General features: G+C 44.6%; 2 protein-coding genes across 3 annotated transcripts in view; both read left to right on the forward strand.

The window, feature by feature from the left end:
• Nucleotides 1–29,622: 29,622 nt before the first annotated feature.
• Nucleotides 29,623–39,534, forward strand: DUSP5 (dual specificity phosphatase 5). The gene is made up of 4 exons (XM_015633901.3): nucleotides 29,623–30,172; nucleotides 34,319–34,461; nucleotides 35,899–36,118; nucleotides 37,897–39,534. Exons 1-4 carry the CDS (start codon nucleotides 29,779–29,781, stop codon nucleotides 38,295–38,297), a joined length of 1,158 nt encoding a protein of 385 aa, XP_015489387.1. The 5' UTR covers nucleotides 29,623–29,778; the 3' UTR covers nucleotides 38,298–39,534.
• A 12,693-nt stretch (nucleotides 39,535–52,227) lies between these two features.
• The window catches only part of SMC3 (structural maintenance of chromosomes 3), a 24,434-nt gene continuing 6,204 nt past the window's right edge, over nucleotides 52,228–70,457 (forward strand). Inside the window, exons 1-19 of one of the 2 annotated variants that reach the window (XM_015633518.3) lie at nucleotides 52,228–52,367; nucleotides 56,244–56,319; nucleotides 57,468–57,506; nucleotides 58,326–58,393; nucleotides 58,759–58,830; nucleotides 59,016–59,095; nucleotides 59,643–59,721; nucleotides 61,074–61,191; nucleotides 61,761–61,936; nucleotides 62,560–62,640; nucleotides 62,904–63,068; nucleotides 63,226–63,347; nucleotides 63,689–63,902; nucleotides 65,509–65,612; nucleotides 65,829–65,928; nucleotides 66,385–66,545; nucleotides 68,522–68,663; nucleotides 68,966–69,116; nucleotides 70,111–70,263. In XM_015633518.3, coding sequence (XP_015489004.1) covers nucleotides 52,353–52,367; nucleotides 56,244–56,319; nucleotides 57,468–57,506; nucleotides 58,326–58,393; nucleotides 58,759–58,830; nucleotides 59,016–59,095; nucleotides 59,643–59,721; nucleotides 61,074–61,191; nucleotides 61,761–61,936; nucleotides 62,560–62,640; nucleotides 62,904–63,068; nucleotides 63,226–63,347; nucleotides 63,689–63,902; nucleotides 65,509–65,612; nucleotides 65,829–65,928; nucleotides 66,385–66,545; nucleotides 68,522–68,663; nucleotides 68,966–69,116; nucleotides 70,111–70,263 — 2,116 coding nt within the window. In that variant the 5' untranslated portion in view covers nucleotides 52,228–52,352. Of the gene's footprint in view, nucleotides 52,368–56,243; nucleotides 56,320–57,467; nucleotides 57,507–58,325; nucleotides 58,394–58,758; nucleotides 58,831–59,015; nucleotides 59,100–59,642; nucleotides 59,722–61,073; nucleotides 61,192–61,760; nucleotides 61,937–62,559; nucleotides 62,641–62,903; nucleotides 63,069–63,225; nucleotides 63,348–63,688; nucleotides 63,903–65,508; nucleotides 65,613–65,828; nucleotides 65,929–66,384; nucleotides 66,546–68,521; nucleotides 68,664–68,965; nucleotides 69,117–70,110; nucleotides 70,264–70,457 lie in introns of those variants that run through there. The other variant, XM_033515559.1, reaches the window with a different exon arrangement.

A 70,457-nucleotide genomic window follows, 5' to 3' on the forward strand; every position in this document is an offset into this window, starting at 1 on the left:
GTGCCTGGCAACTGAGTGACCTTTGCAGGAAGAATTATAGATGGCTTCATCTCTCATGTGTAAACCAAGAGTGAGACATGTCCTAAAGGTCAGGAGCTGGCTGGCCATGTTGGGGTTTCACGTCTCCTGTGAACCCAAACATTTCATGGTAGAATTAAATGGGAGCTCACAGGTGGGGTGCTGCCAGAGAGGGTAGAGAGGAAGCACCTCACTGTCCTGCTCTAGGAGCCTGTGCCATGAGAGGGACATCACCACTTGCTGGAGATCCACAGTGTGGGATTACCTGGGGTTGGAGACCAGTACAGGCAGTGGATCCAGGATCGTTCTCTGCATTCTATCACTGTGCCTGTCATACCTTCTCTCATCCTTTTCCTCCCCAGACACAAAACTCAACCATATAATTGTGTGTGCCCCAACTTTATTTACTGCCCCAACAGTACAAGCATTGGCAGTGGGTGAGATCCCTTGTGCCAGTGCCAGCACTAGCCCCACTTCTCTGGGTCTCAGTGAATCAGCTGGTGATGTGTTCCCCAGCCTTGCAGAGCAGGAGAGAGAGCAAATAAATCAGTCTGAGATTGACTTTGCATAGTCCACCTCCTCATAGAAATATTGCAAAGAAGACAATAAATTTTAAAAAATGTCCACAGTCTAAGTAACAGCTGCTCTGGGCTAGTTTAATTTGTGTTGTAGCTGTGTGTTAATATTTAACATGTGACTTTCGGCTACAGCATTTACTGCCCATGGGTATCGCTACAGGAACAGCAGTAGCACATGCCACATTTTCTGCCTTTCTGAAATGTAAAGCCCTGTCTCACAGAAGCTCAGACATGCCCTGGCTGACAAGAACCTCATACTTCTGCACAATGACTTAAAAATTACACTTATATACAGAGCAGGCTCAGCATCAAGACAACACTTTTACCTGTTTCTCCAGTTTCCTGAGACCACAGCTGGAGGTTTTTAGATCATGTCATCCCAGGAGTTGTAGAAGGGGTATCAGTGCTGGGACAGAACACAGGAGGTGAAGAGAGAAATGACTAAGCAACTATCAGTTGTAGGAGGTGGTTCCAGTATCAATTTATTATTGCACATTTGATCCTCTGCTGCAGATTTCTGTGTCATCATTCTGGTGCTGAGCGATTGTATCTTCACACACTAAAAAAAGATGGTAAGAGGTTATGCTGACTCAATGTTTTTAAGGCCTGAGCAAAGTCAGAAGAAACTAAAGATGGTTACCTGCATCTGAATCATGTAGTGCTGTGGTTGAAACAGGCAGGGCTCTTCTCTTGTGGGGGATGCTTCATCACTTCAGACAGATAATTTATGACTTGATCCAACTTTCAGTCATAATGGTAGAAAATTGATAGGTCTTTTTTGGATCCTGACCTTCATGAGCATCACTATCAGAGACCTCATTTGCAATGATCATAGAAAAAACAATCTCAGGTGCTAGCACAGAATTTACTGTGCATGGCCATAGTAAAAAAAGGTTTGAGAAGTATTGATCTATGCTGTATCCTCTCCTGCTTTGTGACCTGGTCCAAGACACTATCAACCATGACCCTCCCCTGACTTCTTTGGGGGGTGTCTCTTCTACAGGGTACCAGATCTGAGACACAAAAAGACGAAGAACCAGAGCAGTTTCTGTACAAATCACCAAGTACACAAGCTCCAAACAGCAGGGAGGCATCTCAGGAGTGGTGATGAGGGAGCAGTTACTGTACTAGGGAGAATCAGATTAAAATATCAAAGCAGTTTGTAGAACAATAGAGTATGTCTTTTCACACAATTTGTCTTGCACACTGTGGTGAATGAAAAATGCACTTTAAATATGGAGATTGTATCTTTGGTTCAGGAAGCCTCTGGTATTTCTGGGGAAGTGTCACTACAGGCTTTCCTGTCATTTACATCTTCTCTAGGCATCTGTCACAGGCTGCTGTCAGAGACAGGACGCCTGCCTTCAATGACCAGACAGGTTGGCTGCCCTAGGAACAGCCTGTCCCTGGCACAGGTACAACACCCCACTTCAAAAATCACCATCTTCCTATAGCTCATTTGTAGTTCCCTGCTTGAGGGAAAGCTTTCAGTGCAGAATTTTGCTCAGTGGTGGCAAGGAAGTTCATTCCTCACTGAAATCTACATGCCATTGGAGTGGGATATTTGGGGGTTGGGAAAATCTTGCCAGATGACAGTGTGGGCTATTTCTGCATGACCTGGTCCTGAGCAAGTGGTATCCAACTAGCCTGACCTCTCATGTGTGAATGGAGCAATGGTTTGCTAATGTGTTTCATATGTTCTCATAGCTCTGGAGTCTTCAGACAATGTGAGAGAAAGGCCCTACCTGTTTTGTCAAGGGTGGCATAAGAGTCTCCAGGACACTGTTTGGAGATTTGCTAGATTTTCTTCCTGTTACAAGAAGATAAAGTGCAACCAGGAAAGATCCGTGCCCTATGGTATAAACCCAAACTTTTCTACACCATTACAGGTTTGGATTCAGAGGGGACAGTTTGTGCACACAAACACAAATGCCCAAGGAGCAGAATTAGGGGAAGAGCCAGCACTGATGAACCTCCACTGCTTTTAGACCAGCACGTGCATGAGATCCTGCCACTCACAAAACCATCGTGCTATTAGTAGAGCAGTGGATGTTTCAGATAGCTGACATGGTAACCCATGAACCAAGACAAAATTCTGCCACAAATGACATCTGTTGACAGCCTTAACTGGCAGCCAAGCTACATCTGAAGTAATTTTTAAAGTAAAAAGATACTATTATTATTATTACTATTATTATTATTATTATTATTATTATTATTATTATTATTATTAAATTTGACAAGACAAAATAAACTCTACCAGTGGAAAACCTGCTCTAAATGTCAAAGCATCTACAAACATGAACATCTAAAAGATAAAATGTGATCCTCTTTTTTTTAGTACACCTGGCCAACAAGCTGGCCAGCATCAACTTATTGGCATTCAGCATTCCCTGATATCTGAGCTGTTTGTGAATGTCTGTGGATGTCTGATTTACTACTGAGCAGCAGCTGAGCCAGAGAAACTCCATTGAGTATGAACTGTTCCTTTCTCCTGTTCCTCATTTTTATCTGGCCATGCTGCTCCTGTCCAAAAGTGCAGCACCACAACCTCTTAAAGCAGGTCCAGTGGAGGCCATAAAAATGCTCAGAGGACTGGAACATCTCTCATCTGAAGACAGACAGAGAATTGGAGTGGTTCAGCCTGGAGAAGAGAAGGCTTCAGGGGAGAACTTCTATCACCTTTCAGGACCTAAAGAGGCCGCAAGGAGGTTGGGGAGGGACTTTTCACAAGAGGTCTGTAGTAAAGCATAGGACAAGAGGGAATTTGAACTAGATGAACTTTAAGGTCCCTTCCAACCCAAACCATTCTATGATTGATTTACGTGCTCTTTGAATTGCACTGTGCCAGCCCTTCTTCACGGTCAAGTACGTCAGCATGTCCAGCTCACGTGAGTCACCTCTGTCACAGCTGCAAACTCAGGGTGTCCACGGATCCTGATGGGGAAATCAGGCTGCTGGCTGCAGAGGTGACATTGCTAGAAGGGTGCCAGCCTGGTTTCAGTGTCCTGGTTTTATTTGCTCGCCCAGAGGTTCCACCCTGCACTCCACCCTCGGTTAGCACGGCGTTAATTACTGGCCATCCCAGTGGGGATTGCGTTAGGCTGAACGATTTACAGATTAGAGCAGTGTGGGTCACTCTGCCAGGGCAGGTGAGCCGTGGTTAGTAGGACGCCGTGACACACTGCCCCAAGCAGTATCCGGCAGGATTTGGCACGGCTGTGGATAGTGAGCTGTGCCAGGGCACAGTGGGGCATGGCCGGACAGCCTGGCTGAGAGCTGGGCGCGTGTGCCCCTTGCACAGGCTGCAGCAAACAACCCCCCGGGATGTGCCTGCCAAAACAAGCCTCAAGGGCATGGCTTTCACAGCAGCTTTTAAACAAAACTGATCTTCCTTTGCCAAGACAGCCTAAGTATGTAACAGTGGTGTTTATGTGGCTAAGGCCCGGGACCGGGGTTCACGTCATGTAGATGCAGTACCAGCCCTGCCACTGCTCTCTGTGAGATCTTGGGCAAACCCCATATCCTCTCCATGCATAGAGGCTATGAGGGGGTCTGGAGGCTAGGGAGACTATGGCATTGCCCAAGGACAAGGTGGCCCATGAATACTCAGAGGGGAAGATAGTGAGTGCTCCTTATCTGTTTCTTGTTTTTTCTTCTTCAAAGTACTGTATCTGGCTGTAAGTCTTTGCAGCTGGGTGCAGTACTGCCCATCAGTGTGAGCTGGGCGTCCCTTTCTCAGGACTTGCTAACCCACAGTGCTTCCCTACCCTGACAGGGGATTGCTGAGAGAGTGACTGGTGCACAGTCCAGCCCAGGGCAGCTGCAAAGCTCTTTCTGTTCTTTTGAAAGATAACGGAAAGGATGATGAGCTAAATCTAGATCTATGCAGCAATTATATGGAGTTCCAGGCCTTGCACCTGTAGCATAATACATAACAGAGCCAGATAACTGCCTCGCCTAATGATTGGTCTGGACAGAATACAAATCACATTATGCAGGGTGAGCTGAAAGCCATTTTTCAGTCAAAGCTGATGAGCTTGCAAAGACTTTCCTTGCCCAGCTCTCTCTGACTGCAGGTTTGTCCTCTTCTCCTTGGAATCCTTCCTGTTATTTTTCTATCTTCCTGTTGCAGGATGCAACATTCATTACAATAATAGATCAAACTTTGTGTGGAAAAACTCTGCTTTATAGTTGTATTCAAGATTTTCCAGTTTTGTTCCTGTTTACAAATCTGCAGCCCTGACCTCCCAGCTCACCCTGTCAGGTACAACGTTGTAATAACATGGCAAAACCAAATGCAGTGGGCCTGTGTACATACACATAATTAGCAGGTAGGTGTTCTCACAGGATGCTTTGATGGGCAGAAGATGGAACAACAAGACTGCATCCCATCCCTCACTGCAGTCATAGTTAATACATATTTAGAGTACTGTTTCCAAAAACATCTCAAAATCAGAGTCCTGTTATTTAAAAGCAGACCTGAAGTCCTCAGTGCTTTAATCACATCTAAAACACAACAACAGTGGGCACCTAGTAATGAGTTCTTCTTAGCTACTGTTAATCACCCAAATGTGAGGTTTAAACTAGTTGTATAAATCCTCCTGTAGTTAAAGGAAAGAAGCACCTGTAAAATGCCTGTTCCATTATCCTCTTAGCTGCCATCTTAAAAAGGAATAAGTAATTCTCTGAAGATACCTTTGTTTAGGAGCTTACACAACAGGGAAAGATGAAACTCCCAAGTGCCAGCCCTGGGCAGAAGAGGAATCCCATTCTAATGGCACAGCTTCTCTGGAAACTCAACCCAAGCTCAAAATTACTGTATCGATTTCTTAATCTTAAAAAGTCCAGTGCTTTAGAAGCTCTGACTAGATATCCTACTCTGGTTCTCTGCACCTAAATATTTTCAAAATCTGGCCAGAGATGGTCCCAGCAAGTGCTCCAGATGCTCTAGTGAGATATACAGGGGGAAGCTGGGAGGCAGAACAGCAGCACTGGTACAAGCATGTTTGGAGAGGTTTTTATTGACTGGATTTCTGTGAGGGTTTTACTTGTTTGTTTCCTGTTACTCTTATGTTATCAGCATGGAAATACTGAATTATGTGACCAATGTAGCCAGTAAGACTAGCCACAGCTATTATATAACGTCTGGTTGTAGCAAACATCTCAATAATTATTTCTTTGATTGCAGTGCAAACATATCCTGTGTACAATATGTGGGTTACTGGGTAGAGCTATGTCATGACTCAGGATGAGCCAATATTTTAAGCAACTGTTAATGAAGGGTGGAATTTTCAATAGTTTCTCTGTATTGACCTGTTTCTGTTCCTACTGAAGGTAATGGCTGAGAAGAGAGACCCTCAGGAAGGGAAATCTCAGATGATTTATGGGGATTTGGCTCATGTCAGAAGGTGATGGGCAGGTATGAGAGGGGTTTTATCATAACAGAGGCTTTGCAGCATCTCAAGGACAGGAGGAGCATTCCTGTACTGGCACAAAGGGTTGGCTGTCATGCTCCTGCCCTTCTGCATCTCACATTTCACCAGCCCAGGGTCTGCAGGGATATGAGTCAGAGCAAAACAAGTCCCTCATGGGTGGTCAGATATCAGCACAGTGTCTGTGGCTCAGGAAACCCTTGGGCACGGAAGGGGAGAGCATGCTGGGGAAGCTTTGCCGCCTGTTCCACCTCACACTTTTCCCTTAGGCAACTGCTCTGGGCAGCTGCTGGAGACAGGATACTGGGTTTGAAGTGTCTTCAGGCTCTCTCAGGATGGTTGTTTTCATGCTGTAGTCTGTTAGATAGTCTGAGGCTCTTTCTGTATGAAAAATAAAAGCCTCCAATTCTCATGTTTTCTTATTGAAAAAAAAAAAGTTATTTTGGTATCCTGCTTATATAACTGTAATAACTTTTGTTCTCCCCACCACCAAAAGAAAAGCAAAAGGCTTTCATGTTGTATAAGATATTAATGAAAGGGGTTTCCTCTGAACAAAGGATGCTTGGAGCATTGCTAAAATCTCTGCTTAGGAGAGGTTTGGTCCCTTCATCTGGAGACAAGTGATCTTTTACAGCCTTTCTGAGCCATTTCAAACCCACATCCCTCTGATTTTAGTAATGACTTTTAAAGACTTACCCCTCACTGTACCTATTTTATGACATGAAAATAGCACCCAGTTCTCAAAGGAGATTTAAGAGGCTTTATGACATTTTAAAGGGACATTAAATTGTGTTCCACCTTTCATTTGGAAAGGGAAAGCAGTACAGCAGCTTCCAGGAACCACAGCTTAGCCCCATCATGGAGAAGATGGCATGAGACAATTTAACCCATCTACAAAGGAAAACTAGGGAAAGGTGACAGAAATGGAGAGGTAAAAAGTGGGTTAGTGACAGGTAGATAAAAATTATAGAGTCACAAACAGACTCAGGAACAAAGCACTGGTCATCTGACAGCCTGTCCACCCTCTCTGCAAATATTATTCATCAGGTGAAAGAATTATTCTCATGAATCACTGCCTTGTACGAGATTTTAGAAAGCTCACAATAGTGATGGAGTGATTGACTGGATTTTGAGCTTCCCTATTCAGTCCTGGGAAAGCCATGTTCAGGAGAGGAAATTGGTACCTGAGCACCTGAAATGCCATGCAAACAGAGTATGAAGGGTGAACAGTACATTGGCTTTGGATTGGGTTTTTTGGAAGTCTAAGATTTTTAAGATTTTTTGAGTTCCTCAGCAACTAAGAAGGAGAAGTGGTTTGGATTTTCCTATTTTGAAGCCTTCCTCTCTGTAGTCTAATTTAGGATGTTATTAAGGGATTCTTTTTTAAGAGAGTACATCAAAAAGAACCCAACAACAAGTGATCTCTGTCTAGTGTTGGAACAACCCCAGACAGTGCCACAGATAAAACAGGAGCTTTCCATCTGTACAGTTTCACTGCTGTACATATTTATTTCTGGTAGGTAGCTGCCTGGTTTGCCAGTGTGGCTCACGTGCTGCTGGTGTGAACAGGAGCTGTTGAGGGCATTTGGGGCACATCTTGTTCCATCTGCTTCAGTCTGTGAGCTGAGAGGAGCTCTGTTCACTCTGCTCTGCTGCACAGAGGTTGGCTCTGAGTTCATGCTGTGCTGGGGCTGGGGGAAAGCCACTGGCTGCTAAATCAGCGCAGCTGCAAAACGTCCCCCTGAGGTGTCCATGTCCTCCATCAGCAGCCTCTTGGATGAGAAGGATATCTCTGTGCTCAGCTCAAGGCTGGAGGAGGTGATGGGAGGGCAGATTGCTTGGCTGAGCATGTTCTGCCAGAGGTAGGTGTTAGCCAGGGTTTACAGAAGGGATAACTAGTGCTTTGTATGCTGAACCCCTGGGAATGCTGGAGTGCATAGCCCCACCCTGCGAAGGAGGCTGAATGCATTTTACATAGGCATTACAAATTACCATCAGCTTTATCGCCCCAAAACTCTACACCATGGTATGCAAACTTGACTTGGCAGTAGCCCAGAGTATTTTCCACATTCAGTATGTAATTACTACACCTTCCCTTTGGATTCTCCACTGCTGCATATATGATTCCTGTTGAGCATCTTAGGTTATAAATGCCTTGAGACAAAAATGGTGCTTTGGGTCTGTGTTTATCCGGGATATGGCTTCCTGCCAGTCTGGTCAGAGACTGTAGTCCCTGAGTACCTCCACATCACAGAGAAAGATTAATCATAACAATCCTCAGCCTCTTGCATGACTGGGTGATGAGTCCTCCCACACTTCTGCAGTACCAGTGCATATAGGAGATCCATTGGCAGGGTGTGACTTTACAGTGCCCCAGTTCAGAAAGTCCAGACATTTTTCATGCATATTAAACATCAGGTATCATGTGCTGCTTTTGAGGTGCAGTAAATATTTCCTGTGCTGTGCTCAAGCTTTCCACAAGAAGTACTTTGCCAATTCAGAGTGGTGTGTGCTCTGAGGACCACTGACCCCTTAGTACAGCTGAGGAAACTGAGATGCAGAGTAAGAAGAAATTTATAACCAGAAAGCAAGAGAGGAAAAAAATCCACTGTCCAGACCTTTATGCTTATTCAGATCATTCTGACAGCCCTGCAGCTCCCCATCATGGTGTTCTAAGTCCTGTGAGCCTACCAGGTAAGATTTAGCAAGCTGCCTTGAGCTGAGTGGCTCTGACCTGCTGCTGCGTGCAGGCTGGAGAGGAGGATGTGTCCTCCTGGACATGTCAGCACCCCTGACTCTCTGCAGCTGCACTGCCCTAGCTGATGATACCCCACTGGCCACACCGGCAGCAGAGGTGTTAATGGGGAATGTGAGGAGTCGAGGAATGGGGGAGGCTTCTCGTTGGAAAGGCACCTAACACAGGGACCAACATTCTTGTTGCAAAGGAGACAGGTCTGCTTTGTGTCACTTGAGTCACAAGGGATCAGTGCTTGCAGGAATAAACCCGCCAGTAGCAGCATGGATGTGTGGGAGAGAAAAAGCATTTGGGGTAGTGCCATCCACTTTCTGCTCTGGCCTGGCCCCATCATCTCCCCTCAGTTCCTCCCAACTGCAACAAAGGCTGCTTGGCTGTTGCTGAGGGGCAGCAGCTGGACTCTTTACCTCAGTACATTGCATATGTGCAAATTAAGCAGCAGCATAAACAGGGAGTTGGCAGTAAATATGATTTATCTGCCACGACAGAGTCCCACTGAAAATAAAGGGCGCCAAGTGATAGGGCTCAGTCCTTGAGTTTGCTTCTGGGAGCTCTTGCCAATGGACTCAGTCTGGAATGCACAGATTGGATTCACAAAGTCAGTAATACCAGGCTTAGTGCCTGGTTATGATCCTCCCCTTCACCATTTCCTACACTTCCTGCTGGGATGTGCCTGGATGAAGACAAACAGCACTGACAACTCTAAGGACTCAGCTGGCTAAAGAGGGATGTCGATGCATGAAGTCTTCAATCATCCTGTAGATCCTGAGAATGGGTTAATACATTCTTGGCCTGTTTGTTTGTTTGTTTGCTTGTTTTGCCATTTTATTTTGATTCATCTACATTCATTTATCTGTTCCAGGATCCAGGGATTTCTGTAGCTCAAGGAGCAGGGCCCACTGAAGGGAAGTCACCAGTCATTGTGTTTGTTACAGGATGTGGGTAGGAGCTGCAGTAACCCCCTGACCACCCCAGTGAGGAGCAGCTCCTACCTTTGAATAAGGATATGGGTGTTGCTAGGAAATCAAAGGTCATCTCCTGTTTTAGGAGGTGGAGGCTTAAATGGAGGAAGGAGAAGCTTACAGCCAACACCTGACTCTGCCTGCATTTAATTATCTAATGTGTCAATGCACAAATACCAGCTCTGCTGACCTCAAACATGTAAAAATCCCAAGTCAACCCACTTCCCCTTGTCCCCCAGTGTGGGTTTTCCATGCAAAGAGAGTACACTGGGTTCTTGCTTCCTTTTTATGTTGAAGCCTTCAGGGGACATGGTTTGCATTTGTCTTTAATCAGAGCAGCTGCCTTGAGGTAACCTGTAGGACCACAGAAGCTGGGCTTGCAGAACATCTCACAAGCCAGTCAAAAACTTGTCAGGTCCTGCCACGTGGGTCACTGGGATGTTGTGGTCAAATACACAGAACCCCGCAGCAGTAAGAAAAACGGGGATAAAAACCCTGTTTACAAGTGGAGGTGTGATGAGAGGGATGGGTAGGGGGTTCAGCACAGCTGAGTAACTCATTACAAAGCTGCAGCCCTTTCCACTTCATGGTCTGGACACTGCTTCTCTGAGGACCATGGATGAGATAATATCCATGGCAGGAAGGGATCTGGATTTGGGGGTGTTGGGGGCTTTTTCGTAACCAGAATTCCTAGCACTTAGGAATGGCTGATTCTTGTCACAAACTTATCTCAATTGATCCAAGGACTCCATTGTAAATGACCAGCAGAAGTTTACTGCAATGTGAAGCAATTCTCTATAGTGTAATCACCTTCTCAGGAAACACCTTAAATATTTAAATTGACTGTGTCCTGCTTTACAGGCACTCCAAACAGTCTTGGGTGGAAGGTTATGTACAAGTCTCCACAGCTCAGAAGACAGAGAAACTTGGGTTTGGTTAGGGGTGTTGTCATGGACACAGAGGGTTTCCAGCAATAGTCCACTGAGGGGATTTCTCTTACGGATTTTTGTAAGCATTATTTCTATTTTTACATTTCCTTTTCTAGAAACAGTGAAATTCCCTTTTTGCTCACACTAGTATCATCTGATGTGGCTCTGCTGCAGTTAACATTTGCTCTTTGGGACTTAAAATAGATACTGCATTACTTTATATCTAGACCCTCAAAGCATCCATTTATATTAGCACTTCCAGTCTAATTTAACCAAGTTTTATCTGCAAATTCCAGTCTAGTTTGAATCCTGCAGCTGATTCTAAGGCATATTGCTGGTGACTTCAGTGAGCCTTGAGCAGTTTGAATGGGCAGGAACACATCAAGACACAGTCTTTGTGCTCAGTGCTTTTACAGCTCTGTTCTGTGTTAACCTGCCTGCACTTGGACCATGAGACTATTTCCTGAACCCTTCTCTTGCTCATAATGCTGATGGATCAATAGGGCCATTGTACCCTTCCACCTTATGCAGGTGCTTTTATTTAATGCCAGTTAAAATGTTTAAGACAAAGCACAGAGACTGTGTACAAGCCCACTAGTACTGGTTGGATAGGTGCTATGAATTAGTTGGCAGGTTTTAATCCAGTAAAGCTTGGTTAACGCTGTCCTTGTGCCCTAAGCTGATTATGAAAAATAGGCATGCTGTGTCTTAGCAGATGCCTGAAATCAGATCAACCAAATGCAGTTAGACCGGCCAGGCGAGTTGTTTTTTTCTTCTCTTTCCTTTTTCTTTTTCTCCCCTCTTTTAACTCCCCCAGTGGTAACACTACCTTGGCTTTGCAGCCAAGGTCTGCTAAGGATGCAGTGATGGCAGTTGGCTGCCATCCACCCACTGAGGTCACGGAGATTAGAGGAGCTTCTGGAGGAATGCTGCGAGCTCACGTGAACCCTTGGCAGCTGCTGGATCCCTCACCCTTCACCCTTCACAGCAGGGACTGTGCATCCCTGGCCAGGAGGAGGCCAAGAATGGGGTCATGAGGTGTGTGTGAAACTCAGAGAAGGTAGCCGCAGCAAGCACAGATTGATTCCTGCCCCTCCATCAGCCCCTCTGTGTGAGACAGGACAGTGGGGAGCTTTGCCCTCTCTCCTCCCTATTGCCAGGTATAGAGGAGCCTCTGGCTTCCTAGAAAGCACCAAGGGTCACACTCTTGGGTTTCACCACCAGCTCTGGACATGTCCATGTGCCACTGTCCCTTGTGCAGGGGACAGGTCAGGACAAAGAAGTTGCTCCCATCAGCAGAGAGAATTGGCAAGGTCTGAAAGTCCAGAGCTCAAGGAGGGCCTCTGAACCCAAGAAGGAGCTTTCTGGTTTGGGGCATCAGTGGGACAGTTTTCTGCAGCTCCCCAGGGATGATCCAGGACACTCCACGCCTACAGGGAAGGTTTCCTGTCCCAAGGGGGCTCCTGAGTAATTGTTCCAGCATTTCATGTCTGAATACAGGCTCTGTTGAGCAGTGCAGCAGAATAAAGCTCCCATTTAGGATATTGCTGCTGCCTAAGAGGCTTTAGGGATTGTTGAAACTCTTGTCTCTCGGGAAACAGTCTGGATTCATCTGTTGCAAATTAGAGCCATGGGGCTGTGTGGAGGCCTGGGGTGACTGTTTGAAGCTCCCAACCTTGTTGCTCACCTTCAGGGCTGTGTGTGGGTGGTGCAGGGGCACAGGGAGGACAGGACCTCTGCCACAAGGAGAAGCTGCCAAAGCCCACCAGCAGCCATGGAGCGATCTGGACAGGCATCAGTAAGCAGTGGCATGAATAAGGGCTTCCCTTGCATGCATGGATGAGGGCTGAAACATCATCCCACTTCTTAGATGTTTGCCTTAGAGATATTGAAACAACATTGAACTAGGAAAAAGGAATTCTGGGCAAAGGGAGAAAGTAGACTATGGTGCCCTGTCTAGGGGTGGTCTGCTCCCATGGGCTCTCTCCATCAGCACTCCATAGGGAAGGACCCTTGAGATGGTTTGGGCTTAAATGAGACCAGCTTCCAGTCTGGGCTGTGGGCTGCTGGCAGTGCTGCAGTGAGAGGGTGGCCATAACCTCTCTGTGTGAAAGAGCGATGCAGGAGATTTGGAACAAATTCAGCCTGCTGTGAGTCTCCAGGGAAAGCTTCCTCTCCTCCAAAGGGGTTGTAGCCCTGTTCTGGGTTATTGCTCAGTGCATTGCTGGCTGTCCCCTCGCTGAGGAGGGAGCCAGATGGCTGCATGCTGCACACCTGGACAGGAACTGCAGAATGCCTCTCAGAGTCATAGCTCTGTGGAAAGCTGGTTATTTTCAAGTGGTGGGCAAGGTTTGGTTGAGAACCACTGCTCCCTGTCCCCCAGGCATTCTGTTATCACATGTGCATGGAGGGGGCAGCATGGGGTGTCCCTACAAAGCCCCACACATGGCAGACCAGGGCCACAGCTGTGGGTTCCCATTGTTCCGGTGCAAAGCAAGTGGTGGGAGCTTTTCACTACCTGTTTCCTGCAGTGTTTGCACAGCACTGGCCTCAGTCTGGGTTCAGCTCTCCCACAGTGCCTGAGTGCATTATGAGTTTGTAGACACAACTGCCTGGAAACCAGGTACTCTCAGGAGCTTGTTGACTTTGCTGTGTTGTTGGTTTTGAATACCAGGTTTAAAAGGCAACCCGTGGCTTTGTGCTTATTTCCAGCGTCTGTTTACCTACCACATTCTTTCAGCTCTGAGAGCCTGTGTTTCATTCACCTTGATCTGCAAGTCTCCAGGTGACAGACTTGTCTTTTTCCAGAGTGCTCCTCTCTCTGCCAAGGTAGCCCTTTGTCTGTAGCCACTCATTTGCCTGGTCTCATCTGCTTTCAGAGTCCAGTCTCCACTTCATCTCACCCACATCCTTTTTAGCTAGTAAGTGTTGTCTCATCTGTGGTTTCACTCCCCTGATTTAATTCTTTACACAATTGGAGCACGCAGAAAGCTAGACCACCCAGGAGATGGACATGCTGCCCTTACTGGTCCAAGTGCTACCCTGGAGAGCTGTCAAGTGCAATGCAGAGGGGCCCAAAACATCTCATTTCTTCAGACAGTTTTGTGAAGGAGAGCTCCTTGGAGGGGAGGGACATGGTTTTTATGGTGTGTTACTGTGCTCTCTCCACTGTGTTTCACTGAGGAGGAGGAACCAGGGAGAGATCCTACAGATCTGGGAAGGTGCTGAGGTACCAAAGAGACATCAGATGTGTCCTGAACTTTGCAGTGCCTGGGTGCTGGTCAGGGGGCAGCATAGTTTTGGTGAGTTAGGAAAAGGCATTTTTCTGAGCCCAAATACTCTGGGCAGTCTGGTCATGGGCTAGCAGAAGGTGGGTTCCATGGTAGATATGTCATGCCAGACACCAGGACTCTGCCTCAGCCAAGGCCCCAGTGCCTGAGGAACAGCCTCTCACCACATGGGGCTTCACAGGGTCTTGACTGGAAGAGCATTCAGAAAGCCCTGACATGCAACCTGGCCTAAAGTAATGTCACATCTTCCCCTTGTGCTTAGGTACATCCACTGAGAATCAGTGGGCAGGGGGTGAAACTAGCAGGAGAGAGTTGTACACACAACAGAAAAACACAAGTCTCAACAAAGCCTGATACATGAAGTACCGAAAGAGACGATAAAGCTTCTTTGGGTTTTGGGTTCTTTAGTGGTGTGTTTCTCCATCTAATTAATTACCTAAATGACAGTGAGGTTCTTATCAGACCCATGAGGGAGTCCACTGGTGGGAAGAGTGGGGGAGAAAATGAAGGGTTGATTAACATATAAAGAGTGGTAGTGAGAGGTAAAGAGTGCTGTTGACCACAAGCAAATTCAATCAGTCTGTGTCCTTTCCTCTTTGCTTTCATCTTGAGAGCTGTTTGCTCACTGTGGAGTCCCTGGGAGCATTACTGAAAAGCGGGGAATGAGGCAGTGTCCACAGCTCCTTCTCATGTTGGTGGCATTCACTGGGAATGCTGCATCTACACCAGGGATGTGACTGCATCTCTCCCCACTGGAAAGAGGGCTGAAGTTCTGGGAGCTGAGGGGTTGTCAGTCCCTATTAATAGACAGGTATGAGGAATGTTACTAGACCCAGAACCTCAACAACAGCAAAACTGGTGATGCACAAGTTTGTTCTCTGTGTGAGTGTCCCACATGTGCCTGCAACCAGAGCCCAACCCCCCAGGATGGTTCTCAGCAAGAGCTGGGGTCCCCTAGGCAAGGAGGAGCAAGAACCATTTCTTCTCTGCCTTGAGAGATAGAGAGCCCAGGTATGAATGGTGAAAGATGATGATAGTACTTTACTCTTTCTTATATACTTAAGGTTTTTTTAAAGAAGGCAATCAAGCTGACTATGATCTATATAATCCAGGAGATACAGCTGTGGGCTGAATGCTCCCAAACCTGCTGATGTTTGTCTGTGCTGCAGGTGTGCTGGACCTCAGTGGATCAGGGGCAGAAAATATAGGTGGTATGTGGGTGTATAATGAAACCCCTGCACTCTTGTGCTGCTGTCATATTGCATCATATTTGCAATCAGACAAACAAATCAAGGGACTGAGGAGCCCAGCCACTCTACCTGCTGACTAATCTCCCCTCCCCACGCCTCTGGCTGCTGAGCCCTGCCGTGGGCTTCTGGCACACTGGAGCCCTATGGCTTGGTTTGCTAGGATCTCAAAGGGGTTCCACTGATGGGAGGAGCCCCCAAGTTGGGGACTCTCCGCTAAATCATTTTGTCCATCGTGTTTTGAGCAGGGTTTAGTAGCAGCAAGCGACTCTCTAGAGAGTGTGATGTTACAGAATAAAAGTGTGGGTGGCAGGGGCTGTTAGCGTGCCGGCAGTAATTCCCAGCTCCATGACAATGAGCCACTGATACCATCACACATGCTGGGCCAGATCCCACATTCCTCCTTTTGCCTGAGTACCTGATGAAAGCAGTGGGAATTGCTATCCAAGATAATGATTGCAGGATCAGGTGGATGATGACACCCTGCTTTTCTTATCGCTTTATCTCTGGCACTGCCTCTCTCTCCCGTGCCTCTTTCCACTAGCGACCTTTTCATTCTGTGCTCACAAAGTGTAAGGAGAGCCCACTGGAGAGCTCCAATATGTATATGATCCCTGGAAACTCCAAGAATCTTTAGGGAAAACACTCTTCTGCTTTGTTTCCAGCAATTAAATTGCATCTGAAAATTCACAAAGCCATGCAATGTCTTGTTGCTGTTTCCCTGGGTAAGCAATTGCTGCTGTGAGGAGTAGCTGAGGAGGTGGCTGGGCAGCAGCCCGTGGAGAGGGAGTGCAGTAAGATCTACTGGAAATTAGATTTGTTTGCAGGCCCCCTTTATCAACAGCTTTGGGATCCCACTCTCGACAGTTTACATAGCTGAAGAAATCTTATCAGACATGATAAACAGACTCAAATGTTTGTATGATTGCTGCTGTCTCTGCTCCCTTGCCCTGGCTCTTTCCATTGTGCCCTGGATCTCTGCAGGCTGAGCTTCTCTATCTCTTTTCCAGAGCAGGAAGGCAAAGTGAATTTGTGTCATTTGAGAAGCTGAAAGAACCATGGGAAGTATGAGTTATACACCCTGTTCAAACTCCAGCGTTCCCGCAAGCTGAAGCCCTGGGGAAAATGAAACATTTCCCCTGCCCAGGAGAGCATGTCAGCCCTGCTGACAGGCGCCCTGAATTAAAGTGAGAAGGGTTGTTGTTTGCAAAAAACCCTACCAAAACGACATGGTCTGGGAGGCTGGCACAGCTCTGTAAGTAACACTGAGCTCTAGATGAGCAATGAAGCCCTCCTAAATCTGCTTGAGTGAAATCAAAGGTGAGGTATCAGTCATGGCCTGCCTAAACTGGAATATGTGCCCTTACAGCTGCTGACACTGGAGGACCCTCAGGCTGTTCCACTTGGGGATCTCTTCTCCTGTGTGGAGGTTGGCCATGGAAGAGGGATGGAGGAGGGCAGGGCTGCAGAGGTGTCTAGGTGCAAGTGCAGGGCACAAATAACCTTTGGGTGGGTATTAGTCAAAGCAAAGTTGCCCTTTATCCTGACTGCTAGATGTGGCTTGGTTGGAAGTGCAAACATAACCCAGTTGAGTCTTGTTTGTTTCTAGTATGGCAGTAGGAGATTTCTCCTACTTGATAGAGAAGAACTTGCTGAAGGATTTTACATTGCACCAACTCAAATTCTTAGGCATGGGAAATTAATATAGATTCAGTTAATATTTTGTGCACTGGTGATCTTTCTGCCCATGGACAGTCAAGAGACTTGTGTGCTCTCACATTTGAGTGCTCTTCACAGCAGATACAAGAGAAATGAAGAGCAGTTGAGAGCATGATCTCCCTGTAAGGACAAGGTAGTCCTTAGTTTGGGTGGAAGCAGAGCTGTACTTCAGCTGTTTTGACAGCTGTTGGTCTCAAGTGGGCTGTAATCACAAGAGATACAAATATGCAACTTTCTCCCCATTTTTCTGTGTTGTCTGAGGATCTGAACTGCATTCCTGATGTTTTGGCCCCAGGGCTGCAGAGGGGCAGGTAGAGACCATGGGGAGTAGTGCTGATGGGGACTTACCAAGGACCAGTCCTCTGTCGTTCAGACATATGGAGGCTGGAAGAATTTTTCAAGTATATTGTGTCGGCTGTATGTGAACCTTATCCTTTTAGGTGACAGTGAGGTGGAATCCTGACTTTGCAGTGTCTTTAGGGACCCCCATTCCCACTGTGAGAGCTGGGAGGATTGGCTCCTCAGAAGATTGCTAGTGGCACTGTCCCACAGTGCTGCTTGGTGCAGAGACCAGCATCAGGAGCTGTAGGATCCCGACTCCAGCCCCACACATGATCACACTTAGCAGCTCTCCTCTCTCTGCAGGATGGTGTCCTTTTCCTTATCTATTTCCTTTCTGTAAGTGCTTTGATCACTGGGTGGATTCTGCGCCAAAGCCAGGTTTTCCCGGATACTTTTTTTTTTTCTTGATGTTGCAAGTTATCATTTACTTTGATGACACGTTGCAACTTTGTCTTAAAAATATTGATTCAGTTGAGTACTGGTGTTGCAAGCAGGCAGGAAGATGCCCTGGTCAGCTTTTAAACACATAGCTGTAAAGCAGCAGCTTTCCAGGGGAGCGCACCCATCCCAGGATGTGCTCTCATGCCTCCTCATCGCTCTGTGATAAGGGGGCCAGGCTGAGCTGTTACAAACATCTCATTTGTAGCTACACTACAGCCAGCTGCTAATAGCTTCCAAGCAGTGTGTCTGATCAGGGGACAGCCATGTGACCCCTGGGCTGCACAGCACAAGCAGTTCATGGTTTTTAAGTTGCGATGAACTGATCCAGCAATTCTTGGTCAAACCCTGCAACTCCTACTTGACAAGAGCATTTTTTGTTTTAAAGACATCAGGACAGGGAAACTCCTCCACTTCCTTTGGTAGTTTATTCCAGTGGTTAATAGTTTGTGCTGCTAAAAATGTGAGTCTCATTTCTCACATGAACTTGGTTGACTTTTGCTTCCCATTGCTTCCTTTTGTGCTGGTCTCATCTAGTATGAGCAGTGGAAGTAGGCCAGACAACTGAGAGCATCTCAAATTCAAATTATAGTAATCCTGCTAAATTTTCTAGAGGACTGCAATTTATTTTCTTCAGGGAAACGATGGGCAAAATATTCTGCAGCAGATGGTGAGAAATAACCCTTCTGACTTTCAGGAACTGACCCCCACACTCTCCTCTCTCTGTTCTCCAATCTTTTTCTGCAGCTGATTAAGAGGGAATCCCCTGCTGGAAGAAGAAACTGAAATAGAAAAATCCCTTTTCAGGAATGGGCACTCTGTGGCTAATCAAGCTGGGATTGCATTGTTAGGAGAAACCTTTCAAAACTCAGGCCCACAGCAATGCACAGCAAGAGAATCTTTTTAAGATCTGCAGAATAAGCTGGCTGGCAGCTTTATGTAGAGGTGCAATCCAGTTCTTGTGTTTGGAAGCAAAATAATAATACTTCAATATGAGTTTAGTTACAGTTGTTTTTATAAACCCTTTGTAATGCACATGTCAGCTAAAATAACCTTGCAATTAATCTTGTAGACAAAAGCCTGATGTAACCAAAATCTGATATAAAATCTATCTCCACTTCCATATCCCTTTTTGAACTCTAATCTAAAAAGAATAAAAAAAACTTTAAGGAGATGAAAGTGAGAATTTCTGTATCTGGATGTTTTTGCAGTGCATTCCTACAACCCTGAGCTATTAGCATTCAACAGCAAGGAAACATCACCACAAGTGTTGCCTGTTGATGGGCTGCATCTCCCACTGACCTGTGCTCACTGGAGAATTGATAGGATGATACTTGATGTGACAGCACCGCCCTCAGAGTGTCTCCTAATCCCAAATGTCAGAGTTGAAAAAACTCCTGTCAATAACTCCTCTGGTTTTTCTCTAACATATCCAGTTGACATGGGTGCCTGGGAGGACTGGGAATCATTTGCAGCCAAGTATTTAATGAGTGTCCACCACCAGACAGGGTTTATTTGTGGCTGTGTGGCCACCTCCTTCTCCATGAGCTCAGCATGTCACATCACCTCCTGCCTCCCCAGACAACATCTGCATGGCAGCCAATGTGACAGGTTTCATTGTGCCTTCTCCTGGGGTGTCCAAAATGATCCAATTTAAGCTGACAGCTAAAACACACAAGAATAAATATGTATTGTGATGATCCTGTCAGTTGTGACTGGACTAGAGAAATGTCTTCTGCCTAAGTGCTGAATTTGCAGACAAAGAATTGAAGCTGAACAAATGGATAGAATTGCCTGCTGTGAAAAATGGTAGGTGCTAAATGATCCTAAAGCCTGGCCCAAATTAAATGCTTTGGGGTAGGATTTTTTTCTTTGTTTTTGATTGTGGAAGGCTGTTCTCAATGTCTGTACAGATGTGTCCAGGTACAAACCCCTGGAGGATGTCAGGATCACCCTGTCCAAGTCATCACCTGGTGTGAATACAACGCTGTTTCATTTCTGGCTGGAGTAAGGCATTTCTCACAGCAGTTTCAAGACTCTCTCCACACTAGATGCCTGTGTAGCTCCCTGAGCTCATCCCTCTCCAGGATGAATTAAGTCATCTGTTCTTTTTACATTCTTTACATTCTTCTTTTAAGGCACATTCTTGCCTAGCTTTAGACAATGCCACAATATTCCCTTTTCTCCTTAATTTCAACCCTTTTAATCTTTTTTTATACCAGAGGTGGTATGAAAAAGGGTCCTTTCCACACTCCAAGGAGGCAGTCAGAGTCTTTTTTCTGTCACTGACTGACGTGTGACTTGCCCTGGAAGAAATGGTTCTGTCTTTGGCTTTGGACATGGGTTTCCTCCTCCTCTCTGAAGGTCTGCATTCAGAGGGATGTTTGAATCTTCTCCATAATTCCTGTCTTGGTTATCTTGGTGCATAACAGGAGACAGGAGTTACTGTATTCTTGGAGTGCAGAAACCATTTGTAAAGAACAACACGCTGTATGTTGTCCTCTGAAACAGGCAGAGCAGTGCCAGCAGCAAAAAGCTGGAGAATCATAAGTAACTTTTCCAAACATCAGGCCCCACTTTTCCTCTTGTCCACTAGGGTGGATATGCAATGTAGGAGACTTAAATGCCATGTGAAATACAAAATGAGCATATTAATGTCTGAAGCATCTGAAGTGTTCCTCTTGTTGAATTAGACCCCAACACCTCCCACTCTACACAGTCCCAGAGCACTACCTGCTGAAGGCAGGCAGCTCTAAGCCCTGAGCACTTGTGTGTGCAGCTGACCAACCAAAAATCCAAAAGCTGCTCCAAAATCCAAAGTGTCTCAGATAGGGAGAATGGGCTTTGGCTGCCTCTGGCCCCTTCCTGGTTTCCAGCTCTTTCACAGGGTAAATTGAGCCTTTGTCCTGCTCGGCATCATGAGGCCGGGCTCCTGCCAGTAGGGACAATGCCCTCTTGTTAAGAAATAAGCCTGTAGGGAGGGGGCTGAGCCGTGCAGCACCTTCTAGCACCAGCCTCTGATGTAAATGATGCCAAGGTGAGTGTTAATGGAGGAAGGGATGCCCACCTGCTGCTCCTCTTGGGGAGTGGTTGCCCCCAGAACCCATCCCCACAGCAAGAGCAGCAGAAGAAGACACACCTACCTCTCACCTGGTGTGGCTTTTTTTTAAACCTGGGAATTATCTTTAAATAGAGCCACCTACACCACACTGAGGTGAATGGCCAGCAAATTCATTACTCTGGGCTTAAAGCTGCAGCATGGAAAGGGCAAAGAACAGCCAAAGTGTGAACTGGCCAAGCTGAGGCCTCTGGAAATGTTAGCAGAATCTGTCAATCAGAGAGAAATTCCACAGGCTTGTCCCAAACCTACTGTAGGTCTGCACTTGGCAGGACTCATCACACCTCTGCTCATGGTCCCTGCAGGGAGCTCTGTACTGCTCCAGGACACTCTAAAGAGAGGGCTTGGGCCCACAGAGGGAGAGGGGAGCAAATACATAAACCTGCCTTTAGGAATGACATTGGAGTATTGCCAAAATACGCAAATAGATCTTCTGTGCTCTCCCTGATGCAGTGAGGGTGATTTCTCCCCTCTTTAAAGACATCAGGAGAAGATGCACAGGCAGTCTTGTCATGCTAACCTTGTGACAAAGTAGAGTCAGCATACAGGAAAACCATGCTGAGCTGAGATTCTCCAGGCTTGTTACTGCCCTTCTGTGGAGCCTTTGCTGACACACCACCAGAAGGGACCAGGCAGAGGTAAGCCCTAAGAAGCTTTATTGTTTGCACATCTCTCTTCTTTCCTCTGCTTCTGGAGGTTTGTGTTCAGAGATGTCACACCATGTGTGTGTGTGTCTTGGTGGGACATCTATATGGGCTGATGGTACTTCTGGCTAGCCAGAGTGCACAGAGGGTGCTGCTCTGATCCATGTGGAATAGGTGTGGAAAAGACCCCATGTCACTATACATTCATAGCTCAACATGGTGCCAGGCATGGCCCCAGGAGTAGACTTGCAATATCACAGATATGTTTTATTCCTGAAAAAGCTTTAGTTGTTCCTTATGGATAGGCACTTCCTGGGGTTGTTGGGATAAAAAAAGGAGCAGCAGCTTGAGCAGCCTGTTTTCTGTAAGCTCAAGTAGTACAATGCCACATCGGCACAGTGAATAGTTTCTCTAGAACTGATCTCCCTTGGTGAAATGGTTTTTAAAGGGAAACCTGGGTTTGTGTATCTTTAAGCCCCTTGGGTTCAGGTGCCCAAGGCCTTTTCAAATCAGTCCAAATATATATATTTTTCCCCTTCCTGCTAGATAAAAGTTGTGTTGTAAACAACTGAAACTGTCAGTGATTCAGCCAGTGGAAGATGTGTCAGATGTCCCTTATTCCCAAAGCAGCACTACTGAGGTCTTGGTGGTGGCATGTCCCAGTGACCAGCCATCCCAACTGGGACACTGCCCCTAAATCCACACTTCTGATACAGCACTGTCTCTTAAGGGGCACCTGAGAGATCCCAGGGTGCAGGAAAGGAAACATTCATGTCTGTGCCACTTTCCTGGAGGAGGAGGTTGGTGGGAAGAGAGATGAGCAACTGCCATGGAGGCTCACTTTGCCACCCACTCCTAAACTGGACTTCCAGTATCACTGCATGCAGTGCTGGACAAATGTTCTAGCAAGTGACAAATTGTTTCCCAGCTCAGCCCTGTTCTCTTCCCACCTTTTTTTCCCTGTGAGTCAACTTCTGCCTACACAGATGCTTCCAGAGCAGCCCGAATGCCCTCTCCATTGTGAGCTGATGGGGTGGTGAGTTTGCACTGAGGCACAGTTTCATGGATTTCTAGATTTTCCTGCATGTGGGCAGAGAGCAGCATGGTGCTGAGTGACTGAAGTCCCTGTTCATTGTTCATGAATAACAAAGACTGCCAAAGCTTGCAGCCCCACACTTAATGGGACCTCCTTCACACAGTCAGAGAGCAACCAGCAGTAGAGATATGAAATGTGATGGCTTTGTGCTGATCTTAAACCAGAGGTTTCATTCCTCATCACAGAGCTGGAGTAAGGGATGGTGATGGATGGTCCAGCCCTCCAGCATGGCAACCACTGGCTCTGCCAGGACCTTTCTGCTGATATTTTGGCAAAGGAAAGCAAAGTTGAATCTGCTGTGTGCAAAAGGGATGGAGCAAGCAACAGTTTATAAGGGGAGCATTTTCTTTATGCTCTGAAGGACTGGCTTTTACTTTCTTTATCAGGATTGTAAAATGGGGCCCTTTGCTAGCTCTAGGCTATAAGGTAGCCCCAGATATTCTTGACTGTAAGCAGTCTCTGTCAGAAGGGTCATTTCCCAGGAGAAACTTTGGAAGGACAATGGGAAGGGCTTGACTTTGAAGATTTTTTCCTCTTTAATAAACAAGAGACTCTTAATAATCCTGGAAATCCCCCTTTTAAATTTGATACACTGGCCTCTTCCAGACTCCCAAGCTTCAGGGAGGAAGTAATAGGAAGTGAGATTAAATGGGCTTGAAGCTGAGGGATCAGAGACTGAGGATCCCAGCCCTGCTTGCTGGGGTGCAGTTTGCACACTGCTAGGCAAGGCAGTTTCTGGTGCAAGAGTTCCTGTGCAAGAGGCCATTTGCCATAGCTGCAGAGGAAATCAGCTGTGTCACCCCACAGGCTCTTTTCTGTCAGTAGGAAACTGTAGTGAAGGCTCATATCATAAGCACAGCATTGTACTGGCAAAGGTTTCCAATGCAAAGTTGACTTGAAAGAAACCAAGGTGCTGCAGTGGTAGAACTGTGTGTTTGATAATACCAATACAAATTATTGCTCGTGTCCTGCTGGTCTCAGATCTTGTTCTTCCTACAGGACAAAAACTTGGCAGGTAGCATCCATTATTTTTAACTCTTTGTTTTTAAATGAACAGCACTGTTGTTGGTATTTAGTTCCATTTTACCTAATCTTAACTATGATACCTTTTATTCTGCTTGTGAAATACAGGGGTGGAATATAGTCTTACATTCCAAAACATTTCGGTGCAAAGAAAACTATAATGGGCCCAAAGTGATGGGGGAGGTTTATTTTATAAAGATGCTCAAGCAAGCTATGCCATCAAAAGGATACAAAGTCGAAGCCACATCCTGCCAGCTTGGCTAATCCATAAAAGAGCTTTCAGTGTTTTCCCTTGGAGTAACAGCTTTAAATTTTAATAAGCTGTAGTGTACTTTCACCGGATGTAATAAGCTGATACAAAGTTTAAATGGGGTTAAGTAAGTAAGAACCTAGGAGAAAGGAACATAAAAGACATAAATTATTTCCTCTCTTTTACAAGTTTATTTCACTAGGTTTATTTTGGGAAAAAAATATTTCATTCAAATTATTTTTTTGTTCTCTGGATGATTCAGTGTCAGGGGAGGGAGACAATACTTGAAGTAACCACAGAGCAACTTGAGCAGAGAGGACACTCAGTAAAAATAAATAAATTTATCAAGTTATTAATTCAGGTTATTTTAATTCAGGTTTTTAACAGTTACCAAGTCACAGGCATGTGTGCCTGAATGTGACCCACATAATCCTGTAAAACAGGGATTTGTAGGAAGACTCCTTGAAAGGTCATCCAGCCCACCTGTACCCCAAGGCAGGATCATTTCTGTGTAAATCTTTCTGGACAGAGATTTGTTGAGCCTGTTCCTGGAGCCCTCAGTGATGGAGAACTGCAGCCACAGGGAGCGACCCCAGCACCAGCACTCAGCTTCCCTGTAAGCCCATTATCCATGTTACTGCTGGGAAAGGCAAGCTCTGCTTTATCTGCTTCCCCTCCACAGCTCCGGTGGCCCCAGCCTCCCTCAGCCCACTGGCCCCAGCTGCTTCCCCTTTCCCCACAGCTGACTCCTTCTAGACACCCTGAGCAGACACAAATAGCACCCAGAAACACCATCTAGGGTGATGTCCAGAGGGCTCCAAAGCCAAGATCTGCTTTATGTGTGTTTTCTGTTTGCAAAGGTGGGATACAGAGCTTTTTGGGCATTGTCCATGTTCATGCTGGAGTAAGGTGGTTTGTAGTCTGCACCTTGACCCACTGGTTGCCCCATGTCATGCCTGGGGACTCCTGAAAGCAAGCAGGGGCTGTGGGGTGGGGGTCTTTCTTGTTACTGACAGTGCTATAGATAACAGAGGCGTATGGGGTTTTACTGAATGTGTTTGTTTGCTTACATCTGTGTAGCCTACTGAAATGGCTCCAAAACATTCTCAGCTAAAAGCATGAGCTGTCCCATTCTGAGCTTAAAAAGTCATTTCTGTACCCAGGAGCTGTACTCATTCTCGGTGGAGTGGGCATAGTAACACACACTGTGCAGTGGATTATACTTAAGTGATTATAGCCTCTAGGCAACAACCTGGTGCTTAAGAAATGAGTCAGTCAGACCAAGGTAGAGGGAATCAGATTCAGTGATGATAGGATTTGCTTCCAAAAGATCTGGACTGAAGTATACAGCATTCCTTCAAGATATGCTTGTCCTAATAGCCGACTAAACAGCATATGTAGGAATATTTTATGTCACTTGGTGTCTCACAATAGTCTAAAGAAGCAATAACCACACACAAGGACTTGCAGTATGACAGGTTAGTTGGGTTCAGAAAGGCAGGAATAGCTGGGATACGTGAGTGAAAGCCCAGCCAGGCTGGTAATAGCTGTGTTAGTGCAGGGAGATCTGCCAGTGCAGAATAGGAGCAGGTTCCTGGGAAATACATCCAGGAAAAGGGAAGAGACAGGATGAGAAGGCAAGAAATGCATGTGGGGAAGCAGTGGCAGGAAGAGAAAAGAACAAATGAGAACTAGCAAGTTGATAAAAGAACAAAAGGGCTTTGTCTCTCATTAAAAGCAGCTAACTACAGAAATTATTTTCCCATGTAAGCAATTACTGCAGCTACCCCAGGGATAGCGTGTGGTTGGAAATGGGAAGACGGGTTCTTTACATTCATAGCTGGGTCTGGCAAGTGCTCCATTAATATGGCTCACAGTGCTGTGGGGCATATCAGGCAAGCAGAGAAATTGGAACTTGATTGTGCAGATAGATGGATTCCCTGTTTTAAAAATTATCTTCCATCTGTGTGCAGGGGTAAGCCACCAACTAGTGGAACAGAAAGAACGGAGCCTTCTAAAAGGTGGCAGGAGGTTTCTTTCATTCCTCTTTCACTCCTGACTGTAGCAGCTTACAGCAATCAGTGCAGTCACAGTCACGTAGGCATGAGTCAGGTAAAAATCAGACTAAGCTGAGATTCCCTTTCAGCCTGATTTTCAGAGATGCTGAGTGCAGGCAACTCCTGTCTGTGTCTGACAGTGCTTTTCATCCTGCAGAATCAGCTTTTGGCAACAAGTGTACTGTTGAGACTAAGAGAAATTCATAAGGAGATGAATGATCATAATCTGATCTTAGAACCTAGACTTTATCTCATGAATGACCAAGTCATGACACCAATGAGGTCTCAGTCTGGCCATCTCCTATTGCTACTGCTCAGCTGACCTCAGCCCCGGGTATAAATTTAAGTGTCTTCCAGCTCTCCATTTACCAGCACGAACCTATCTCACTGCTTGTCCTGTAAGTGTTTTGACATCAGCCACTCCAAAATTAGAAACTGATGATATGGAAAACTTAATAACATTTAAGAAATGCCAAGCCATCTTCTCTGCTGCCTTGTGCTATGCTTTGTTCATCTGAGGAATTTTGTTGTATTTCACAACCAACAGGAGGATGTGGGTTCAGGATTGCTCCCAGCAGGGATATGATGCAGCTCAAGCCCCAGACTAGGACTCCATGGCACTGAGGTTACTCTCTATAACACCTCCCTGACCTATCTCCTGTATGATCTTTGGTCTGCCTTCTCCTCGGTCTCCTTCCCAGGAGCTCGCTGGCTTTCTCTCCCCTTTGGTCTTGCTGAGGTTTGGTTTAACTCTTTGTACAAGCACATTTGTAACATCTGGGACAGGGCATCCCATGTCTCAGCTGAGGCAAGTCAAGCCCTAGAAACTTGATTTAGTGTGTCTCTTTTACTCCCCAAGAAATGGTGTTCATTTATATATGTAAACCTCCTTTTAAAGCTTGTTTGGAGTTTTATTCTCTGCAAAAGGCAGTTTTTTACTCTTGGGCAATATGTTCTGGATGCTGTTCCCTGGGATGGAGGTCCAGCAGCACGCCTTGAGAGATGGGGCAGCCACTCCCCAGCTGCAGCGAGAAAGTTTCCTTTTGCAGCACTGAGAACAGGCAGAAACAAAGAGCCTGGAGAAGGTGGGGAGGGGAGAAGAGAAGAATGAGCTAGGTTAGGGGAAACACAGCCTGGAAATAAAGGAAAGGACCAGCTGATCTGAAAGTCCCGATAAAAGCCCAAGACAAAGGCCGAAAGAGCCTGGGAGACTATCGGGGGAAGCAGGAGGAGGAGCAGAGAGATGCAGCAGAACCTAAGTGGGAATGATGTAAAATGCTGCAGGGAGGAGGGGAGTTTCCTACCTAAAGCAGAGAGTGGTTTAATTTACTCAACCACTTCCACTTACAGGAATCGAGGCCCTTTATTTCTTCTCGCTGAGAGCACCCGACAAATGAAGGAGCTGCTCCAGCAAGAAAGATTATCCATGTCCATCCCACAGCCCTGACAGCATCAGCCCCGATTGCTCATCTGTTTCCAAGTACAACTGAGACATTTTGCTGGTGGGCAGAGAAGTCAGGGACACTGCATCCAGCACCCTGCAGCGGAGGAAGCATTACTACTGCTGTTGTTAGCCTTGTTATTTTCTCCTAATAAAAAGGTGGTCATGACTCACTCCATTAAGAAACAAAAGCAGAGCTGTAATCTACTGAAAGGCAGTTGTTTGGATGCTCAGTATTAGGCGTGTAAAAGGAGGAAGGTCAGCTGCAGGTCAGGTCTGGTGATAGACACCCTGCCACCAGCACGGGCCAAACTTCAGGTGCTCCACAGAGAATTGATTTTCTGGGCTGGAGTAATTTGCCCCGGCTTCAGAGGTGTCACTTCAGGCAGGAGTGTGGAGGGAGAAACGCTCTTTCTCACCCCTCCACATTTCAGTTGGGTTTCCTTAGAGGAAATGATACTGTGACTGCACTGGCCTCCTCCTTCCTCTCAGGAGGGAGGAGCATGCCAGCATCTGCTCACAGTACCTCTTCCCCTCCCTATGCCCCACTGGGACCAGTTTGCCAGCTGAGCTGCTACTGGGGTCTGAGTCCCAAGGGAAGCAGGCTGTTTATCACAGAGTAAGTGGTGGCCCCTGAAGCTGAGGGCTGAGAGGCAGGAAAGTTGTGTTCAGGTGGTGTGGAGGTTTCCTGGTGTGAGCAGGACTAGGTCACAGCACCCCTGTCTATGCCAGATTTCCCATCTAGTCCATGTGAAGGTTTCTGGCACAGCTGTGGTGATCCAGTTCTGACAGGAACCGTGCTGCCACGTGGCTCTCACCCAGCCATGTGGCTCTGACAGTGCCCAGCTACCTCCCAGGGTGGGTGCAGGGAAAGGGAAGGAGCCAGGCTGCCGTGATGCCAGTGGCCAGGTGAGGACAACACCCACGCTGAGATGCGCTGTGAACATCTGCCCCTACCCACAAGCTACTTCTATTTCTGTTCCATCTCATACCCAGGCTGACTCAGAGGGGGGGAGTGGGGGGGTCAGGTTAGAAGGAGCCAGATGGGAGGACTACAGGGATATTGAAAGAGGAAGAGGAGGAGGAGGAGGAGGAGGAGGAGGAGTTGCTTCAAAACCAGTAGCTGCCATTCTTTCAATCACCTTGAACGTTTTCTTCACACAGTCTTTCATGCTTTTCTGTTTCAGCTGCAGGCAATTTGAGGCAGGGATGGCACTTCCTGCCTGCTGTTGAGGTGAGCATTCTTTCAGGGCACCATCAGAATAAATGACACCCTGCTCTTAGATAGCTCCACTGTCATCTGCCCAGGCTGTAATGAGCTTGACAGGAGTTCATCCTTTTGCTTAACTTCTTCTAGGAATTTCCACTTATCATTTTGGTCTCTTTACAAAACTATTTACAATGAAAGGGCAAGTGCCAAATTTCCTGATTCCTATGCATCTTAGTGTCATGACTTTTGTGCACAGGCATGGTCAGTGGTGTAAGTCTTGCAAGTCCTTGAGACACAATCTTGCAGCCACAGGGAAAGGGGCCCTCCCCTCAAACAGCCATACCGGCAATTTTTATGTTGCAGGTGGCTCTCTCATCCTTGTCCCCATTGTTTCAGAGCATTCACTAATTTTTGCAGAAATGGCACATCTTGCTTTGTCCCAGTTGGTTACTCTTTGTTTGTTCCTTAGACTGTAAACTAAGTAGTGACATCCTCGGGGTTGTTCCCCAGGCAGTCTCGGTTGCCGAAAATGCCTTAATACAAACCATGGCCTAAGCAGGGGACCCAGCTCTTTCTGAGGGGATGTAGGAGAGGGCAGCTCCCATCCCGCAAACAGCAGAGCTCTCGCAGGCAGGTCTGCCTGGGCTCAGGCTTTTCTGGGGGTGAGGATATAGAGTGAGAAGGGGAATAAAGGGAACTGAAACTCCATTCGCAACCTGGTGAGAGAAGCCTACCCCAGCTCTGCCCTTCCTTCCTTCCTTCCTCCCTCCCTTCCCTCCCTCTCCTCCGCCCCCCCGGCACGCTTCTCTACTCTCCTGACGCGCTGGGGAGGGGGCGGGGGTGATGTCGGGATGAGCCTCAGCGGATGAGTGGAGAATTTTTGCAGCGTTTTTCAGCTTCCTCTGCCTCCGATGCTGACCTGCCGCCGCTGGGGAGGGAGGGGATCCCCGCCAGGGGGCGGTGCGGGGGGCGGGGGATGTCCATGTTTGGGAGGCGGGCGCGTCACTCCCCTTATTTGGGCAGCGTCGTCACGGCCCGGCCTCCCATTCATATAAATGCCCGGCGGCGCCGGCCGGGATTCCCTGCCCGGGCTCGGTGCGGCCCCGCGGTGCCTTCTTCCCTCCCGTCCCGTCCCATCGCCGCCGGCTCCGCGCTAGCACCGAGCACCCTCCTGCCGTTTTCTCCGCTCCTGCCCCGGCTGCGACGGGGCGCGACCCTCGGCCGGCATGAAAGTCACGTCCCTCGACTGCCGCCAGCTGCGGAAGCTGCTGCGGAAGGAGCCCTCCCGCTGCCTGGTGCTGGACTGCCGACCCTACCTGTCCTACTCGGCCTCCTGCCTCCGGGGCTCGCTCAACGTCAACCTCAACTCGGTGGTGATGCGGCGGGCCCGCGGCGGGGCCGTGCCGCTCCACTTCGTGGTGCCCGACGCGGCTGCCCGAGCCCGGCTGCTGCTGGGCGGCGAGGGGGCGGCGGGGGCTGCCCGCCTGGCGGCCGTGGTGGTGCTGGACCAGGACACGAGCCACTGGCAGAAGCTGAAGAAGGAGAGCACAGCCCAGATTGTCCTCAACGCCCTGCTCTCCAGCCTGCCGGAGGCCGGGGCCAGGGTCTGCTTCCTAAAAGGTGAGAGGGGTAGCGGGGACCTGAGGGACAGGGGCTGGGGGAGAACGGCGCGATCGACCCTCAAAGCTGCCCTGGTTGGCGGCCGCCCCGAGGTGCTCCCCTTCCCTCTCCTTCGCCCTGCAGTGAACCTGATTATTGGTGGAGGGCAGGGAGGTAACGCGGGGATTTTGTTTCTTTTCCACCTACTGGAAATAAATCCCGGATAGACTCTGCGAGCTGAGCCGAAATGCCTTTCCGTTCACCCCCGCCACGCTTTTAAGAGGCTGAGGGGAAAGCAGAGAATATCAGTAAAGAACAGCAAAAGTTGCAGGTTATCAAAGGGGAAGAGACATCGGCTCTGCTTGGGAAACAAAATCAGCCCTGAGGATATGAGGAGAGACGAGGCCACCGCTATTCGCTCTCGGCCCGGTGACACAGGGATGCCCGTGTTGGGCACCCGAAAACTCTGGGAGCGATGCCCGCTCCTCCACCGAGGGCGGAGAGGTTTGTCTCCGTCGGGCATATCGACTCTGGCAAGGGAAACTAGAGCCGAAACTCCGGGGCTCGTCGGGGGACAGAAATACTTCCTCCCCTCACGTGTATTACAGTCCTTCGATTGCGGTTCTTTGTTTTCCTTCCGTGTAAACCTGGCTAATAAAACGATAAACAGCATAGCGAGCATAGCAGCCCGCCCTTTCCCTGTCCTCCCGCCCCTACCTCCCCCCACTTCTGGCAGCGCCTTTGTCCTTGTGCCCTCTCGGTTCTCCCAGCGCAGCCCCCACCTGCTCGGGGAGCGCGGCCGTGTCCGGCCGGGGCCGCTCCCGCCCCAAGCTCCGCACACGCGGCGGCCGCACCAGGCCGAGGCAGGAGTTCCCAAAAAGCCCCTTGCCATTCCGTGAGGCCATAAAAATGAGGAGAAAACCAAGCGATGTTTCTTGAATAAAGCCTGCCCGTGTTCTAATGGGCCTGGGTTAATTCACTTTTAACAAGCCTTTTATCGCTAGTTTTTGTCCTGATGTACCCAGTTTTTGCCTTCTGTAACAACCTCCCGCTGGGGCAGAGACATGTTCAGCCTGGTATTGCCTGGTACTGAGGTAGGGGGATGCTCCCCGGCTGTTTGCCACCATCCTGGTTCTGTCCAGCCACTATCAGCCTTTGCTGGATCTGACAGTCACCCCAAAAGCACATATTCTGCTACTGGAGAGTAGAGATACTGGCACTGTGTCATTCAAATCCTTAGGGACCACGCTAAACTAGAGATGAAGAAATATCTTCAGGGTCAAGATGGGAAATGTGTGGTAAACTAGGGAATTAAGCTCTGCTGACTCTCAAACTACTTGTTTGGCCACACAATCATCCTTTCCTCCTCATGTGCCAGCCCCACACTTTAAAGTGGTGACTTCGGTTGTAGGCAGTTTATCCAGGGTGAGGGGTTAGTGTAGGCTCTGCTTTGTACATCTTGAGTTGTGAAGTGTTGTATCTTGAAAGCCTGCCGATTTGAGGCTAAAGACATTTCCTTTCAGTAGATGAGAAAGTTTCCTGCTTTTCCTGCTGCAGTTTCCTTTTGCTTTGCTGGAAGTGCTCAGGGCTGTGGGTTCAGGCCCATGACTCAGTGGGCAGCGCTGGTGATTCACTGGGGTGACAGACCCCCAGGAAGCTGTTGTGGCCTGGGGGAAGATCCTTTGCACAGTGGGGATATAAATCACCCTGGAACACTGGCTTCTGATCAGGAGAAAGGGTCCTTTGGAGGCCTCTGCTACTAACTTTGCAAATAATAGGCTATAAAACCACCAGGAAAAATCCTCCTTGAGGTTTCCCCTTACATTCCTGTTCTCCCTAGGCATGGAGAGCTGGAAGAATGTGTTGGCTCCTTAAGTGCTAAGGGAGGGTCTCGTGGCCATAAGATATGAGGAGGTCATCAAGATCCTGAGGATCTGGTCCCAGAGAGAGCAGCTGGAAGCGGGTCATTACATAGGGCCCTGTTCCCTGTTCCCTCTGTTGCTTTCTGGCTTGCAGGGTCACATCTTTCATCTGTGTAGGTGCAGTTTCACTCTGGGTGAGCTCAGCCCCAGCATGGTGAGAGTGGTTGTGTGTCAGAGAAAAAGAAAGATAAAATAACAGGTCCTCCCTCGGCGCTGATAACGATTCTATTACTTATTGATTAAAACGGAAGTGCAGCTCAGCTCTCCATGATGAGCAACAGAGTATTTGCAGAAATGACCTCAGGGAAGGTAGGTTGAGTGGGGAGGGGGAAGAGAGGAGATTGCTGGAGGATGGGATGAGCAGATGACTCACTGTAAGAATGGCCTGCAAATATCCTGATCCCCAAGGCTTGTAATTAACCATTCACCAGCTGCATGTGTTAGCTGCCCCACGCGACACTAGACATTCTTTCTGTTCAAACACACATGGAGGTTTGGCTTGGGCAGATTTCTATGTTCATTCAAGAGTAAAAGCAACAGCATAGGGCATAAATAGGGATCATGGCTATTTATATAAACCGCACATATTTTTCCTATGCAATGGCAGTGACTGGGGGGTTGGGGGAAGATAAGGTCAGCTATGCAAAACAAGAGGATTTAAAAGTTCACCCCATGAAGGGCAGCTGGAGATCAGGGAACTCTGGAGAGCTTCTTGTGTTTGTTGTTTTTTCACACTGTGAGTTGCTAGGGATATCTTTTATTCAACCCAGTTGTTGTGGATATCATTTTATCGAACACCTCCCACCACCACCATGGTCTCCATGGTCACTTGACTGCTTAGACCACTGCCTCATGCTGTGAGCTCTGGGACGAGCTGGCAGCATGTGGCTGGGGGTAGGAGGAAAGGTGCAGGTGTTGAGTGCTAAAGTCACTCTCCTGCCCTCTGTCATGGAAAACAGACTTTCATCACATTCAGCAGGCTTTGGATCATGCTGGCCACTTGCAACACGAGGACCTCACGGCGGGAATGAGTAGGCGACAGCAGCACGTCATGAATTTGAGCTCACATCTGCTAAAACATTGCAAACAGATGAGACACTGGCATTTTGGGGCTGTACTGTCAGAGGTGGCTGTACCAGGCTGTCCTGGCAGTGAGGCTGGTGGGGGTCTGCGGCTGCTCTGATCTTCAGCACTTCCCCTGTTTCAAAATCCTTCCTTGCACCCGGGCACCCGCACCAGATCAGCTTATCAGGGTGAAACAGTTGCAGATGAATGAATCACAACGGGAGGCTTTGCCTTCCAAGCCTTGTTTACTTGAGGGCCACGCTGAGGGATTATTGAATGTAGCTGTTCATGGGCCATTCATTTCTGCTCTGAGAAAGCACAGGTGGCAGACATGTGGCACACCACTGACGTTTCCAGGCTGCTTCTGCTACCTGACTTACTCAGGTTCATTTTTGAGATTATGTTCTGCTTCTATGCAGAATATTCCCAGCCTGGAAACAGGCAACAATTTAGCTGACGACAAACTTTGAGTAACAATGTAATAACAGGATTAATTCCTTCTCATTAGCAGCGCACTGAATGAAATGAGCGCAGTACTTAACCGTGTAGAATAGCTCATGTGGGGCTATTCAGTTGTCAAATGCTGTCACAGGATTTCATTAAGTTTTATAGCTGTTATTTAATAGATTGATTTCAGTGGGACCATCTTCATTACTTCACTGTCTTCTGCATTGTGGTGATTAATGAGACAGATGCAAGCATCCCCCTCGAGTTTATGTCCATTTAAAAATGCAAATAAAATATTTTGTCTGTTGTCACAGTGTATATATTAATGACAGGTTTAGAAAAGATGACTCCTGAGTACAGAAATCTCTTCTTCAAATTCTGGAATTAGTGCTCATGTATGAAACCTGGGGGGGATGTTTTTTAGTCAGTTAATGGTTGCTAGACTCAACAGAATTACATTTGCTAACAGCCTTAGGCTGGATTCACCGAGTTTTGGCAAATTAATAATTGTCAGTGGTATCAGAGGTTTTTCCTTGGGTGTCCAAGGTATTTTAAGCAAACCCATTTTCCCAGAGGAGCACTATCCTTCATTGACCCTCCCCTGGAGCTCATTGCTGGACACAGCTTATCCCACTGCGCTGCAAGCACTGGAGCTTTGTTTGTCCTTCACTTGAATTAAACCAGTCTTTGGGAGGGAAATATTCATATCTTCTTCTTTTCAATGTTTCCCTAGGGGGATATGAAACCTTTAACTCTCAATATCCTGAGTGCTGCGTGAATGGAAAACTCATTTCCCCAGAGAGGACGGAGGCAGAGAGGAACGTTGCCAGCCACTGTGAGAAGCAGAGTGCCAACCACAAACCTGCTTACGACCAGGTGTGTGTCATGGCTGTGGTGGGTGACCCTTCCCTTGGGACTTCTCCCTGCTGCCCCTGGGCTCTGTTGGAGGCTGGCAGGGTGGCAGGGGCCCTGGTGCTGCCATGGGCTGTCAGTAAATTGCCACAGTCCAGGCTGACAGCCTGTATGCTGGATAAGTTGTCCTTCTGTGCTGCTGGTCAGCATCACCTCAGCCTGGCTTCAAAATTAAAAGGAGGCAAAACACTGTTTCGAGCCCCAAAACCATATTTATGAACTCTCTTATCGCACACCCAGACAGCATCAGCCATCAGCAGCTCACACCTCCCCAGGAGACTGAGAAATGGGCAGGGGAGAGGCTGCCAGGAGTGTCACTTTTCCAGCAGGAAAAGGAACACATTTTGTCCACGACTCCTCTGAGATCCCAGGAGGAATTTGAGGCTGGTGAGGGGCCAGTGCATCTGAGAAGAGAGACCCACCATTGGACTGGGGAAGTGGGGGTTCCACAGAGGAAGTCATTTTGTGCCCACCCTGCCCGGGGATTATGTGTGCTCGAGATGTCACCCTGCGGTCAGGACACTTCCGCCAGGGCGTGCATTTCCTGCTGCTCAGGGGAGTCCCCTTGTGATGCCTCTCTGCTCTTCTGGGAGTACCTCCCACACCAGGCATCCTCCTGCCACCTTGGCCGGCTGCCAGCTGTCCCTGATGCATGGGAACCCACCGTGGGGGCAGTTCAGGGGGAGTGGAAAGGCAGTTTCTTGCAGCTGGGGGGTGGCAGTAGCTCCTGTGCATCATGGAAAGTTACCTGCCAGCTCAGAAAGCTGTGTCAGACGGTGGCTTTTCTTTGCTGTCTCGTCATCCAGCCTTTGCTTGTGCTGAGGAAGGAGGAACTGAGATGGCATCTCAGGGTGGGTGACGCAGAAGGTGCTGTGCTCCAGAGAGGTGTGGGGTGAAGGGGGATGGAAAGCCTATGTCTAATTTTTTTGCTTTGTTTCACTTTTGGAGATGTGACCAGAGGGGCTAAGCCCTGTCTGAGCCAAAGCAGCCTCTTCCTCTGTCTTACCTAATCTTCCTCCCTGCTGGATGTGGCTCCCTGCCTTGCCCCTAATTTGGTAAAGGCTCAGTGGGAATGGGTGCCACACGTGAAAGCACTTTGGGTGCACTGCGAGGGGCAGCACTTTAAAGAAAGCCACAAATATCCTGCACATGAATAGCTTGGGTCTGACTTTGGACCTTGAAGATGTGGACAAGAAAATGAAAACATTTTTCCTGCATGGGCTTTGCCATGGGACTGATTCATTGGCCACCAGCATTGGGGTCCAAAAACGCCAGAGAGGGGGGAAGCAGGCATCCACATGGGCTCCCTTGGTTGCTCTTGGGTCTCAGGACCCAAGAATGAAAAGAAAAAATGAAATTAAATCAAAAAATAATTACATGTTTCTGCTCCTTCTCTTCCAGGGTGGTCCAGTCGAAATCTTGCCTTTTCTCTACCTTGGTAGTGCCTATCATGCTTCCAAGTGCGAGTTTCTCGCCAACCTGCACATCACAGCCCTGCTAAATGTCTCCAGGAAAAGCTCAGACTCCTTCAAAGACCAGTATTGCTATAAATGGATCCCAGTGGAGGACAGTCACACAGCAGACATCAGCTCTCACTTCCAGGAAGCCATAGACTTCATTGGTAGGTACAAATTAACAAATTTTCAGATCTACATGTATTTTAAATTCATTTAAAATGTAAAATCAATAAATGAATTTTTATTCATTTAATTAATTTTAAAATAAAATACACATTGAAGTCTACTGAATTTTATGAAGGAAAAAACACCAGTTCCTTGGACTTTCATACCAGACTCAGTAACAACCAGGTGAAGCAGAGTCAGTGCTGAGATATCCCAAAGGTGGGGTCCTAGAAATCCATTGTGTCCCATCACCCCCTTATCATAAAGCTCTTTCCATTCCTTCTTTTGATCACACTGATATCTCACCCTTTAATCAAATACCCCAAAACAACAAAATGAGGAGGCCTTTAGAAAAGTTTGTGCTATTCAGTTTCAAATCTTCCTGGCTTCGGCAGGGTGGGTGAGTGAACAGAAGCTGTGCCAGGGAGCACAGGAGAGAGGATTCTCCCTGAGAAGCACAAGATGGTTTGGTGGGGTGGAGAAGCCTGAGCCTGGATGGAGATCGTGTTGAAAACGGTGCTGTTGCCCTCCGGGAATATTCACAGTTATAGACTCACTGGACTCATTGTTCAGCTGAGTTTGAGTCCTTCAACAGTGCAGGCAGAATTATAAAAACCTGACCTGAGGGTTCTGAGTCCTTGCCCTTCCCAGAAAGGGACATCTCATACCTTTCAGGGAAATAATAATTTATGGCACCTTTCTGTCCTGTCTTCAACCTCTTCTGATAGATGTCAGATCACTTGGAAATCTCCCAGATTTTGGTGAAAACTTTAATTTTCACTTTCTTTTAAAATTAGGCATGTGGTGTAGATTCTGGGGATGACTCAAATCCGTGTCTTCTTTATTTTGTTCAGCAGCTAAATATAACTGGTCATGGTGGCAGTCCCCTGACAGACAATTGAAGGCAGGCAAATGATAACTTCCTTAGCTCTTTGTGTTTCTCTGAGCACTACACTCACAGTTATCCATAAATTGGAGCTTGAACACGTTGCTCAAGGCAATAGAGCAGAGAAAAGTCTATTTTTTGAACAGTGTTTTTGTGTGGAAAGGGCTTATTTTAAGCACATTCTCTTTAATCTAATAACAATCATTGTGTTGTGTGAGTAACCACAGTGGCTCCTGTTGTGCAAAATGGGTGCTTTGCATAAGCCTTTTATATCCTGACTTAAGTCCAAGCATCCTTTGACCAGGCTGTAATTAGCAACTGCCTATCAGTGCTTGTGTGCTTTGTGATGAGGCCCCAGGGACTGAGCTCAGCCTCTCCACCCAAGGGTACCTCCTGGTACTGCTGTTTGCTGCCAACTGGCCAAGCAGGGAGTTAGGATTTTGAAGAAAAAATACTGTTTTTCTAGCAAAGATGATGTGAGCCCCTGCAGTTTTTGAGTGACCAGGTAGTGGGAGGGCTGGCCAGGCTGAGCTTTACACATTTTGAGCTGCGGGCAGTGAAATGCAGGTACAGCATTGCTTGCATCACAGTGTTCTTCAATGTCAGTTGTTCCAAAAGAGAAGTGGGCACAAGGAAAGAGACAGGGATGGACTTTCCTAAGAAATGCAAAAATAACCAAAGCAGGATCCACAGATTCTGAAACCAAGCTCAGGTTTGTCACAAGCTGGCTTTTGTGCTCCTTGTCTTTTAATCTCTGTCATTCCTAGTACCCAACAGAGGAGCAAGTCTCTCGTGCTGGTAGACTGGCTGTGTCCCCCCAGCACTGGGTGTGTCACGGTGTCCCCTCCATCCCCACCAACAGCTGATGTCTGCAATGGCTTTTCTCCCCAGATTACGTCAGGCGAGCGGGCGGCAAGATCCTGGTGCACTGCGAGGCGGGGATCTCGCGCTCCCCCACCATCTGCATGGCCTATCTCATGAAGACAAAGAAGCTGCGCCTGGACGAAGCCTTCGATTACATCAAGCAGCGCCGGAGCCTGATCTCACCAAACTTCGGTTTCATGGGCCAGTTGCTACAGTACGAGTCAGAGATCTTGTCTTCCACCCCCAGCCCTCCCGTCGCCTCATGCAAAAGAGAAGCTGCATCTTTCTTTGCAGAGGAACTGACTTTAGGCAAAAACTTTGAGGGCTCGTGCTTTGCCTTTCCTACCTCAGTGCTGAGCTCTGTGCCCATCCACTCTCCTGTCCACCAGCTGAAGCTCAGCCCAATGACAGCATCTTCATCCTGCTGAACACCATGGGGAGCCCGGAGCTGGTGTGGTCCTGATCCAAACTGTGATCCTCGACAAGAACATTTCATGAATGTGCAATAGAGAAACTTCATCCACTTACTCTGAGATGGAGTGGTTGTCATGGGTCATACTTCCCATATGCTGTGACTGTAAGATGGAAGTGGTCTAAGCATGGCAGGTTTTCTGAACTTTTACTGTCCTTTTTTAAAAAAAAATACTAAGTGCTTTTTTAGGGTTTTAACCACACAACGTGCACCCACTACTGCATTTCCAGCTCCTGGGGAACGATGAGAAATCCATTTAGTATGTTCTCAGTTCCCATCTCCTTCCAGTCTTATTTTTGAAAAGACCCTTATTTAAAGTTTCAAGCAATAAACAGCAGCAGCAGGGAAGCAAGCAAAACGAAAAGCACTACCTTTGCAACCACAGAGGTGGTGGGAGCGATAATTTGTTCAAATCTTTCTCTGGCTTTCCTCCTCCCTCTCCTGTGTCATGTTTCAGGTAGCAAAGCGCTGGAGTGGGGAGAGGGAGTGCCTTTCCCAGGACACTGTTGCACAACCAGGTGAAAATCCCCTCTCATGCTCCAGCCTCTGAAGTGTCAGGTATTGTCCACAGTGTAACTGGATATCAGCCTCGACCAGTGGGTCCATTCAGGTGTGGCATTTCCTGTACTTCTGTATTTGCCTTTGTACTGGATGTGCTTTTAAGTAAAGCAGGGACTTAACGTCTATCAGCTACCCTGCTGAGCTATTATCCTCCCATCTGTTATTTAAGAACAGCCCTAGAATACTTGAATGTCTCCACAATTCTCATCACATCCACTTCCCATCAGATAACACTGTAAAACACTGTAATTGCTGGACTTCACACCAAAAAAACCTGACAAGCTTTCAGCTTCAAGACAGCTTTTTTCTCCATCCCTTCCCAAGTGTTCCCATTGTGTATCCTGTGTGGTCAAGTGGTCTTTTTCAGTGTTATGTGACTTACTTAGAGTGTGTGGTCACCTCTAGTCAGCTTTTGTCCAGAAAAAAATATTTATGTCTTGCTCACATTGGCTTCTGTGTCCACAGGGAGTTCAGAATGAGTGTTTCTGTCTGTTGACCTTTTTATTATTTTTTAATATGTAATATATATGGGAAATGGCAATAATTTCCAGGAGATCTCGTGAATGTGAAAGAAAACCTGAAATGGTTTTATGGTGTGTAAAAAATAATAAAGGAAAAAAATGCCAGGAAAATAAAGATGTTGTACTTTGATCTGTGAGAGTGCTTTGGGAGAGCTTGGTGGCAGGAGAGGTCAGCTGAGAAAAACACCGTGGTGTAAAAGGAGTGTAAGGAGGCAGAAGAGATGGGAAAGTGTCACAGTGCTGTGTGCTGAAAAGCCACCAAGGTGCATCACTACAGAGGGGAGAAGGTGAGGGGGAGGATTGTTTTAAACAGAATGACATGAGTCACGGTGGCGTCACTTCCCAGCAGCCGGGCAGGCACTTCTGTTTTGATTCATGCATGTTTTATATAAGATTTACCATCTTGCTGAAGATGAAAATCTGAATTAGGCACAGCCCCCACTTCCTTCCAACCCATGGCAAAGGATGCTACATGCCCTGGTCCTTAGAGTGAAGCTTGTGTGTGGCATGCAGTGCCTCTGGGTGCCAGGAACCAGGCCATGTAGGTTTTACTCATCTTTTCACCTTTTTAAATGAAAAAAAAATTAAGTTAGAAGTTCCAGCATGTCTGATGCATTTGATACCCCTTTTCATCTTGAATTTTCTAGGCTTTTTCTGGCTCATCACTGCAGCACATTTATGATCTGCACTTCCAAATTATCAAGTTGAAAAATTTATGGCAAATATCTTGGTTACACAGCATGTGTGCACATACACATCCGTTTGTAACTTCTTACCCCCAGGGAAGCAAATCTGGCAGATGAGAAGGTCTTATTGGAGATGTGCCTTGGATTTCCTCCCCAGTGTAAGAGGGATGTGTCAGCAGCTCTGCCTGTGCTCTGGGAAACCTGAACATGGGAACTAGCAACCAGGGAGATAAGGCAAATGATCTAGTAAGAGCAGGTCAATTAATTTTCTGAAAGACTTGATTGATCTCCTTGGAGAATTCTGCAAAGGGCTTTCTGCCTCCCAGCCCCCACAAGCACCCAAGCAGAAAGGCTGCTGAGCTTAGTGAGAGTGGCCATGTCCAGAGTACTGAGACCCACAACCTGGACAGAAACAGAGCAGCCAACAGTTCTCCTTAAAACTGCACTAAACCCTTCTGGGTGGACAACTGGCTTTGTTTCTTAAGGATGGGAAAGCTGAAACCCTCTGCAGAGTCAATGATGGAATATTTGCAGGGCACAAGGCAGTGGGCTGAAGTGGTTAACAGAGGGACTGCTGACCTTGACAGATTTGACCAAGGCATCTGGAACCATCACAGGCCAGGTGAAGGAGACAGGTATTTGGCAGAGAGGGAAGGGAGCACTTATCCTGGGCTCTCAACACAGTGCATTCGTGGATAGTGTTAGCAGGGGGAGATGCTGGGCTGGGATCCAGCAAGGATAGAAAGCCACAGCTATGTGGGAACCTGAAGAGGAGTTGTTGTCATGCCTGGACACAGGAGACCAATGTTTATGCTCCTGCTCAGGGTAGGGGTCCCCTCTTCTTGGCTGGTCTCAATTCACCTCTCCTTCTGGCAGAAGGAAGCCCCAGCATCCAAGTCAGAGTGGGATGCAAGTTCTGCCTCCCAGAGGGTTGTGTTCCCTTGCTCATGCTGGTGCCTGTTCTGCTACTTCAGTGCTAGTGTGAGACCTCTGGCCCCAGTTCAGTCCCTTCGCCAATTTGGCAGACCCCATCTCTCTGAGAAGACATCACAGGTGTCTGACCACAGGGCTCTGGGCTGAGACTTTGTGCCTTCCTCCCTCCCTGGCCATGCTGCTCCCACGGGAAAGAATGAACCTATGATCTGAGCACTCATATATCAAGGTGAGTGTGTCAAATTGGGATAGCAACCACCTGGGAAAAGACAATAAGTGTTTGAACTCACTTATGCAGGGCAGGGCCCCTGGTTCTCTGCTTCCAGAGAGCAGCACCCAATAGGTGCCTTCATCCTTAGGGAAAGGAACAGTTCCACTGTGTTTTGTGGTTTGTGCATTCACATGCATTCCTCACATTCATGAGGAAATTCACTGGATTTGGTAGGAGGGAAGATTTAGGAGGCTTTTATAGCCCAAATGAGCTTGGGTTTGAGTGGCTCATTGCTAAGGATGGGAATTCAGATCAAGCAGGTGTGTGAGGAATGTCAGAGCTGAAGGGTGGAAGGCTGAACTAGCTGGTTCAATGTGCCTGTGTCCATCTGGCAGCTAAGCTTTGCAGAAGAATAGGGCCCTCAGAAACAAAATTCTGATGGAAAGTAGAGACCTCTGTAGCTATAGCAGCAAGGGGAAGACAGTTATCAGGATGCTTTCAGACTTCAGAAGAGGCAAATGAGGGAAAGATGGCAGGACTGGTATACTCTGAGACAAAGTTTTAATTAGAGCTTATCCATTATGATACCAGAATCCACAGAAGATGAGAGGAAATGTCAGAAAAAAAGAGGATTTTGCAAGTTCTGTTGCCTACGGAAGTGCTAGTTCAGAGCTGTGCTGGGATGTGACATCTCTCCATTCACACTCCTGATGGTGCACCCTTGTGTCCTGGTGCTTCTTGGGACCTGTTTCAGATCCTGGGGGGCTGAACAGGGGCTTGTGCCATGTAGCTTTTGGTCCCTTGCCTTTAGGCTTGCAAGGAGCAGTTATGTTGCAAGCATGAGAGCAGCTGCTCAGCCTCTTGCTCTGCCTTGCACATGCTGCCTTTCCTTTCTGTCTCCAAGAGACACAAGCATTCAAGAAACTGCTACAGAAAATACATATCTTTACATCATTGCAAATCAGATTGTGAGGAAATCTAGGGTGGAGTTGGATGAGTGGGTGCTGTCCTTAAGTGTTCCTAAGTGTCTTTTTAGTCCATGCATTTGCTGGTGTGATTTGAAGTCTATTCTGGTTACAAAGCACAGGCTTTCTCCAGCTTCTTCCTGCCTAGAGAGCTTTCAAGTAGGTAGAAATTGCATCCTTACCAGTAAAACCCAGGTAAAATTGACCTGCTCCATGGGGAGTTGGTCCTGAGGTGCCCATCCCCAGTTCCTGAGCAGCTCTTCTCAGCTTCTTGCCTTCTGGTGGGAGCTTCTCTTTTTAGGAGACAAAGCATGAAGGAAGAAGATATTCTGCAGGCATTGTCATTTGTATGCTAAAAACAACACTTGCCTTGCAGGAAAGTCAAAGGTCCAAATGTGCCTTTAACATGGAAAAAAATAAGTGTGACTCCCCAGGTATGGTGAGTTTGACCCTCCATCTCCACTTTTCACAGCTTCATGTTAATTGGAGAGTAGACACACTGCCAGCTCACTCTCTGGGGAGAAAAAGGCAGGAACCAATTTGCAGAGCCACATAAATATGGAAGTAGGATTTTTTTTTACGTGGGAGGTGTTACCAGCACCACACATTACGGTTTCTTGGCTTTATCGCATCGTAGGCTTTTACTGAGACATGAGTAAGTTTGCTAAATAAGGAATATGAAAATAGCTTGTGAAATAGGTTGAGTCATCAGAGAAAATCAAATGGAGTTCTGACACCAGGGCCTCGGTTGTAAAGTCCTACTTTATTTTACCATTGCATTAGAAATTTTGGGGTCATTTCAATCTTTTTATTTCAGCTTCAAAATTCAAGGTACTCTGACATCTCAGTAAAGCTTACCAAATCTGTTCATGTTTTCCATCAGCAGTGGTGATACATCCCTATGTGTCCTGCCTGTGAACACTTGCAGGGAATGTAAAGGTTACCAAGACAAATGACTTCTTCATTAATAGCTGAAAAGCTCAGCACTTCTTCCAGCCTTGTTTAGCTATTGAAGAGTATGGCCCCTAGATATCCCTTTCATGTCCTAGCTTATTCCATTGAAGTCACTGGCTGTTATTTGTAGCTTCTGGGGATCCTAGCAGGACACCAAACAAACCCATAAAGGCAGTAACTCAAGATCAGGAGTGACCATGGTAGATAGAAAGGGGGAAAGAACCTTAAAGGGCCTCAGGGACAGCATTGCCTGAGGACTCTCGTATTCCTGTCAGGGATTGTTCTCATATACCAGAATATGATCTGTGCTGGGGAGATCATGGATGGAAAGCATCTCAAGGACACAAGCTTGCATGGGATCCATGGGACCCATAAGACATGCTATGCATGAGGAGAAGTGGGAAAGACTTTTAATATAAATCCTGCTCCAGCCTCAGCCCATGCTCACTGCAGTCATGGCTAGGACTTCAAAACAAACACCACGTAAAAGTTTCTGATCTGCTGGGACTGTCAGAGGCTTGGAAATGAAAAGCAAACTGATAAAGTCCTCAAGTAAAATTTCTAACCCCTTTGGCATAACCATTTTTCCAGATTTGGTTTTCTGAGCTAATCATATTAGTTAAGTTAAACACTTGAATAAGTGTTAATCGGACCAGGCTTATGTCTTACAAATGAAATGATAATGTAGTTTTTATGGGCTCTCTCTTTTTATTTTTTTGGGGGGTGGGGGGGTTTGTCTGTGTGTGAATAGTGGTTTATTTCTGTCACACTGATACTCCATTTCTGAGATTCCTTTGTAAAGCAGACAGTGGGTGAGTCATCTCTCGTTATTAAATTGCCCATACATTGTGAGCTGCCTCCAGGCCCTGAACCAAAGCCTATTGCCTTGGTGGGAAGAAGGGCCCCTGAACACAATGGGATTCAGATCAGGCCCTGGATGAATCTTTCCGTTAAATCTTTATTTTAAGGAACCATTTGTTCTAATTGGAACTAAGACTTGCTTCTGCATTGAAATGGCATTTGAGGTCTACAGGGCTCAACTGGAACAAGGGTATATCCTCTCTGCTCTAATGCCTCCAATCACATTAAGTCAAAAATGGAAAATCAATTGACACAAATTCCAGCATGACCATTAACAAATTCCAGCATGACCATTAACTTCCATCCGGCTGGGCCCCAGCGGCTGAAGCAGATTCCTAACAGGGATGGAGCAGAACTGTGATCATCTCCTAGATATGCTTTCAGCCTGAGGTCTCCAAAGCAATTCCTGCATTGCCCCAAGTAATTACTGTGGCTAACAAAGAGCCCGGGGGTCAGGCAGTCTGGGATCAATTGTGGGCTCTGCCTGTGGATTTCCGGGGCAAGTGATGCAGCTGATCCTGCTGGCACAGCCACATTTGTCAAAAGCATAAAGGAAGTGAGTGAGACCTGGACTGACCAAGCTGACCAGATGGGTCCCTTGAGTATATAGAAAAGGACTATGGCAGCAAAACTGTGTTTTCCAAAGGACTGCTCACTTCTGCAGAGAGTATTTCTGCTCTATTGGTAGAACAGAGCTTTGCTGCTGTGGCTTTGCTCATGCAAGAAGCATTTCGGTGCTAGAGTGAGCCTGAATTTCTCTCTAAATGTTTCTCAGAGTCTTATCTGTATGTCTCTGCACCCTGTCTTGCATCAGGGATAATGATATCAATCTCATTCTGAGAAAGGCATAAAGCTTTTTTCATATGTTTGCAATGCTTATTAGACCCATGACAAAGACTACCCTAAGCACAAAATCTTGTTACCATGATGTATTTATTGTAGAGTGCTTGTGACTCCATATGTTCCTTATTAGAAGAGAGAGTTTGTTGTGTGGTTTTGATTTTTTCTTTTATTTTTGTGGGTTTTTTTGTTCTTTTCCCTCAGGATATAATAATGTATTACTTAGTTAAAAACAAAACCAATTGAGGAGCACTTTCAGACAGCCACCACAGCCATTCTGCCAGGCAATGGGAGCCCTGGGTGGGTGGCAAGAAATCTGTGTGCTACTGAGTGCTAAAGCATTGACATGGTTCAGTTTACTGAATCCAGCTGTGAAGAGCAGCTGGTTTTCTGGCAGTCAGCATGACAGACGCAGGCGGATATGCTCGAGAGAATTGATCAGGGACCACCAGTGGAGAGAAGGGGAGGGTAAGTTGTTCCCTGTGCTACTAAGTGTTAAAGTGGCTCCTGGCAGCTCTGATGACTGAACTCAGCTACGTGGAGTTTTTCTGGACTTGTCTGTGAGATCTCATTGGGATAAGCTCCAGCCATGAGGAAGGGGGAAGCAGAAGACTTCTGCATAGCCAGCTACTGCCACACTCAGTGCTGTGGCTTGTGGGATCCTGGGGAAAGGTTGTCGGGACACATGGGAAATGTCTGCAGACAGCAGGGGAAGCCGCCAAGAGGCTTCAGACAGTGCTCCCATGTTGGTTTCTCTTCTCATTTCCTTCTTCATCCTCCCTCTATGAGGGAGCTGGGGGTGCAAGAAGAGGCAGCCGGCACAGCAGGTCAGGGCTAGGAGAGACCATGTAGAATAAACAGCAAGACACTTCTTTGGAGGGCTGGGAAAGATAATAAAGATGCCTGTTATTCGTAATGAATGGTGAAAATTGCAGCGGTGAAGCCTGCCAGCTTGGGTGTGATAGGACAATATCCTGCTGTCCCTGGGCTCTGCTTGGGAAGAGCCTGAGAAATGCTGAGTGCTAATAGGGAGTGAGACCCAAGATAGTTCCTGGGGCAGTGGTTTTAGTTTCCATGGCAAAACTGGAAGTTATCTTTGCTTTCCTTTGATCTTCAAAGCACAGAGGGAAATTTCACACTTATGGGAGGCCACCTGGTGTAAGGTGAAGTTGCTGCAGCTTGTTACAGTCAGTCAGATGCCATAAGGTCAGCAGCTCACCTGCCTTAGTGTGAAAATACCTTGCCTTTTCGTGAGGCTCGTTTTGGTTCTCTGGTTAAAAAATCACATTTTTTTGTGGCTCCTGAGGCTGTAGACAGATAGCTTAAAGAGGGAGTAAAGCCCAGGCAGTGTGATCCTGATCAGTTTAGATATGTATTACTTTGTTGAATTTATGTGGCCAGCCTAAACTATTTTTGTTCTGATCTAATAACAAATTTACTGCAGACACCTCTTTCCAGGGTGCTAATTAGGAGCAGAGGCAACGGGAAAGGGTTTTTTTTCAGAATTTCAGGATGCTCTGTGGAAGTCAGATATCCAGTCTGGCATCTCTGTCAAATGTAATTTTGTTTGTACTGGCCACAAAGACTGAAAAAGCTGCCCCAAAATGAGGCAGTCTGGGTGACAGATCGACACAGATTCTTTCTGCCTCTGCCCCACTGTCTGGCTCATCACATGTGCTGAGTACAGACATTCAGAGATTCCTCTGTATCCATCCCCCAATTTCCCCAAGGAGTCTCCATTGCTCTCTGCCAGTCTGTGTCCTGCCAGTGTTGGGAACTGATTGCAAAATATCCCTTTGGTCAAGTATGTCATCAAACAAGCAACACCTCCAGGGCCAAGACAGGCACCACTGCTTCCCCTTGGTTCTTCACCCCATCTTGTGTAAGAGCAACACCTGCAGAGCAAGCAGCCATTCCTGCAGGTGGGGGACATGTATTTATGTCTGTGTGGCTCTCCTGCTGTTGGGATTGCATTTACTGTTTGCTTGAACATTAGGAGATTTTTTTGGAAATAAAATTGACTGCTCTTAATTCACCTCCTGATTTTCTAGTCTTGCACTGTTGTCTGAGCTGGCGATCTTTCACCTGGATCTTGGGATTAAACAGGTCTTCAGATTTCTACCTTTGTTTATGATTTATTTTGATGAGAACCAGTTGGTCCTGTCCTCTGTGGGCTGTCCCTGAGCCCGACTGATGGATGGGCAGCTGCTGGCCTCAGGAATGTCATGAAAGAAGCCACCCCCTTGCTCTGAGGCCTTGAGCAGGTGCTGACCCAGTCTCTCTTCAGGGCAGCCCCTACTGAAGCCAAGGGACGCTGTGGGCTGGCACCCTACTGCTAGAATAGCTACTGGGTGCAACAGATCTGTGGGATCCAGCATCCCTGATTCATTTCTCCTCCATATTTGATCCATTCAGAAACAGGTCTGGAGTTGCATCTATGGGTACCCTCCAGTACAGCTGACCCCATAAACCACTCAGCACATATCCCTTCTCCGGAGCTTAAAATAGAAAAAGCAGAGAGCAATGCTTTTTTTCCACAAAATTTCCAACAAAAACCTTTGTTGCATCACAGCTAGGGAAAGCATGGCTGGTTTCCCCCCTGGGGCAGGATGTGACCCAGGCCGCCCGTGAGCAGAACCGGCCCGGCCCACGCCACCTGCCGGCCCCGGGCACGGCGCTCGCTCCGCGTCTGCACAATGCCTGCATTTATGGAATCGGTGAAGAGAGGGAAATTCATTCAACCACAACTACATCTCATTCACAGATAGGCTCGTCTGAAAGATGATGAGCAAAACAACTGTTTTCCTTAGTAAACCTGCAGCAGATTTATTCATAAAAACCTACGCTCTTTTAGAAAAAGGAGCCTTTCTCTGGTGTTCATTTTATGCCGATGTTTCACCTGGCCACTCTCTTCTTGATAAACATGTTAGCTTTCTTCAAATGTTGTTGCATTTAAAGGTTTATGAATGAATACTTAACAGTCAACAAAGATTATTTAACTTTACACATTCAAAGGATCATAGTGATCAAGAGAAACATTCTTTTTTATTTTTCAAAAGAATCTGTCTGACTGTTTTGAGCTGTTTAAAGTGACTAGAAACTGAGCCAGAAAAAGAGAAGCAAAAAAACCCCTCCAGTGCTTTTCATGCATATTTATCATATAGCTGCCTCCCAGCAAATTCCCCTGTACAGCCACCACCCTGGCACCCCTCGGGGCACACTGTGGTAGGGGCAGGAAGCAGGAGATAAAAAAGAGCAAGAAAATGGTTTGTAGGTGCTGGAAACAGGTACCCACTATGGAACAGAGATATCACTGGCTAATGCTGTGCAGCCGGTATCTGAACCTGTAATTACATCCACCCCTTATCAAACTGAGATTCCTTTAAGGCTCTTGTAGGCTTAGTGTTCCCTCTTCTAAGTTTTGTGTCAGGCAGTTGCTCACTGTCAAAATTACAGACATTCCTGAAGGTTCTGGTGAGGGGTCACACTGTACATTGCAAGGCTTGGATCACTACGTGGTTGGAGAGCAGCAGAGCTCAGTAATTTGTTCAGTGCAAAAGAAATCGTTGGAAAGGAAGCCCATGTGTGGTTTGCTTGCATTTTTTTACTGTAAATGTTCCTTGTCCCTCAAAAGCTTGGTGGGTTGTCTGCATTGAGCTGGATGTGTGTGCCAGGGTCTGTCAAGAAAGCACCGGTTTCTCTCACTTTGCCTGCTAGAATCTCCAGTGAGTTCAAAGGTGAGAGAAAGATGCATTATGGCCCTGCTGCCTTAGGATTCAGGTTTGGGTGGTCTAGGAGGAGAGGTATTATTGGCTGTCCCACTGTTGCCCTGCTTGACCTTGGGCAAGATACTTTCTCACTGCCTTTGTTTCCCAGCCCAGAAATAGAACATCAGAATATCTGTTTGTGAGTTCAAAGTGCCATTGGACGCTGGTTTCTGCAGGGTCTAATCAAAGTGTCAACCAAAATCCAAGTTCCCGGGTTAGCTCCTGCTGCTGCGACACCAGCACTAACAAGAACTGCCTCCAGAAGTTCTGCCTCCCCTAATGATTTCAAGCGATGGAGCACAAGGGATTGACGTTGCAGTGAACCTACTGATTTCTACAGGCATTTGAAAAAGGCAGTAAATACCTCAGTGATTGCAGCCATTCATGAATGAAAGCAGTCTATACACGTGCTGCTTCACAACTGAAAGTGGCAATAGAAGAGGTTAATAACACTTAAAGTGCTTTGTCCCTCCCCACAATAGGTTTAACATTTTTTTCTGAGAGAAATTCTACTATTTGAGAAGAGAGAAAAAAATCCTACAGAACTGAAATCCCATCTATATGTTCCCATTAAGTTTAATGAAAGAAATGCTTGACGTATTTTTATGCTGATGAAGCCTAGATGAATTAAAGCAGTGTTCCCACTTCCTCCTTTCTGATGCTAATGTCTAATTCTAGCATATTTATACAAAAACACTGCTTATAAAGCAGGGCCATGGAAAAGAATCTCTGCAGCACCTACTGAAGCAAGGTGAACTCCTCGCTTAGCAAGCACTGATTATATGTTTGCAGGCTCTGAATATAGAGCGCTGTTTTACGAGCTGTCAGCTTTCTGCACTCCTACAGCCACAGCAGCTTGACAGAATAAAAATGACATACATCACACTTGGGTTGGAAGCATATTTTCAGCAAGTACTACAAAACTGAAAGAATAACAGGAAATGTAATACCTACCCCACCACTCCGCTCCCTCAAGTACAATCTCTAAAAGCTCTGTGGAAAACCTGTGCGCAGGGACCTTATTTGAGTATTTGAAACACTCTTTGAACCAGACAATCATTTGCCACTTAGTCCTTAATGAATACAGTTGCTATTTTTGCAAGCACGTCACACTGGTGAGAGCGCTTGATGATGGAATATCAGTAGGATGTGATTTTATTGCTATGAATAAATATAATGTGGTGTCTGTGCACGTTTGTATGCACACGAACCCTCTCCATACTGCTGGAGTGTGCTGTATATCCAAAGTCCTTGAGAGAGAATGAACACCTGGGGATAAAAGAGATCCCAGGTCCTTGTTTGTGCTTGCTCATAATAGTGATGCACTTCTTGGTGCACCTCAACAACAGGAAGCTGTCTGGAGCACCAGATGTGGATTGTTTGGCTTGACACAGAAGACTTGGTGCATTCAGGCACAACAATGTCACTGCATCAGTCAAGAGAAAAGGCAAATTTTCCTCAGCTGGTTTCTCTGTACCTCTTCTTTAGGGCAGGAAGATTAATTCCTTGCTCTGGGAGTCTATGATTAAGTGAAAATAAGCTTCTGAACTACAAAGGAAATCTCTAAAATGTGACTCAAGGCATCCTGTACCTCTAAAAGCAGAAAACAAAGAGGAATGAACTTTAGAACCTGCCAATTTAAAAACATTTCTATGCCTATTACTGCCCTGAGAAACAGAGATGGTCTGTCCACATCCACTTGTGTCTTTAGCAGGAGTAGATTGTTAGTGAGGAGATATCCTGGCTGTGTGTTGAGACAAAACCCTAGGTGCCATATCTCAGCAGAGGCTGGACTGCACTGCCTGCTGTGGAGTGCCAACAGTTTCAAATGCATATGCAAAACATATTTCTGTTTACACCCATCTGAGTGCTTTCAGGTGGCTTTGAAAATTCCAAATTTATTTAGATCCTGTAAATATATGTAATCTAGGTTGTGTAAATGGATATAATTCATTTATGTGATAATGTTAACACAAAATTGGATGTAAATAATTCTTTTTACCAGGTGCAAGATAGTTCAATTGTGTTGTAAAGTGGGGAATCTGACTTTTGTTTCTTTTCTTAAACTCTCTCCTCCCCCCTGCCAAGAGTCTCCTTGGATGGGCCAGGCATCTGGGACCTGAACTACCAGCATTTCTACCTCACTTTACCCCAGAAAAAGCAAAAGAGTAAATTCAGTATCACAAACTAATCCCACAAAGATGCTGTGAGACTTATTTGAGGATTTAAAATTCCCTGAAATCGTAAGATGAAAGGGATATTGAACATGGAAATAGAGAAAATATTTTTGCCTCAGTCCCATTGAATAAAGTTATTTAAAAGCCAAATATGACAGGCAGGAAATTTTCATTTCAAATTTGTTTGTCGAGCAGCCATTAAACCTTTAGTTTTTTAAGCCCCATGTTTTCTGAAGAAACAATGTACCATTTCTTTATAGGTGCTGGTAAAATCTGTTACAATAGCTTCTTGAAGGGTTGTTAGTAAAACCATTTAATTACAAGGCACTTGAGAATGTCTGGTACTGGGGAAATTCTCCCATTAGGAAAGAGAAGTAATTCGTCCATCTATTATCTTAGGAGAGGTAGAAACTAGACCTTTCTGTTCAAATCGTTTTTATTAGTGCTAAGAGGCTCAGCGGAGGAATTCTACCCCCTGACTAGAAGTGCTGGCTACAGATGTAGTTTTGAAGGAGCACTGTTAAATTGAAAATTGCATTTTCTCTGAGATGTCACACCCCGACTGTTGTCACAACACCTGAAATCACTCTAAGTAGAAGAGACTAGGTGAAAATTAGTATTTCTCTCCCACCATTTTTCTTATTTTTGTGTGTTTGACAGCTCCTCCGGGGAGCTGGATAGTGGCTCTGCGAGGTAAAGGAGAGGGAACGGACGCCAGCCAAGCTGTTTTCCTGAGAATGTTTCGCACTATCGCTGTTTGCCCAGCTCGCCCTGGGCAACTCTTCGGCTTCTCCCAAACCTTTTCCCTGTGGATGCGGAGCTTGGCTCCCAGCCCAACACAGCCAGGAGGAGGTGGCTGAGGGAGCGGGTGCGCTGGGGAAAGGGACGCGTCAGTGCAGGCCCTAAGGCTGCTGATGCCTATTTTTAATTATCATTCTTATTTTTAAAAATTATTTTTAGATCCTTGAAGAGAAGCCTTCAGACCAAGCCTCTATTTGACCTCCCGCGCAAGCGGCCCCTCAGGGCGTCCCCGACAGCGCCGCCTAGAGGCGCGCGCCGCCTCTCTCTCCGCTCGCCTCAACTTGCCTTTGGCGCCCAATCCGCCCCTCGACGGGAGAAACCACTTCTCCCAAGTCTCCGGGGGACCTCGGCGCCCGGGAGGCAGAGTGGCCTGCCTTCCCCGCTAAACAGCGCCTTCCACGAGACCACCGAGACGCTTTAGAAGATTGGAAAAAGAAAATTCCCGCTGTTCCACGTGGTGTCGCGTCTTCGGCGGTACAGGAGCGCGTTCTCTCTACTCCGCAGTTCTCCCTCCAAGTGGAGGTAGATGGTTCGAGCCAGGACAGGATGGGGAGGATCCGCCGCCATTTTGTTTGCGTGAGGGGTAAGCGGGCCCTGTGCGGGAAGCGGGGGGCGGCTGAGGGGGCGGGAAGCGGTGGCGGAGACCCGCGGTCAAGCCGAGCGCTCGGACCGGAGAGAAACGGCGAGAGCGGGCTGAACGACAGCGTGGCGGGCCTACCCCATCCTCGGCAAACATGTACATCAAGCAGGTGAGCCGGCGGGATTTGCGCCGCCCGCAGTGTGTGGTGCGGCCTGGGCCTGGCCGAGGGGGTTGGCGCAGCCCGCCTCGCCCCGGGGCTGGGGGCTCGGGGCTCTGCACTTTGTACTTTCCCGTCTGCCCGGCCCGCAGCAGGCGGTCCGCGGGCTTTCCGGCGGGCTCGGAGGCCTTTGCTTCAATCTTTCCTGTCCCGGGGGGCGGATCGAGGTCTGGGCTGAGGGGGCCGCCCCTGGCCCGGCCATGGGTCAGGTCCTACCGCCGGTTGGGCTGGCGGCGCTCTCTCTCCTCTGCTCCCCTTTCATTCATTGCAGGTGTGAAGTGGCGCTGGGGGCTCTCTTTCATGGACCCGAGACTTTCGCTGGGCTCCTTTGTACGCCAGCCCCGGTGTCCCGGCTGCGGAAGGCTCGTTCCCAAACAAAGGGCTCTGTTCAGCTGTCAGAGGCATATTTCAGCTGTTCAAGTTGTGGGGTCTCTGCTTTGGGGTGCTGTCTTAGGCCCCCGGCCATGTACCATTTCACCTGTTAATGCTTCACCCTTGCCAAACGATCTTCGGCTGGTGCTCAGTTAAAAAGATCCTGGTGTTCACCTTTTTCAAACAGTTCTTGAGGTCATAATATTACTTCTGCAGTTTCCCTGCAGCTGCTTTAGCAGCAGTTATTTATTACTGCTTTCGTGTTGCTGCATATGTGTATGTGTGTTCATACAAAGCCTACCGGGATTCTCATTTTCTGGTGGACTCAAAATTGACCTTTCTGACACTGCGGGTGTCTTTCTTAAGAAGAATACTTTATTAACTTTGAAAGTGCATGTTCTACATAGATAACAGGTTTTCATCTACTGTTTGGCTGACTGGGCAGTGTTTCAAAAGCCTTTTCATCGTGCTTTTGTAAATCACTCTTAATCATAATAGGTGGGCACATTGCTTTAAAGACTGAATAAGAGTTTTTGTTCTCCAGATTTGAATTGCTCAAAAGCAAACAGTAGTGGAGATACATGGAATAAGTCCAAATTAACTCAGAACAGGGGAAACGATTCATTTTGAAGAAAACAAAAAGAAGGAAATTTGGCTGGTCAGTAACCAATACTATTACAGGAGCTATAGAAGAAAGTGTAACAATGTGTGGATGTGAGAATTAAAAGAATGAGAGTTGATTTGATTCCGTTAGTATCCCCTGTTTTGTTGCTTTCCAAAAGTTATTCCTGGAGTTTGAATATTAAGAATGTTTAAGTCTTAATCAGAGTCAATACAAGGCAATGAAGAAGTCATGAGATTTCAGAGTATGTAGGATGGATGAAGTGATAAACCATCTAGAGAAAAGCTCTGGGGAGAAGATGATGGCGTTCAGAGCCTGCCTGTATCACAGTCCAGTGATGCCTGTGTGTGGGTGGTAAAAGTTTGTGCTTCTATAGCAATATTCAAGAAATAATAATTGGTTGGTTTTATCATTCTGTAGAGACTTTCAGGTTCTGACAAGAATCAAGTAAATTAATTATTCCAATTCCGATGTTCTTTATGTATTATGTGAAAAAATGAAAAGTAGTAGAGACCAACTTCTTTAGTTTCTCTCCTTCCCCTTGAAATGTAGTGAGTTTGGAAGTAGCACTGTCTCAAAATGTTCGGGTTTTAAAAAATATTTTTTATTAAACACGTTAAATCAAAGTGAATGAACATAGTTGCTGTGGCCTAGAGTAAGTGGCAAGCCCTGAGTAAGATATTCTGTTCCTGCTTTTCTTTTGAAAGCTGCTGACACTGAGCTTGCTGCAAAAGTCTCCATCTAGCAGATGAGGCAGTCTGGTTTTTTTAGGGGAGGTCAGGTGTTTGTGTTCACAGTGCCTGGGAAGTCTTCAGTCCATACATTGTCTTAAACTTGTTTTCTGTAGTTTGGTTTATTAAATTCTGTAATCCTTGATTGCTTCCCGTGCAGTTGATCTGAATACAGTGCAGGTAGTTAAAGAAAACTGTCTGGCTTAAGGAGAGGGAGCACAGTCAGTTGTAGTTCAGAAGAGATTTAGGTAGGCAGAGTATTGAAGGAAGCTGTATTGGAACACTATTCCTTTTACAAAATAGCCTCTGCTTCTATCTGATGTTTGTTGGCCAAGGATTAGTAATTTGCTTCCTACCTGTATTCTTAGCTTCAGATTCCAGTAATGAAATAATTTTACAAACAGAATTTGACAAGAAAGCCATAGTGCCTGGGAAGAGAAGGGCTTTCTTGAATTCTGACTAAAAGTTAGTTAATGCCTTAAAGTTTTATTTAATTTTGATTTTTATAAATTCCAGTGTTTGATTTGCTGTCTGACACAGCATTTTCATTTAATATTACTGAGATGGAATTCGTCCATTAGTACAAACAGGTGATAAGAGGAGTTTTCCACAGCAGTACTTAATAATGGCCTGTCACATAATGGGAGAAAGACTGAAGATCACACTTGACATGAACAGGGGCATTTTCTTCTCCCAGTATTTTCTTCAGTACTTTTTTTGGGCAGGACTTTTTTTCCTTACTGTTTAATGCTACCAGCATATGACAGAATATGAATGCAATTCTGCAGGTAGTTGTTTCTTGAAGTGCTGGGGTGTACACTTAATAGAGGCTTTTGTAATAGTGAGGAAAGATTTGCTTAAACGTCTGCAGTACTACTTCTAGGCTTTTTGCTGAAGTTTTGTATGTGCTTCTTGAATAAAAAGTATTATGCTCATTTTCTGGAATATGGACTACTTTAACACTTGAAGGTGTGAGAGAAGGAATGACATGTTCAGAGAAATAGACAAAGATGATGGGACCATAGACCTTATAAACAAAAAATCTGAGTAATTTCATATATTAATCTTCAGCAGTAATAATATTGAGAAGTATCTTGCAAGCTGGTTTTGTGTCTTCTTAAGAGGTAATTTTTAGTTTATTGTAGCTATCACAGTGAAAAACTGCCACTCTTTTAACTGTATCCTGTTTCTGTTGGGGAAGAGCTTGGCAAAAAACAGAGCTATTAAATGGTAACTGTAGTCCTGTTTCAAGTATTCTTGCTGAAAGATCTGCAGATGTCAAACCTTCAGGTGGCTGCTGTCTTTCTGGTGTCGTACTGAGCAGAGCAAAGCTGCTGTGCTTTCAGCACAGCTTTGATGTATGGAACAGGTTGCTTGGTGCTAGAAGTTGGATCAGTTTTGTTGCTGTGCAAAGATGAAGTTTTAGAATATTGTGACTCTGTACGTTTTGTATTGCTAGGCCTGGCAAACCTCAAGATGCTGCTGAAATGAAATAGTTAAAGTTTGATGTGCTGCTTCCAGATGACTGTTTGCTGCATAGCTCTTGAAATTATTTGTGTACATTTTTATTTGTCTTGTTGGGCTGTGAAAAGCTTGCTATTTATGTTTCTGTTTAGATTGAACAGTAAAATGAGACTAATGCACGGGTAATAGACAGTCTAGTACAGTTTTTGCAGCCTGCAATTGCACCTCTTGGAGAATTTGCTAATAAAATTCTCATGCTGTAAGTAGATTGCATGATAAAAATTAAATATAAGTGCTTGTTATACTGAGTTTTCTTTCCTGTATATGATACTTTAGGCAAATACATGTTTTTGTCTAGTTTGTTACAGAAAGCCTCTTGGAAGTCTCTTGCTTGCCATGCTTTGGCCTGCACAGCATCTCTTGCCAGGGGAGAAATCTGTCCCTAAATTGATGCTTAGGTGGGGGGCAAGTTTTATGCAAGCTTCTGATCTTGAGATGGAAAGTTGAGTGTGTGATTTGTGTGCAGGAAGGGCAGGCAAATTAACTTATAATTGATTTAATATTCTGTCAAACCTTATACTAGAAAATCTGTTCAAGAACAGAAAGAACTTTGTTAAAATAACTCCCTGTTCTCACCAGGTAATCATTCAGGGCTTTCGAAGCTACAGGGACCAAACCATTGTGGACCCATTCAGCTCCAAACACAATGTCATTGGTAAGTCCTGATACTTGCCTTTAATCACTAGTTAAAGATTGCACTTTTATTTCAAATTATATTCATGTTAGTCTCCTTTATAGTTTTTAATATTCTGGTTATATTTAATGATTATATTTGATATTTTAGAAACTTCTGTACAGTTGTCTGTAATGTACCACAGGGTGTGTTCCAATTACAGCAGACAACTATTAAGGCTCTATTATGTTGGGACAGGAGCTGATTCCTCAGAAACTGAGTGAGGTTCATGCGCTCCTTCCTAGGTTCACATCTCTGTATCAGCCAGACCTCCTTTAAAGGGTGTTCCTTGCAGGAACAGCAGCAGAGAATTTGTTTTTTTTTTTTGTCTGTGCATGTGTCATCATTTTTATAAATAAGAATGCCAGCAATTATAAACTCCTGCAGAGAAAGAAGATCGTCTTTCTTGCAGTTTTAAAGGAAGGAATTTCTGGACTGTAGACTGTCAAAAGTGCAGTTTCATGAATAATTCCTATTTTAATAGCATGTTTTTGTCCACCATTCTCATACTTCTTTTATTTCTGCCTATGGATACCCGACCCTGCTTTTTGTTTGCATTAATTCTAGTGTTTGTGCAGCAGCTTTTGAGATTGCTGACCCAATAGCAAACAGTGAATTTTGGGCATAAAATCTTAGTAGCCAAGATTTAACTCTAGGAAAAAAACCCATGCATATGACATGAATAGATGTCTTGCTTAGTAATGTTATTTCCACAGGAAATACACTAAAAATCTCTTTCATTAAGAGTTTTTTGCTTTTTTTATAAGACTTCATAGTAATCCCCAGTAGCAGAATTTGACTTTGGTTTACTGTTCTTATCCATCAGAATATCTGTGTAAGAACCAAAAAGATGGCAGTAAATTGGATTGTTTGAAGTATTATTCTCATTGTGGAATAGTTTTGAAGTGTGGAAGTCAAGGCAATGTGTTTGAGTGGGCAAAGGGCTACTGTCTTGTACTCAGTGACTAAGTGATCCATCTACCAAGTTCACCTAATTCCCTTGAGATTTCATTTGGCTATGTTATATTTGGGTTCTGGTCTTTAGTATTTTTGTGTAGCATTTAAGGTACATTGCACTGTTAATCTATGTCAACTGTAACTTATATCATACTTCGTGTTTTAATTTTCAGTGGGAAGAAATGGATCTGGAAAAAGCAACTTTTTTTATGGTAAGCATTGAATTATTAATTTAAGCCAAGGGATGCTGAAAATACCAGGTTTCTTTGCTTGTTTTTGCTAGAACTTGGTTTAACAAATGATCCTTCTCAATAAGGAGTGGCAGATTGGAAATTACTTGACACTGATGAAAGGCAGATCTCAATGCACTTGTTTAATACTTAGTCTAGGTTTTTCCCTAGAATTCAGCTTCTCTTTCTAAGGACCTTCTAAGACTTTCAGCTAGCAAAAATATTTACAGGAGGAAACTCAATTCTCAAAGTTGTCCTCCGTGAAAGATATTTCTGATATTTGCAGTTGTTTTTGATGTCCTTAGTGGCTAAATTCTACTAAATAGCAGTTTGACAGAGCTTAGACATCCTTTTATTATAAGGTTAGGAGGGGGATTTTGTGGGGTGGGAGCATTATTGGAGGAGCAAAGTTGCTAATTACAGGTGTTAGTAGACTTTGTGAAGTTGTGTTTATAAATTGTCTAATGCTAAGAATTCTAGCAATATTTTTAGCCTAGCCTGTGTGCTGTATATATATAGAAGGAAGCTCATGAATCCCTAATTGTTCAGCATTGTTAATGATTATGCAGTGAACCAGTAATCTGGCAACAATGACTTCTTCAGATAAATCCTGCTGTGTACAGCAGGTTGAGTGATAAAGATCCATCAGATTAAGGTTTTTAATGAAGAAATACTGTAAGATTTTAGCAACAGCACGATTGTATTACAACAGTAAACCAGTGTGTTTTCACTTAATGAAACTGTTTCATATCTCCCTGAAGGAAACAATAAATTTTCTGTTTCTTTACTATTTTATTACAGCAATTCAGTTTGTCCTCAGTGATGAGTTTAGTCATCTTCGCCCAGAGCAAAGACTGGCTTTGTTGCATGTAAGTGAAGGTGTATAGTAACAAAACTAAAGAATAAGCTAATGCATTTGAATGGTCAAACAGAAATGATAAATTGCTGGGCTGTGGATATTTTAAGCCAATTATTTTGAATGTAACTTTATTTGTTTCCATTGTCAAAAGGGAATTTATTACACAGTAGTACATTATGTTAATAATGCACACCAGTGAATTTATAGCCAAGATTATCAGAAATAAAAATGTGTGTGCTGGATCTTATGTAGATGCTCTTGCATCTCTAGTCCTTGAAAGGAAAGGGTAAGTGGGGTCAGGGAATAGAGGAAGAGAATGAGTTCAAAACGTTTTCTAAGGTGGCAGCTGTCTAACCAAAACATCTTTTCTTTTAGGAAGGTACAGGTCCTCGTGTTATTTCAGCATTTGTGGAGATTATATTTGACAATTCCGACAACAGGTTACCGGTAAGTTCAGTGAACTGCTTTGGACATAGCTTATAATTTCAGACTCAAGTGATTTCAGTCTTATGGAAGGCTTCAGAAGGTACCTGCTTTTGAGTCATTTCTGGTAAAATGTGCCATAAACATTCTGGATTAGTTACAGCTGCTTGCAGTAGATATGTGTATTTACTGCGTTTTGTTTTCTGAAGATTGATAAAGAAGAAGTCTCACTTCGCAGAGTCATTGGAGCCAAGAAGGACCAGTATTTCTTAGACAAGAAAATGGTGACGTAGGTACTTCTTTTCCTTATCTGAATGAGAACAGTAGTATTTCTGTAAAACTCTGTAAGCAAGCCCAACACTTGCATCCCATACATGACATTTTATTTCTGTTGTGTAATACTGAGTGTCAGTATGACAGCTAGAACATCAGTCCTTGTGCAATAGACAGCAGACTTTGAATTTGCAGTTTAATCCATCCATTGATGTGGTTTTTAACTGCTTGCATAGTATTTCTTTGAGGTTTTTTTTGAAATAGAGGAGTTACCACACTCTCAGTGGTTTTATATCCTTCCTTGTGATATGTTTGCCTGTATTTTCCTCCTCTGTGCTTTGTGAGGCTTATTTCTTAATCTCTTTCCAATTCTATATTTTCCATTTCTGTTCTCTCATTTCATTTTAGAATTAGCCATTTTCAAATAAAGAAGCTTGTTCAAACAGAGCATACATTGCACACAGTGATTCTATTATGTGGTGTATAGATGAGATACTTTACTGCATTTTTACAGCTCTCACTTTTACTGTTAAGTTTTTAATGAATTCATAATAACATTTCAGGAAAAATGATGTCATGAATCTTCTTGAAAGTGCTGGATTTTCTCGCAGTAATCCCTACTATATTGTCAAACAGGGGAAGGTAAGATTCTCTTTCACAAAGTAGAAGGAATCACTGTCACAAGGGTATCATGTTTCCTGGATGCCAAACTTAGTTCAATTATTTCAGAAGTAAACCAGAGCCTAAATCTACCTCAGTTTGCAATAGTTCTTGTATGTAGATGCTTCTTTGCAGGTATTACTGTTTTAGTAGTTTGTTGATTTTAAGAAAAAAAAAATTAATGTCTATAAAGGTTGATATTTAGCAGAAGGTTTTTATCATGGTAATCTTTACAATCAGTTTTTTTTCCATATATTTAAATACAAAGCAAACTTGATTCCTGTGACTATTTCAGTGTAAATTCAAAGATTTCTGGGCCTATAGATGAGGCAGCAAAGTAATAGTAGAGAATTTTAAGAGGTTGAAAATACTGTCAATGGAGAATGAATGGAAAATGCAGAAGTACCAAAAGTGAACACACATCAGGAAAAGGGCTCATGGCATGGGCTGTCTTAACTGGTCTTCAAGACCCAAGAAGCTCTCTAGAGCTTTCTAAGGACACCCATATCTGCAGACAGCCCATACTACTTGTAATGGCTGGATCATCAAGAAGACTGGGAACTGTCACCTCCAAAGGTGACTGGACGACATACTCGGATAGGAATGCAGGAGGAGAAGACTGGAGGAGCATTTGATGTCAGGAATGCTAACCCATAGTACAGACTGCCAGATGTGTATCAGGATAAATTTTCATATACAGTTGAATGTGTGTATTTGAAAGAAACAGCTTGAGCTGGGAAGTCACTCATAGATTGGTGCATGCTACTTAACAGCCAGAATACACATACTGGTTTTAATAGAAGACAAATTAGAAACAGTTACCTTCTTAGAAAAGCATGTAGCCACTGAAATTCTATTGAAAGGAAGTGAGTTTTATGTTGGGTGTAATTGTTTGACTGATTTAATGTCATATTAATGAGTGCTTCATGATGTGAATTATTCCAAGATTTATAACCCCTGCATTTTAGTGTGGTTTTATGGAGGCATTTAATCTATTTGATTTAGAACCAGGACTTAAAAGCCCAAGCTTGAGTTTCTCTAAAGATAATTTTGAGTGGTTTATGATTTTTTCAGGGTACATAATACTGGTATCCTGAGTTTTAGCAACAAATGGTAACATTTGAAAAGCAACAAACTTCATTGTTAGCAGAATACTTGCTGTCCTGAAGTAAATTCTCTCAAAAAAACCCCGGTGTGGTGCATGCTATGTATCTGAATCTTCCTGCCAAAATTCTCAGGAAAGCAGGCAGAGCAAAAGAGTGGAATCTTTGCTCTGTTGTGGTTAGCCATACATCCAGAGCAAGTTATTGAAATCATAGATCTTGAATTTTCAGATCAACCAGATGGCCACTGCTCCTGACTCTCAAAGACTGAAGTTGCTGAGAGAAGTAGCTGGTACCAGAGTGTACGATGAACGTAAAGAGGAGAGTATTTCACTAATGAAAGAAACAGGTAAAACTTTAAGAAATTAATGCTTTATATCACAATAATTCAAGTAACTCTAAAACTTCAGGCTTTTTTAGTAAAGCGAGATAATGTTATTTGTGTTATGTTAAACAGTGGAGAGCTTGTCATCTTTCTTCCTTGAATTTCCAATATCTCAAAAAGTTTAATAGAGTTTTCTGTGTGCTTTTAGTAATAAAACCTTTTAGTTTAGCTAATACAGATAAATTTACTGGTCAAAACATATGAATGATGTCAGCTGGCAGTGATCCAGAAATCAAGATCCCTACTGCTGTGCAAACACTGAAGTTCATGTTGTACAGTCTGTATTAAGTATCTGTATCTGTGCGTGAGCCAAGAGAGTACATGCCTGTGTTGCCTTACATCATAAGTATCAACAGTTCTGCTGTTAGGATGTTTTTTTGGAGAACTTCTGGACATGGAGTGTTCTTACATTTCATACATTTTACATGTATGTTGACAAGTTGTGAATCACTGGCATAGATTCAGTGGCTGTAAAGATGGGGAATTATATAACAGTGTTTAAGTGAATTTCAATCTTGTCATGTTTTTTAAAGAGGGCAAGCGAGAGAAGATCAACGAGTTGTTGAAATACATTGAGGAGCGACTGCATACTTTAGAGGAAGAGAAAGAAGAGCTGGCACAGTACCAGAAATGGGATAAAATGAGGAGAGCATTAGAATACACCATTTATAATCAGGAACTTAATGAAACCCGAGCTAAGCTTGATGAGGTAAAATATCTTGGCTAGTACAAAATGTAATGAGCTGTTGGTTTGTTTTTGCTACCATGTCCTTGTGATCCATAATAGAATCCTGACAGTGTTAAAGAAACTTTCCTGTCCAGCCATCCAGGAGCCATTCTGTCAGTCAGAATCACACCACCTGAGCTAGGACTGAAACCCCTTTCCAGCGCAGGTGCTCGAGTCCCTGCACCACACTCACAGTCAATCCTGGTTTCTCATAGCCTCAGTCTCAGATGTCTTGATCCTTAAAATAATTTAGTATTGGTACAATAACTAAATAACAAAGGAAGAGCTCAAGCTGGTGCCTCCAAGGAGGGACCTCAGCAAAGGAAACTGAGTTTTTATCCCATCACAACAGAAGTGTGGGGGTTCCTGCTGTGTCTCTGAGTGCCACAGGTACCCTTTGTTATGCAAAGGGACATTAGTTCTCTTGCCTGTGGCTTCTACCACCCAGAGCTTAATCTGCAGCAATCTACAGACTTACACTGAACCACCTGCACTGTATGTACTCCTCAGCATCACTGTTCTTCACTAAATAAATTACTTTCTTTTTGGAACCACTACTAAAGCAGAGCCTGGCTACTTAAGCTATTGGTGATATTTCCATACAGCTTTCTGCTAAACGAGAGACAAGTGGTGAAAAATCGAGGCAGCTGAGAGATGCACAGCAAGATGCTAGAGACAAAATGGAGGTAAAAATACTTTTAAAGGGGCTCTCCAGAGGTGTGTTTTCCTTTGTGGTTTTGGGGAATTTTTGGAGGAGGTGGGGAGGTAAAGGATGAGGGCTGGTGGTATCTATATTAAATTCTGTTGTGTGCTTTCATCCTGTTTGGAAACTTGGGGTTTTTCACACATCTACTGTATTGTGATCTACAGAATAATGATCGTCCGAGTTTTGACAAATAGTGAAATGTTCGTTCAGTGTTTAAGATACTGCATACTTAAATTTGTGTAGGAAATAGAACGGCAAGTTCGAGAACTGAAGACAAAGATTTCTGCAATGAAAGAGGAGAAAGAGCAACTTAGTGCTGAAAGACAGGAGCAGATTAAGCAGAGGACTAAATTAGAGCTGAAGGCTAAAGATCTACAGGATGAATTAGCTGGCAACAGTGAGCAAAGGGTACGTCACACCAGTGAAGTCTTTAAATGTCATTGGCACGAGGAAGTGTTCATGTACACTGACATTTTGGTTTTAGACTGGAGTCTGTCACTATTTTCTAAGGTTTGTTAGATTAGTTTATATACTAACTTTAAATACTGCTTTGTTTGACTTTCAGAAAAGATTGCTTAAAGAGAGACAAAAACTGCTTGAGAAAATCGAGGAGAAGCAGAAAGAATTGGCAGAAACAGAGCCAAAATTTAACAGCGTAAAAGAAAAAGAAGAGAGGGGAATTGCTAGGTCTGTGGCATTCTATGTAAATTTTATCAATGCAGTTAACAAAACCTTGTACTTGTTGCTTCACAGTGGGGTAGCTACATGCACTTGGAGATGGTCTGTAAAGAGCCTGCTATATTGTTGGGATGGGAACAGTATTTGGCAAAAATATTTTCTAAGCTTCACCACTTCTCATGGATGATTTTGTTGGTTATGACATGATCCTTTTCGTTACTAATTTGGCGCTCGAATTTTAGAGCCTCATTTGACACTTCTTAAAAATTCTAACAGTAATTCTTAATGCTTTTTCTTAATAAATTCAAGATTGCTTTATAATACAGCATATCTTTCTCTTCTCAAAACAGACTTGCACAGGCTACACAAGAGAGAACAGATCTTTATGCAAAGCAAGGTCGAGGGAGCCAGTTTACTTCCAAAGAGGAAAGGGATAAGTGGATAAAGAAAGAATTGAAGTCATTAGATCAAGCCATCAATGACAAGAAGCGGCAGATCGCAGCTATACACAAGGATTTAGAAGATACAGAGGCAAACAAAGAGAAAAACTTGGAACAGTACAGTGTAAGTTTCAGCTTATTGTCAGTCTTTTTGAGAGAAGGGTTAAATACTCAATCTTGGACAGTCAGACTTCAATGCCTATTTATATGGAAGATGTGACTTACTTTTTGGATGTAGTCTTTGAAAAATGCTTATTGAAAACATCTGCAGATAAACTTTAAAACCCTTTTAGCATTTCACTGTCTTTGGTCTCTATGTTGGCTTTGCCTTCTGGTACTTTCCCCAATGCGTTTGGCCTGAGTTATCAGGCAGAGGTTTCTGTCTGCCTTGATCTTGTCTATGTCAAACGTAGCCATATTATAGAAAACAGTTTGCTACATTCTTACAGAAAGAAGTCTGTGTTGGTTGTTTTCACTTTGCTCATTTTTCCTAAGCAACAGGGTCTTTTTGACTGAAGCAGCAGGCACTGCACCCTTGTACCATGGTTGCAGCTGGTCAGAGGTTACATCCCTAGGCATATTGGAAGATTAATCTGTTACCTGCATAACTTAGATTTTAATTTCCATTCAGAAACAGCTCTTGCAGTGCAAATACAGCAAAATAATCCAAAGATAGCACTCCTTATAGGAGGTCCAGCCATGAAAACCCTGCTTTACACTGAGAGAACATATAGTGCCAGTGCTGATGCTCTTTCTAGTCTTTGTGTAATATACCTACTGAAAGTGAGGTTCAGTCTGACACTATGTGAGAGTGTAGTTGTACAAAGATTATGGTGTTCTGCTAAAATACTGCTTGACTGGGACCCACATTAGCAAAGTTGCGATTCTCTGAGTTAGTGAATAAAGAAAGTAGCATTTACCACTGGCTGACTGCAATTGTACTACACTGCTCAGTGGTAATTTTGTAGAATTGAAGGGGTTAAATTTGTTGTGGATTTTGATTCCTTTCTATAAGCATGTCTTGGTTTCCTTTTCCTCCTCAAGGAAGGTTGATTTATGCTTAGGTGAAAAGTTGTATAGTTTTTGTTCAAAGAGAAGGCATCTTGGGTGAATGTGATTGAGAGCTTGCAAGGTTAGTTTGGAATGAGCTGGCTGTGTTTTTAGAACTTGTACACATATAAATATGTAAACACTATCGAGTGCTAGCCCTGAACTGCTTTGAAAATGGCAGGTGTTAAGTGAGCAAAGGGGGGGGTGTCTGTGCATTGGCTTAAACAGCACACTGTTGACAGCAGCTGTCTTGAAAGTCTAGTACTGCTGGAGAGCAGGCTAAGGCTTTTGACTAATAGTAGGTTGATGTGGTACACAAGATTAGTTGTACTTACCACAAATGTCATTTCAGAGCATGATTACACAGAAGTTATATGTATGTTAGTTACTGTTTTGATTCCAGTTCTTACTGTGACTTACAGGGATCCATTTCACTTTAATGCCCAGAGTCACAGTTGAACATTGCCTGCCTTGCCATCTGTATGGCACCTACACCTTGTTACTGCTTCTTTACAATGCTGTCTTTATTCTTAGTGCTTTTTAGTTTGTTGTTAAGGTGGTTAAAATGTTTGTAGGAATTTTCTGAATTTTTAGTAGTTCAGTATAAAGAATAAATAAATAAAGATTTTTTTTTAAATACAGAGAGCTGTAGTTTCATACCGTTCTTTTCTTTGTATTAGAAACTGGACCAGGATCTTAATGAAGTGAAGGCTCGTGTTGAAGAATTGGACAGAAAATACTATGAAGTGAAAAATAAAAAGGATGAACTACAGAGTGAAAGAAAGTTAGTAATTAATTGAAATATGTCTCAATCTCAATTAATGTGAAGGACCCCAACTGTGTAGTTGTTAACATGGCATGTAGGTATGTTTTTTAAATATGGCCATGTATGAACTTCTGCACTTTGCCTTCCTATTAGATTAGCAGTCTTTAAGAAAATAATAATAAAACGTTCAGATTGCATTCACATTTACAAAATTTTATTGGTTTTGTTCTGTAGTTACCTATGGAGAGAAGAAAATGCAGAACAACAAGCTCTTGCTGCAAAGAGGGAGGATCTAGAAAAGAAACAGCAGCTTCTCAGAGCAGCAACAGGAAAGGTAAGATAATCTCACTCTTGGTAATTCCTTGTGAAATCTCATTCTTAAAGGACAAGTCAGTTTTATCTGAAGGATATGATAACTATTTTTTAAATTATGGTCTTTCTGTCATAATTAAGATGGACAAATCATATTCTGGGCTGAATTTTTAAAATATTTATAGCTCTAGAACTACTTAAAAATGAGTTTTGTAAGCTCAAGGTAGTGGATGTGAGGAGACTAGGCAGAAATGAAATATTTTTAAAATTTCCTCTGATCCCTTTTAGATTAAAAATAAAACACACAAAAAACTGAAAAGTGATGGACTCTTATTTAGCTGTCTTCTCTTAGAGCTGTAGGTTAGTTAACAGGAATTTGGCAAAAAGGAAGGTTACACCTGTCACAAAGTTAAAGCTAGAATGAATGTTATGCCTGCACATTTTAGCTGCAATGCAGTAATTAGCTGTATCTTAACAGGCCATTTTGAATGGTATAGACAGCATAAACAAAGTTTTGGAGCACTTCCGTCGAAAAGGCATAAACCAGCATGTTCTAAATGGCTATCATGGAATTGTGATGAATAACTTTGAATGTGAACCAGCATTCTACACCTGTGTTGAAGTCACTGCAGGGAACAGGTAATGTTATGTGCTATTTAGTGCAGTATCATAATTTAGTTGTTGCAGACTGCTACTGTAATTCTATTCTTTTGAACTTAATATCTTGCTTATTTTGTCCAAGTGCCTTCTATATAGCATGATCAAACTGTTCCTTTGTGAAGGAATGAAGAAGATTTCTGCCTATTTAAATATTAATCCTAGCTGTTCCTGACTTTGTCTAAAAGAACCTAAAACAAAACCAGAAAAAAAAAAACCAACAAAAAAGGCCCCAATCCCACCCTCCTGACACTTGCCAGGGGGATTGGTGGTGAGACAGAATTATATTGAATAAAATGAACAGCACCTTCCAGTGTGGAGAATTCAACAGTAAGAAAGGCTGATGTTTCAATAATCGTAAGAATTATTTCACTTGCACTAGAAAGTCTCATGGTTGAGAATATTCTCTAAATTGTCAAAAACTGCTGTTTAAAAATTGTCTGAAAAGATGTTGAGTGTTAATGAGTCTGTGTAAAATGTTTCCTAGAAGAAGTGCCTGTTGAGCAATCCACCCCTTGCTGTATTATCTAACTTCAAATTAACTAAAATAATCTTTCTGTGTGATCAGTCACTGTTCCAACTCTTGAGTAGTTCTTGCAGCTTCAACGGGGATTACAGAAATATTTCTAGGTCTCAAAGAGATATGAGCAGTTGATGGTTGCTAGAAAGGTGTTTATTGTATAAAGGCATCAGTCTCAAAGGCAAAGAATTCAGAGAGTTAAAGTCTTTGCTAAAAGCTTTTGGCATAAAGTCCCGAGTTTAGAGCAGCAGCTCTCTGGTATAAGGTGTGGAGTTCTGTTGTCCTGGGCCACAAAAGCTGTTGGTGATGATGATGGTGCTGCTGTTCTTGTTCGGATGTGTTTTTTTCACCCCCAGTACATGGGATTAAATTCATAAATTGTCCAATCAGCTAAAAACACCCTTCTAAAACAATACTTTCTACACCAGTTTGAACTTAATTCTAACATGCGAAAGAAATGTTCTTTTTACCTAAATTTTACATATAAGGTATTATCTGTTTACGTGAATAATCCTATCTGTTCTTACCTAAGAATACAAACTCTATTTTCATTATAGCTAAGCTGAATCTGTGAAGGGTATTATCACTCAAGTTTAAACTGGGTAATAAGGCTTTTCACTAGCTAACACAGGGCACTTAAGCTATATTTTTTACTTACTTAGAACTAAAACTTACACTTTTACTCTATATCTATGGTTTAATATATTTTAATTATTTTCTCTCTCTGAGGAGCTCAGAGAGGCTTTTATTTTGGATTCCAACATGTAGTCATAAAAATTATTGTTCTAATGAAGTGTAGATAGTAGTGTAAGAGCAGGAAAGAGGACAGAAGTGACATGATCTTGCAAAGTGTCACATAGAAATGTTGATGCTATTACGATTGGAAATGCATTCTCTTCTGAAACTTGTGTAAGTGTGAACAAGGGTGTCTCCCCTTAAAGCACTATGCAGTTCTCTCTGAATCCCCATAGTTTGGACAAAGCTGTAACAAGCAAGCTATAGTTCCACTTGCAAAGGAAAAATCACTTATTTCAGTCCTTCTGGTGCCAGTCCTCATGGTGCACAGGGAGGAGGGTGGGTGTGGTCTTTATGTATGGTGTAAAGAGGCAGCAGAGGCAAAGTCTGGACATCCATGTAGAAACAGGGGACTGAATGTTGTGTAATGGAAAGGAAGGACAGGGGTGTGGACACAGTGGCACTGTACACACACTGAGCTGCTCCTGGCTGGATGGTAGAATGTAAGTTGTTGGCTAATTGTATTTTAACCAAAGTGAAAACGTATCCACTTGCCTTTTCTAAGGCATGGAATTGGAAATGTAATGCAGCTTTATAGTGACGTGTTATTTAATGGTATGTGCGTGAATTACTGTCTGTATACAAATATGTTTTACCTTTTAGCATGGTAATGTTTTGCCTGCTTGTTTGGCTTGTTAAACAGGTTGTTTTATCACATTGTGGATTCTGATGAGGTCAGTACAAAGATCCTAATGGAATTTAACAAAATGAACCTTCCTGGAGAAGTTACTTTCCTCCCTCTAAACAAGCTGGATGTTAGAGACACTGCTTATCCTGAGACTAATGTGAGTTAGAATTACTTTTGAACCTACCTCTGCTTCATAAGTACTAAGCCTCATTTTTGAACTGTGTACATTGCTTATTGCCTACCACTTGCTTTTCTGTTTGTTTGTGGTTAAATACTACTTCTAATGTATACTTCTGAACATAAAAAAACTATGTTATAGAACAGCACTTTCCTACAAGGTATCTGTTCTTTATTAATTACACTTTACAAATAAAAAGGCCATACCGGTAAGTAGAGTTTTATTGTAACCTGATAGTCAAGAATTATTTTAATTGCTGAATTGTAATTCTATCACTTCAGGATGCTATTCCTATGATCAGTAAACTGAGATACAATCCAAGATTTGATAAAGCTTTCAAACATGTTTTTGGGAAGACTTTAATTTGTCGTAGCATGGAAGTGTCTACCCAGCTGGCCAGAGCTTTCACAATGGATTGTATCACTCTGGAAGGTAAATACTGCAATTTTTTTCCTGGGAACATGGGGGGAACATGGGGCTCATTAAACATGATCTGTTCAGTGCTGTTGAAATAAGATTATTAAAATAATAGTTTACTTTACTGAGATGTATGTACAAGGTTGCACTTGGTTAAGTACAGTGCTTAAAAATACAGGATTTCATGACAAGGTGTGGAATTTTCTTGTGATCTAAATGTTAGTAGCAATATATCTCCATCCTGAGAATTACAAAGCACATTAGGTTTGCATTCACACAGGTTTTTTATCCAATTTAACAGGCGTTTGTTTTCCTGGAGTATTTATGGTGTTTTCCCCAAGCTCAAACCAGTGTTCAGGGTGTGAATCAATGGTCTTATTTCCTTAAAAAGGCAACGTGAATTCTTCTGTGCAGCAGATATGTTTACATCTTACATTTTCTGAAATAATCTATATCTCTTGTTAATTGCCTATTTTAAAGAGGGTAGATTCCCTGCAGGATTATAGTCTTTTTGTGTCTTAAAGTCAATCAGAAAATATTCCTAAGGGTGTCTCAGGAGGAAATTACTAATTTTTCAATATCAGTATACTCAACAAGCCACAGATGCTGCTAGCTACTTCATCTCTTTATTTCCTCATAGAAGACTTGAGATTTTTTTTTCAAACTGGTAGTGCTAGGCATTTGCATTTTTTCCTTATTATAAGTGTTTTTTTCCTTCAAGCTGCATGATTTTAGAAGTTGATTAAAAACAAACAAAAGTAAGACAATGCTTGAAGGAGATCCTAGCAGTCTGTGATGATCTTGAGAAAGGGAATAGCACTTAAATTGAATACAGAAATAAACATTTCCTTAATTACTGTAAACATACATGATTGCTGATACATTCAGTGCTTTTGTAGCTTAGTCAAAACGTTCTGGTTAAGCTGCTAAGTTGTGCTGTAGAAACTGTGCTGGACCTTATGGCAAGAATGTAGTGTGCAGTTGATATCTCATTCTGTTGTGCTCTTAGGTGATCAAGTCAGCCATCGGGGTGCTTTGACTGGAGGTTATTATGACACCAGGAAGTCTCGGCTTGAATTGCAAAAAGATGTTAGAAAAGCAGAAGAAGAACTTGGTGAACTCGAAGCAAAGCTCAATGAAAACTTACGTAGAAACATTGAAAATATCCTTTTGTTGTTAATGGGGAAGGTTGTGTGATGACAAAGCTTTTGGTTTGTGGTTACAGTAAGAGATGGAAAAAACGGGAGACTGACTTGTTACATATTATCTGTAGCATTTCTTTTGACTGTTTTGTGTGCAGCCTGGTTCTCTGTGTTACTGTATTTGATATTGATCTTTAAACCTTGTAGGGAAGGT

This window comes from Parus major, chromosome 6, assembly GCF_001522545.3.
Source record: "Parus major isolate Abel chromosome 6, Parus_major1.1, whole genome shotgun sequence".
Lineage (NCBI taxonomy): Eukaryota > Metazoa > Chordata > Aves > Passeriformes > Paridae > Parus > Parus major.

What these genes read in the sequence shown, in the direction of transcription:
- DUSP5 (XM_015633901.3), top strand. Translation starts at nt 29,779, where the DNA reads ATGAAAGTCACGTCCCTCGACTGCCGCCAGCTGCGGAAGCTGCTGCGG. An exon ending in CAGGGTCTGCTTCCTAAAAG is followed by an intron (nt 30,173 to 34,318) that starts GTGAGAGGGGTA and finishes ATGTTTCCCTAG; the next exon opens with GGGGATATGAAACCTTTAAC. An exon ending in GGAAGCCATAGACTTCATTG is followed by an intron (nt 36,119 to 37,896) that starts GTAGGTACAAAT and finishes TTTTCTCCCCAG; the next exon opens with ATTACGTCAGGCGAGCGGGC.